Source organism: Myodes glareolus, chromosome 19, assembly GCF_982192425.1.
Source record: "Myodes glareolus chromosome 19, mMyoGla1.1, whole genome shotgun sequence".
Lineage (NCBI taxonomy): Eukaryota > Metazoa > Chordata > Mammalia > Rodentia > Cricetidae > Myodes > Myodes glareolus.
Genome location: NC_142044.1, coordinates 20,455,002 through 20,527,090, shown reverse-complemented (window position 1 = coordinate 20,527,090; position 72,089 = coordinate 20,455,002). Strand labels below are relative to the sequence as shown.

The window sequence follows — 72,089 nt, the reverse complement described above, 5'->3', positions numbered from 1 at the left end:
GCCCAGTATCCCACAACTGGCAAATCCCAAAGAGAAATCACACACAGAACTCCATAAGATTATAAACTGATTGGCCCATTAGGTCAGGCTACTTATTAGCTCTTATAACTTATGCTACCCCATTATCCTTATCTACATTAGCCACATGGCTCAATACCTTTTCCAGTGGGGCAGCTTACATCTTTCCTCTCCGATGGTATGGGCAGAACTGCAGAGGGAGCTTCCTGCTTCCCAGAATACTCCCAGTCTCTTTGCTCCACCTCTACTTCCTGTCTGGCTTTCCTGCCTATACTGCCTGCCTGGGCAATCAGCATTTTATTAAAATATGATTGACAGAATACAGACAATTCTCCTGCACCAGAAATATAACAGAAAGTTTGAAGAAATGAGTAAATTTGTAAAAGATACCCTGGGAAACCAAGAAAAAAACAATCAAACAGGTGATGGAATCAGTTCAAGAATTGAAAACTGAAATGGAGGCAATGAAGAAAACACAAACTGAGGGCCGGCTGGATATGGAAAATCTAGGTAAACAAACAGAGACTTCAGGAACAAGCATAACCAACAGAATACAAGAGATAGAAGAACGAATCTCAGATTATGAAGACACCATAGAGAAAATAAACGCTCTGACCAAAGAAAACAGCAAATCCAACAAATTCTCATCACAAAACATTCAGGAAATCTGGGACATAATAAAAAAAAAACCCAAATCTAAGAATAATAGGGGTAGAAGAAGGAGAAGAATTAAAGATCAAACTTGGGTGCATGGGGGGTGGGGGGTGGAAGTAAGGAGAGATGGTGAGGGAGAGGGGGAGGATTGGGGATGGCTTTGGGGAATGGGAGGGGGGAGGGAGGAAGGATGGTTATGAGAGCAGGGAAGTTTATATCTCAACTAAGGGAGTCATTTTAGGGTTTGCAAGAGACTTGATTCTGGAGGGGTTCCCAGGTCCAAGGAGAGGTCCCCAGATTGTTCCCTGGGCAGCAGAGGAGAGGGGGCCTGAACTGGCCTTGGCCCATAACCATACTGATGAATACTTTGCATGTCACCACAGAACCTACCTTCATATGGCGAAGGATGGAGATAGAGATAGAGACACATATTGGAACACTGGACTTAACTCCCTAGGCCCAAATGAGAAGCAGAAGGAAAGAGAACGTGAGCAAGGATGGCACAACCAGAGGGAACTTTCATCCGTCGATGGATGGAGATAGAGATGGGGACCCACATTGGAGCACTGGACTGAGCCCTCAAGGTCCAAATGAAGAGCAGAAGGAAGGAGAACATGAAAAAGGAAGTCAGGACCGCGAAGGGTGCGTTCACCCTCTGATACAAGGGGACTGATCGAATAAGAGCTCACCAAGGCCAGCAGGACCGGGACTGAAAGAGCATGTGATCAAACTGGATTCTCTGAATGTGGTTGACATGGAGGCTGACTGAGAAGCCATTGACAATGACACTCGGTCTTATTTTGTCTGCATGTACTGGCTTTTTGGGATCCTGGTCTGTTTGGATGCTCACCTTCCTGGACCTGGAGGGAGGGGGTAGGAACTTAGATTTCCCACAGGGCAGGAAACCCTGACTGCTCTTGGGTATGGTGAGGGAGGAGGAGACCGAGTGTGTGTGGGGGAAGCAGGAGGGTATTGGGAGGAGGGGAGGAAGTGGAAATTCTTTAAATAAATAAATAAGGAAACAAAGAATTAAACAAAATAATGCATATCGCACACTTAATGCCCAGCTCTTGAGCAGGTTTTTTAGTAAGCATTCTATTATGAAGAAATGAAAATGAGGTCACCTTAAAGCAAAACTATGAAAACAACGCCAAAGGACCGAATCATCCTACAGCTGAACCAAGGTAACCCGCTCTGCATTCCTTTGTGAGAGGAGGTAGTTCAGAGGAAAGACTGTTAAGAAAATGATTCTGTAGCATTCCAGAGAGCTGGGGAAGCCTCTACTCTGCAACATTCACTTCCTTTTTAAACAACAGTCGATGGCCATACAGTCAGCAGATTAGCTTTTAATAAAGGACGCAAACAGTCGTGTCACAGGTGAAAGCACATTTATGTCAAATGGGACAAATAGGTTGCAATGAAAAGTCTCACTTGAGTTCATTAGAATATTTCTATTTCTTCTGGTATTTATAGCTTTCTATGCAAACTACAGAGGTCTAAAATGGATTTTTAGTACTGTTTGCCCACTGTAAGACTTTGACACACACTTTAATCACGCACTACAACTGTAAAACCAAGCAAAATGACCAATACAAAGCCTGAAAAAGAATTGAGAAAAGAAATTACATGAATATGGCCATGTTACATTGCTAAGAACTTGAGAAGAAAAAGAGAGCAGGAAAAGACAATAGAATCACTTTTATCAATGAAATAACTTAAAGTATCATAATCTTGCCTAAGTGAATTGACTGTTTGCTGGCTAGTTTTATGTCAACTTGACACAAGCTAGAGTTATCTGAAAGAAAACCTCAATTGAGAAAATGTCTCCAAAAGATTGAGGTGTAGGCCATTTTCTTAAGTAGTGACTTATGGGGAAAAAAAATCGAGCCCATGTGGATGGTGCCATCCCTGGGCAGATGGTCTTAAATTATAAGAAAGTAGGCTGAGCAAGCCATGAGGAGCAAGCCAGTAAGAAGGATCCCTCTATGGTCTCTGCACCATCCTAACTTCAGCAAGAGACCTCAACATTTTGGAGATACCAATACCACAAGATGACCAAGAAGCACAGCAGTTTCCATGGAGTATAGCTGACCTTAGCCGAGGAAATAGACTGTATGTGCTGCAGACAACAGAGAAACGGCCCAAGTCTGTTAGAGGAGCCTAGAAGATTGTGAGTGAATCTCAGACTTTGGACAATGAGTATTTATACAGTTGGAGTTTAATTTCTCTTTGATTTGACTATGACTGTGCCCAGGTTCTTCCCTCTTGAAGAAAGAATTTATTTAACTTATTTTTGATTTTTATGGGTGCACACAGTTGAGTGACTTTGAAATTTTAATATGGTTTTGGAACTTTACAAAGACTTTAGATTTTAAAAGAGACTGAATTTTTTAATGTTTGAATATTTAAAGGCTTTAAGACCTATAAAATTTGGAATGTTTATATTGTAATGTTGATATTCATGTGTGCTTTTGAGAACGAACAAGAAAGGGAAGGTTAATTTGTGCATCAAATTAACAAGAGGTCAATTGTCCTGACTAGTTTTAAGTCAACTTGACATAGGCTAGAGTCACCTGACAGGAGGGAATATCAATTGCAAAAATACCTTCATAAGATTCAACTGTAGGTCATTTTATTAATTAGTGATTTATGGGGGAGAACCCAGCCCATTGTGAATGGAGTCATCCCTGGGCTGGTGGTATTGGATTCTATAAGAAAGCTGCCTGAACAAGAAATGGGAAGCAAGCCAGTAAGCAGCACACCTCCATGGCCTCTGCATGAGCTCCTGCTTCCAGGTTCTGTCTTGCTTGATTTCCTGTCCTGATGTCCTTTATTAATGGAGAAGGATGTGGAAGTTTAAGCCAAAGAAACCCTTACCTCCCCAAGTTGCTTTTTCATCATAGCAAGAGAAACACTAATAAAGAAAGCTTGTGTGGTGATCAATGTATCTGAAGCTTTAGTGCTTGTTGGCTACAAGCAACATGGTCAATTAGTAAGCAATCGATGGTATGTGGATTATAGAGTCTGTAAGAATGCGTGTATAAAGGCATACTTCTCTCTCTGCATGTCTCTATTTCTCTGTCTTTTTTGTTACTATTTACACCAGGTTCACCTCAAACTCAACTTTGGTCCTCCTATCTTCACCTTCTGGGTGCTGGGATTGCAGGTGAGTGCTGCTGCACTCTATGTAATGCTGAAGACGGGATCCAGGAGAGTGTACCCACTCTCCTGCAACACTCTATCAATGACATGCAAACACTCTATCAATGGAGATACAACACCTTCAACCCCAACCCCCAACACCTCTCTGACCACTTACACAACAGACATTTCACAGGGTCTGTGCCATCCAAAGTACCAGGATAGAGAATGGTTTTTCCTGTGAACAAGCTCAGAGGACACAGGATGAGTTCAGGTCTTCTTTATGCAACATTACTGCTCAGGGAAGATGCTGCAACATACAGCATGTTGAGATTAACTTTTCAGAAAACATCCAACCCTGAAATGATAATAATCTAATATTTTCAAGGTGATTTCCTAGGTTGATTGTGACAACTAACATCACTGAAAAAGACAAGGAGGTATTGAAAACTCAATGTATTTTTAATTTTAGTCATTTATAGCTATACTTATTTAAACCCCAAACTCATTTAGCCTGATGGGAATGAATGGGGTGGTATGCCTGCATGCATGTGTGTGCATATGTGTTGGGGGGTGGTGGTGTGGGAGAGTTATCTGTATTCTGTCAATCATATTTTAATAAAACGCTGATTGGCCAGGCAGGCAGTATAGGCGGGAAAGCCAGACAGGAAGTAGGGGTGGAGTAAAGAGACTGGGAGTATTCTGGGAAGCAGGAAGCTCCCTCTCCACTCCTGCACAGACCACCTAAGAAGCAGCATGTAACTTGCCCAGCTGAGAAAGGTACGGAGCCATGTGGCTAATGTAGATAAGGATAATGGGGTAACATAAGTTATAAGAGTTAACAAGAAGCCTGACCTAATGGGCCAATCAGCTTTATAACTTAAAAAAAATAAATCTACTCAAAATAAGTCAGCTATGATTTTTTAATTTGCTTAATTTCAGATCTTTCTTCAGTTTTCTACATATATGCTTCTATGTATATAAGGGCATATTTTCGTTTATATTTTGTTTAATATTTGCTGATGATTTAATCTTATTACTAATATATGGGCAAAATGTATTAAGATATGTACCTTTTGCAGATGTATATATTTCCTTCATCATGTAAATTGCCTTAACTGTGCTCAAGCAAAGTCATGCTGTGTAAACTACAAGTTAATCCTCAAAGATTTCAATTATAAGATTTTTTATATGAAAATGTACTGTTTGTGTATGATTTTAGACATTTTACCCTCTTCAGCATCACTTTTTTTAATTGCAATGTTAAATGAAACATTATTTTTATTTGTTGCCCTTTCAGTTATCTTATATATCAGAAAAAAAAATCACTCAAAGACAGGCAAAATGTTTCCAAACCAATAGAAATTTCTTTCAGTCACATGACCACAGAAATACTCTGGCAACAGTGTCACCTGTGCTGTTGGGGCATGCTAAATAAAGTCATTACAGACGGGACTAAGAAAAAATTAACATGTAAATCCTTTGGAGCTAAAGGATTTGGCTTTGTGATTGTTATGCTCCATCCCTTATGACATTGGGATATAACTGAAATCCTCAAAGTATTTGGTAATGACTGGTTAAGGGTGAATAACGAGAGAAATTTTCAAACCATTTCTCTGTACCCCAGAACAACTTCAGTAGGCACAACTATATACTTGAAGGTAGGGAAGTTATATATTAATGAAGTAGACCAACTTTTCTGAGAAGTGGTTATGTTTTTCAAAGGGGAGACTAACAATTTCATGGAAGGAGCAGCAATTGCATAAACCTCATCTGAGAAGAATATTCTCACCCTGGAGTTCAAGCATAAACCCTTCCAAGATGATCTGCTGCTTGAAAGCCTGGCTCTGAAGATTTCAACCAAAGACGATGCTAAAGAGTAAAATTAACATGAATTGCAAAGCCAAGTCAGTTTGAATATCTTTGGATTTCTGATTGCTAGATTCCCCGTATTAAGCAGATTAATGTTACACACATTATCCTAAATCTTTGAACTACATTGTCCCGATTAGTATATGAAGCTCTTCAGACCTACCTCATCAGTTTAAGAATAAATATAAAGTTATAAATTATATATTGAAATACCTAAAATGTGGTAGTCATAAAACAAATGGTGACCATTTGGAGTGACAAACAAGGTACCTTCTCCTCCTTTTCTCATGTTTTCAGAAGCAGAACTGTGGAACAGGAAAACTACTTTTCCCATATGCTTTTCTTATGTTAAAAACCTTGGCTTAGAACAAAGGGATTTCCGTCCCTTTGCACTCACCACCTGTAAGTCCCGCGGTGCCCACCCCGGCTGAGATGGAGGAATTTAAGCCCCGAAAAAAGGAGAGGGGAGGGTATGGGTTCCAGGCAGAAAGCTGGGATGGCATTGCAGGAGAGAGGGATTAGCTGGGGAAGCTGCCCCTTTGGAGTAGTCAGGGAGATAAGGGTGGCGGGAGTATTGTGTGTTCCCTAAACGGCCTTGTGTGGCGGTCAGGAACAATACACTTACCCCTCCACAGGATCAGAAACGAGGTGCCCCTGCCTGCAGTCTTTTGGAACAATTGCCTGCCTGCAGCAACCTAAGGCTGCAGGCAAAGTGATTCCTGGATAGCAAGGGGCATTAATCCAGTAGCAAAAGACCCAGCGGAGGGAAGAGCCATTGGAGAGCATCTGAAGGAAGAGATGGGCAGGCGCCAAGGCAAGAATTCCTCCAACAATCTGAAAAACAACATGAAAACACCAGATCCCAGCGATCTTATGACAGAAGGACTTGAACACCCTATACCGGAAGAAGTGGAAAACAGTGTCATTATAAAAGCAATAGAGTCTCTTAAACAGGGTATGAATAACTCACTTAAAGAAATAGAAGAGAAATATAACAAAAAGATGGAAGAAATGAGTAAAGAAATGGAAGACAAATATAACAAGAAGTTTGAAGAAATAAGTAAACTCGTAAATGATACCCTGGGAAACCAAGAAAAAACAATCAAACAGGTAATGGAATCAGTTCAAGAATTGAAAACTGAAATTGAGGCAGTGAAGAAAACACAAACCGAGGACCGGCTGGATATGGAAAATCTAGGTAAACAAACAGAGACTTCAGGAACAAGCATAACCAATAGAATACAAGAGATAGAAGAACAAATCTCAGATTATGAAGACACCATAGAGAAAATAAATGCCCTGACCAAAGAAAACAGCAAATCCAACAAATTCTCATCACAAAACATTCAGGAAATATGGGACATAATAAAAAAACCAAATCTAAGAATAATAGGAGTAGAAGAAGGAGAAGAATTGCAGACCAAAGGTCCAGAAAATATATTCAACAAAATTATAGAAGAAAACTTTCCCATCCTAAAGAGTGATATTCCTATGAAGGTGCAAGAAACATACAGAACACCGAATAGACTGGATCGGAAAAAGACATCCCCTCGCCATATAATAATCAAAACACAAAACATTCAGATTAAAGAAAGGATATTAAGAGCTGCAAAGGAAAAAGGTCAAGTAACCTATAAAGGTAAACCTATCAGACTTACACCAGACTTCTCTATAGAAACCATGAAAGCCAGAAGGTCCTGGATAGAGGTACTGCAGAAACTAAGGGACCATGGATGCAAGCCCAGATTAATATACCCAGCCAAGCTTTCATTCACTATCAACGGAGAAAACAAAATATTCCAGGATAAGAACAAATTTAAACAATACCTAACTACTAATCCAGCCTTACAGAGAATATTAGAAGGAAAATTACATCCCAAGGAATCCAACATTGCCAACACTGCCTACAATAACTCAGACATCTAGCGACCCTTCACTAGCACAACCCAAAGAAGGAAAACACATACACTCTACTACCCCCCCCAAAAAAAATGACTCGAGTCAACAACCACTGGTCATTAATATCTCTTAATATCAATGGACTCAATTCACCTATAAAGAGGCACAGACTTAGAGATTGGATACGAAAACAGGATCCAACATTCTGCTGTTTACAAGAAACACACCTCAACCACAAAGACAGACACCTACTCAGAGTAAAGGGTTGGGAAAAGGTTTTCCAAGCAAATGGACCTAAGAAACAAGCGGGTGTGGCCATTCTAATATCTAACAAAATCGACTTCAAACTAAAATCAATCAGAAGAGATGGAGATGGACATTTAATACTCATAACAGGAACAACTCATCAGGAAGAAGTCTCAATCCTGAATATCTATGCCCCTAATATAAAGGCACCCACTTATGTAAAAGAAACTCTTCTAGAACTCAAGGGAGTCATCAAACCACACACGCTAATAGTAGGAGACTTCAACACTCCTCTCTCACCAATGGACAGGTCAATCAGACAGAAACCAAACAGAGAATTAAGAGATTTATTGGAGGTATTGAATCAAATGGACTTAACAGACATCTATAGAACACTCCACCCAAATAGGAAAGAATATACCTTCTTCTCTGCAGTTCATGGAACCTTCTCGAAGATTGACCACATACTCGGTAACAAAGCAAACTTCCACAGATACAAAAAAATATTAGTAACCACCTGTGTCTTGTCAGATCACCATGGATTAAAATTAGAATTCAACAACAATGCTAACCCCAGGAAGTCATCAAACTCATGGAAGTTGAACAGTCAACTACTAAATCACCCCTGGGTCAAGGACGAAATTAAGAAAGAAATTAAAGACTTCCTTGAATTTAATGAAAACAAAGACACAACATACTCAAACCTATGGGACACTATGAAAGCAGTGCTAAGAGGAAAGTTCATAGCAATAGGCGCCCAAATAAAGAAAACGGAGAAAGCACACATTGGAGACCTAACAGCACACTTGAAAGCTCTAGAAAAAAAAGAAGCTGATTCACCCAGGAGGAGTAGAAGACTGGAAATAATCAAACTGAGGGCTGAAATCAACAAAATAGAAACAGAGAAAACAATCCAAAGAATCAATGAATCAAAAAACTGGTTCTTGGAGAAAATCAACAAGATTGACAAACCCCTATCCAAACTAATCAAACGGCAGAGAGAGAACGTGCAAATTAATAGGATCAGAAATGAAAAGGGGGACATAACCACAGACACAGAGGAAATTCAGAGAATCATTAGATCTTACTACGAAAGTTTATATGCCACAAAGTTGGAAAATGTAAAAGAAATGGACATTTTTTTAGATAAGTACCATATACCAAAGTTGAACCAAGAACAGGTGAACAATCTAAATAGACCTGTTAGTCGCGAAGAATTAGAAGCTGCTATCAAAAATCTCCCTACCAAAAAAAGCCCAGGACCAGATGGTTTCAATGCAGAATTCTACCAGAACTTCCAGGAAGAGCTAATACCTATACTCCTTAACGTATTCCACAATATAGAAACAGAAGAGTCATTGCCTAACTCCTTTTATGAAGCTACAGTTACCCTAATACCAAAACCACACAAAGACACAACCAAGAAAGAGAATTACAGGCCAATCTCACTCATGAACATTGACGCGAAAATTCTCAATAAAATACTGGCAAACCGTATCCAAGAGCACATTAGAAAAATTATCCATTATGATCAAGTCGGCTTCATTCCAGAGATGCAGGGCTGGTTCAACATTCGCAAATCTATCAATGTAATCCATCATATAAATAAACTGAAAGAAAAAAACCATATGATCATCTCACTAGATGCTGAAAAAGCATTTGACAAAATTCAACACCCATTTATGATAAAGGTGTTGGAGAGACTGGGGATACAAGGATCATACCTAAATATAATAAAAGCAATATACAGCAAGCCAACAGCTAACATCAAACTGAATGGAGAGAAACTCAAAGCCTTTCCACTAAAATCAGGAACGCGACAAGGCTGTCCACTCTCTCCATACCTCTTCAATATAGTGCTTGAAGTCCTAGCAATAGCAATAAGACAACATAAGGAGATCAAGGGGATTCGTATTGGAAAGGATGAAGTCAAACTTTCGTTATTTGCTGACGATATGATAGTTTACATAAGTGACCCCAAAAACTCTACCAAAGAACTCCTACAGCTGATAAACACCTTTAGTAACGTGGCAGGATACAAGATCAACTCCAAAAAATCAGTGGCCTTCCTATACACAAAGGATAAAGAAGCAGAGAGGGAAATCAGAGAAACATCACCTTTCATGATAGCCACAAATAGCATAAAATATCTTGGGGTTACTCTAACCAAGGAAGTGAAAGACCTATTTGACAAAAACTTTAAGTCTTTGAAGAAAGAAATTGAGGAGGATACCAGAAAATGGAAAGACCTCCCCTGCTCTTGGATTGGGAGAATCAACATAGTAAAAATGGCAATTCTACCAAAAGCAATCTATAGATTCAATGCAATCCCCATCAAAATCCCATCAAACTTCTTCACAGACCTTGAGAGAACAATAATCAAGTTTATATGGCAAAACAAAAAACCCAGGATAGCCAAAACAATCTTATACAATAAAGGAACTTCAGGAGGCATTACCATCCCTGACTTCAAACTCTATTATAGAGCTACAGTATTGAAAACAGCTTGGTATTGGCATAAGAACAGAGAAATCGACCTTTGGAATCGAATAGAAGACCCGGATATTAACCCACAAACCTATGAGCACCTAATTTTTGACAAGGGAGCTAAAGGTATACAATGGAAGAAGGAAAGCATCTTTAACAAATGGTGCTGGCATAACTGGATGTCATCCTGTAAAAAAATGAAAGTAGATCCATATCTATCACCATGCACAAAAATCAAGTCCAAATGGATTAAAGACATCAACATTAATCCGTCCACTTTGAACCTGATAGAAGAGAAAGTGGGAAGTAGTCTACAAGATATAGGCACAGGAGCCCTCTTCCTAAGTAGGACCCCAGCAGCACAGACAATAAGAGAAACAATGAATAAATGGGATCTACTGAAACTGAGAAGCTTCTGTAAAGCAAAGGACACTGTCAGTAAGACAAAAAGGCTGCCTTCTGACTGGGAGAAGATCTTCACCAGCCCCTCATCAGACAAAGGTCTGATCTCCAGAATATACAAAGAACTCAAGAAACTAGACACTAAAACTCTAATTAACCCAATTAAAAAATGGGGTACTGATCTGAACAGAGAATTCACAACAGATGAACTTCGAATGGCCAGAAGACACTTAAGGTCATGCTCAACCTCCTTAGCGATCAGGGAAATGCAAATCAAAACCACTTTGAGATACCATCTTACACCTGTCAGAATAGCTAAAGTTAAAAACACCAATGATAGCCTATGCTGGAGGGGATGTGGAATGAGGGGAACACTCATCCATTGTTGGTGGGAATGCAAACTTGTGCAGCCACTTTGGAAATCAGTGTGGCGGTTTCTCAGGAAACTGGGAGTCAACCTCCCTCAGGACCCAGCAATTCCTCTCTTGGGAATATACCCTAGAGATGCCCAAACATACTACAAAAGCGTTTGTTCAACTATGTTCATAGCAGCACTATTTGTAATAGCCAGAACCTGGAAACAGCCTAGGTGCCCCTCAATAGAAGAATGGTTAAAAAAGGTGTGGAACATATACACATTAGAGTTTTACTCAGCGGTAAAAAATAATGACATCTTGAATTTTGCATGCAAATGGATGGACATAGAAAACGCTTTACTGAGTGAGGTAAGCCAGACCCAAAAAGAGGAACACGGTATGTATTCACTCATAAGTGGATTCTAACCATAATTAAAGGTCTTTGAGCCTATTATTCGTGATCCTAGAGAAGCTAAATAAGAAGACGAACCTGATGAAGATTATTTACCTATCCGCCAGGAGGTAGGAAATAGTCAAGAGTCCCAGGTAATCTTGGGTGCATGGGGGAGGGGGGTGGGAGGGTTGTTGGAAGGGGAGAGGGTTAGAGAGAAGGGAGTAGGGGAGGAATGGAGAAAGCTCGGTTGACCGGGATGGGGGGAAGGGAGGAAGGATGAATGTGGGATCAGGGAAGAATATATTTCAACTAAGGGAGTCATATTAGAGTTTACAGGAAACTTGATTATATATGGGATCCCAGGTCCAAGGAGAGATCCCCAGATTGTTCTCTGGACAGAGGAGGGGGTGCCTGAACCGGCCTTGGCCCGTGACCATACTGATGAATATTTTGCTTATCACCATAGATCCCTCATCTGGCGTTGGATGACGAAACAGATGGAGGCCCGCGTTGGAGCACCGAACTGAGCCCCCCAAGATCCAAACGAGGAGCAAAAGGAGGAAGAAAATGACGAAGGACTGCGAGGGATACTATCACCCACTGATACAAGGGGTTGGATCTAATGAGAGTTTACCAAGGCCAGATGGACCGTGACTGAACGAGCATGTGATCCAACCAGATTCTCTGAATGTGGCTGGTTTTTCTGAATGTGGCTGGCCTGCAGTCTTTCCGAGAAGCCATTGACAATGACACTGGGACTTGTTTCCTCTGCATATACTGGATTTTTGGGATCCAGTCTGTTTGGATGCTCACCTTCCTGGACCTGGAGTGAGGGGGGAGGAACTTGGACTTCCCACAGGGCAGGAGACCCTGACTTCCCTTGGGGACAAAGAGGGAGGAGGAGAGGGAGGGGGGGGGAGTGGGAGGGTGTTGGGAGGAGGGGCGTAAATGGAAACTTTTTATAATTTAATAAAATTACAAAAAAAAAAGAGCTGTGGTATGCCACCAGCTGAAAAATAAAAAAAAAAAAAGAATAAAAAAAAAAAACCTTGGCTTCATTCATTTGTTGCATAATATTTTCTTTATAAAACCAAATTTATCATTTTCTAATGCCAAGTTTAGATTTTATGCTTCCTAGATAATGTGTGAGGTCTCTTCCAAGTCTCATTTTATGAGTCTATAAATTGAATGTGTCATTTTAGTTTTAACCATTGGCTCATGTGCCACTTAAGTCAATTATGACATTGAATTGTATCATATTGCAGCTACAAGGGACCCTGATGATTTTCTCTGAGGCCTACTAATATAAACTGATTTATGGAAGTCGTTTATTGACTAGAGGAAAATCCCAGATAAAATCCCATGCATTTATTTTCTTCCAGAATTCTAAATTCAAATGTTCTTATCTTAGGAAAACATTTCTGGACTCCAGTAATTGTTATAAGAATATTATTGAAAATGTGAACTTCCCTAGAAATGACATGAAACCATATTTGGTACCTGGTATTTCTAGTTTTAGTCTCAGTAGTCAGATCTCCATCTGAATAGACTATGATTTATCATCTTAGTCACTCAACATGCCTTATTCAACTGGAGAAGTGACCTGAGAAGTTAATTTTCTCCAAAGACAATTTAATCATGTACCATTTTCCTAGAAACCAGGACAACACTCAGGCCCATTGCGTTTTTGGAAAGTCTTCTGAGAAAGGTGATGGGTTGCTTACAACATCTTGTGTATAGTTGTAGATAGTGTTGAAAGTGCCCTGGATCCTGTGTCAGGTGATAGAGAAATATACATTGGAGTTTTGTCAACTGAAGGAAACCACAAACAGTCTTCCGGCCTCCAGGAGCACCCAGTGCATACATGGTACACACAGACATACATGCAGACCGACTCACCAACTGACATAAAATAAATAAATGTTTTAAAAGTTGTTTTAATATATAGACCAGCACCTTTATAGTGATACAATATTTAATTACATAATCCTTATGCTTATGTAGAAAATTATACATTAAATGTGACTATTTTTCTAATAGTAACTTCCTCTTTTATCATGTTGTCTTTAACAAAGAAAACAATTTAAATGATCCTTTTTCTACTCTTTGATCATATAGACAAAAACCTCCCTTTTCTAAGACTTCTTATTTTGCACAGGGAAGGTCACAGGCCTGAGGCAGGTAGTGGCAGAGAGCAGTGAGAGGCCCCATGTCTTCCTAAGATATTCCCTGCCTGTAGATCTGGTTCCTATGCATGACTTTGTTGTGCTAAATAACCAAAGGTTTTTCACATGTGAATGTTTAACATGTTCTCTGTCTGAATCAAGTGCAGTGGAAGAATAAAAGCAAAGGACTTGAATGAATTTTGACTTTTCTGGGAAAATTGTAAAGTGTTCTTGTCTTTGCCATTCAGCTGATGATATCATGCATCAGCCTTGGGATCTCACAGGCCGTCAGTTCCAACATGTCTTGTCCTGCTGGTATCTCTTCTGCCATAATCCTACCAACAGCTCTAGATACCAGGCCAGTGTCTTTAAGTTGTCACACCATCAGTATCAGTTCATGGAATAGGTTTCCATGGGATTTAGGGATGGAGGGCTTGAAGTCCTATCTTCAGAAGGAGTTTGTTTAAATCTGGTCATATACTGCAAGTATAATAAAAATGTAACACAGGCAGTTATTTTCAAGTGATTAGAACTGTTCAATATCCTCAATCCTAAACTACAGAAACGCCATAAAAACTTCTACTAATAATTAACCAGTAAACAAGATAAGCTACTTTTATTTAATATAGTTTAGTTTAGGTGTAACCAGGAGTGTAATCTTTAATGGAAAAGAGAGCAGTTATTTGGCTTAGCAGCTACAAAGAATGTTTTTCTGGCCACCCACAGCATTCGGGAGCCCTGAAACTGATGTTGGTGTTTAGATGAAGATTCGCAGTCCTTCCCACAGTTAGCAGACTCCCTTCCATCCTGTGTTCCCCCAGAGCCATGGAAATCTGGCTCACTAGACAATCAATCATCACTGCAGAGTTGGAACCGTCATTATAAAGAGTGGCGCTATGGACAGGAGGCGTTATGCATCGTCCCTCTGGGACAAATTGCAAAACAGAAGCCCTTTAAAGGGGAGACTTGGCTGATGAGATTGTGGGCATCTTGTGGATAGGTCCTGGAACCCTTACTATTTTCTCTCTAAATATTTTCAGTGTTTATTTCACTTGTGTGTGAGACTGCCAGATTCTCTTTTCTTCAGGGGGATACTAAGTGGGAAACAGATGGAGATTCCAAAGCTAGTAAGTACTTCCTTTCCCTTCCCTTGCTCCCCACCCATCTGAGAACTGCAGGATAACTTCAATGATGAGTCTACCCTATTCAGTCCTCCATTCCATTTGGTAATAGGTTAATTTCTTATGTCCAGCAATGACATATGAACTAGTTTTAAAGTAATCATCTTCAGAAATGATCAAAACATTCAATTTCCTTATAATCTACTGACTTTATTTTGCTATTTCCATGTTCCATATTATTGCTCTCATAATTTGTTTTAAGGTATAGTTTGTATATTGTACATTGTACTGACACCAAGACCACTGTCCAATCAATGCTGAAAAGTATATATGTTCATCTAACACATCCACCAATATACAGAACCTTTCTATTGGTCTTGACAGTTTCTTAGGCTGAATCAAGTGGGTGTGGATATTGACAGAAATGATTGTTTATACACACACACACACACACACACACACACACACACACGTATATAAGTTACTAGCACAGAACTTTGTCTAATCTTTTAGAATGATAGGCTTTCTCAAGTCCAGATCATGACTTGGGTCTCTAGAAGGTTTTTTTTTAAATATTCATTTTAGTGTGGGGAGACTCTGACGTTCTCAGGAATAGGGACTGCTCAATCTAGACAAGACAGGCTTTACCCAAAATAAGTTTCTATGGTGTGATAACATTTGCTGTCTATAATAACTTCATTTTGCCCATGTATATATGTGCACAGTTCTTATCTGTACTGGTATAAGTGTGCACAGGTGTGCACAGGTCGTAACTTAGAAAAATGGCACATGAGAGAAAGACAACATGCAATAGAGTTCACATAGATGGGTTTTTATTAGGGGAAAAGAGAAAGTAAAAAGAGGGAAGGAGAGAGGGGAGGTCAGCCTCTGGGACAGGAGCAGCAGAAGAGAAGATAGAGACAGAGAAAGAGAGAGAGAGAGAGAGAGAGAGAGAGAGAGAGAGGCCAGAGACAGAAAGAATCGGGAGGTGGCCAGAGCCCTTTTAAAAGAGTGTGTGGTTAATGTGTGCACAGCATGCGCTCTCCCCCGGCTCCAGCTGAGGACATATTTTGTCAAGGACCCCAAGGTCAGGCCAATACAGATGCCTGAATACTAATAGTACAAATGTCTGTGCACACACATGGAGGCCAGCGTGTGACTGGTGGCGTGGTAGTCCTTAGATATTGTCTATGTTGTTTTTGAGACTGGGGTCTCTAACTTGCTGGAAGCTTGTCATGTAGGTTAGACTGGATGGCCAGCAAGCCCCAAGGATCTGACTGTCTCCTCCTCAGAGCTTACAACCATGAGCCATCGCGCTCAGATTCTTTTGTGTGAGTGCTGTGGATGAAACTCACGTCCTTGTATGTGCAGGGAAAGGGCTTTCTGCCCTGAGTCATCTTCTCCATCACTAATGACATCCTGATGATTGGATTATTTTGTTGCCACTGAAGAATGAACATAAATATATGACACTTATCTTATAAAGGTACATGGGAAACTATGTTTGTTGGCTCGTCAATAATGAGTTATTCAAAATTTCCTTTTTGCACAGTTTTTCTTTTGTTGTACTCTAGAAGACTACATGTATTTCCTTCTAATAAGCACTCATGAAGAATCAGACAGGCCATGAGACTTTCACATAATGTGTAGCACGAATCAAGCCTCAGGTTTGGCTCATGTGCTGCGAAGTTAGTGGCATTATTTGTGCATTTTAATAACGTGTCTTACATTCTTCAATTATTGTTATTAAAATCATATGTAATGGATGCTTGTCAGTTTGTCTTTCACATGTATTTGCTTTCTCTATACCTGTGAGGTAAGTATATGTAGTGATATTTCATTTGTACTTTAATAAAGCTTGCCCGAAGATCAGAGGGTAACCACAGTCACCCTGGTCAGTCTTACAGACCAGGCAGTGGTAACACACACCTTTAGTCCCAATAGACACACTAGTTTGCTATAGAAACCTGGTGATACTCATATCTTCCTTTAATCCCCGTTCTAAAGAGGAATTTAAGATGGGAGGAGATAGCTCTCAGACAGTCCCATTCTGAGGATTCCTGGAGGCAGTATTGCCATTTCAGACTGAGGTAGAGGTAAGAGTCGGTGGCTGTCTGTTTTGTTTTTCTGACCTTTAGGTTAAACTTCAATATCTTTCTCTGGGATTTTATTAATCATGCCACAAGTATATTTTATGATGGAGATGGATGGAGACTAGACATATAAAAGATTCAATTCAGTTATGTCTATTGTCCATGTAGGTTTAGGTATATTTTAACTTTTCTGCACCTCAATTTCCTTATATGTCAAATGATGGCAATAGTGTTATTTACCTCATACAATTAAGCCAGATTGCGTGCATAGTGCATTAAGCACTGGATATCAGTGCTGGAATTAGACTCCAACCTCAGTTTTCTAATCTCAAGTGACATAGTATTTTTATTGAAGTTTTTACTTTGTCTAAAATAATATGGGGGGAAAGGCTATTTGAGAGTCTAGTGTTACCTGTGACGACTGATGGAGGCCACTGCCAAACACTCAGATTCTCTCCTACAATGTGTTAGGACCTTGTGGCCATGCACTTGAGTGGACAGACCTATCTTTCAGACTATAGGACTTGCTAGCACTTTCTTATTTCCTAAGGAATGGAGCATTATATACATGAGCACTTTGGTTATGCGGAGCCCTAGATTCCTATAGTCCTGATAAACAAAAACAAAAGGAAGAAGAAAAGAAAATGTAAGTTAGGATACATGAATCTAAGACCACAATTTGCAACAGTCATTTTCTTTACTTTCTTGCTTTTTTAGAACTCCAGGGCTCCTTCCTCCAGGGATTCAGATACATCAAGGTTGTGTCTCCATGTTCGTTAATGGTAATTATTAAAAGTCTGGTCTTTTCATCTTTTAAGCTGCGTTTTGTATTGGATGATACTATGCATAGTGCAAACATCTGGGTTCAATTTTGGGGAAAGAGGGTCTTTTTAAAATTATCACGCTGCATTCTGGGCACCAATAGAGTGAGATTTATCTGAAATCCTACATATCTATTCCTTCAATGTTGCCAACATGTTTGGATTTCGTTTCATAGGGCAAACTTGTGTTTTTAGGCTTATTATTCATGTTTTTTTGCTTTCCTCTTCATCTTGTTGCAGTACTTTTAATATTCAAAACTCTCCCTTTTTTCTTATTGCTCCTACCCTTGGAGTCCATCTGTTTACTAGACCCCAATGGTAGGGTCTGGTAAACACCCGGAGCAGTTACGATGCTCTTGTGGACATCAAGAAGAAGATGGAGGTAATGAGAGAGAACTCCTTCCTTCCCTGATTGACCTCTTCCCTGGCAGAAGCTCCTCTGCTTTTCAGATTAGTTGATAACCCTGTGAGGAAAGCTCAGAACATATGATTATCATTATTGTCCATTTTTTTAAATCAGGTAGACAAATGAATTTAATTGTCAGCATGTAATGAGGAGTTTGTTTGCTTGTTTTTAAAACTCTATCTTCAAGGATCTTTAAGAGCTGAGAGGATAGAAGATAGTTGGTACATGGCCAACATAAATTCTGGGTGATATTAGCCTTAGGTTAGGTTTTCATTTTGTAATTATAAACTGCCAATTTTTAGTCATCTGATTTCATATATTGCATAGTGAGGTTATGGAATACTGTTCCTTCATGTGATTTTTTTTCCCACTTCAGAAAAGCAATTTTTTCTTTTTGATTTGAGTATCTGTGTTCATTAATGGCTCATCTGGATCATGAAAGAATTTAACATCTCTGGTAACTTCTGAGAACAGCTTCACATGTTGTTATATATTGATGGAACATTAATAGATTTCAAATGGATTCTCTGGAAAGAACAGATTCCCAGTACTATTGTAAAAGTTATAGGCATTTGGTAGAGAAAAAATTGCAAAGGACGAGTATAATGAAGTAATATCAATAGCATGCCAGAAATACTAACCTATGGCACAGCATGTATCTCTGAAACTCTTCAATCTTTAAATGCACATTGAGTTCATCCTACATTGTCTTGATGTACTCAGAGGCAGGAAGGCATTGTTCTTTATGTATATATCATGATTTGACTGCCAGCACAATTTCCCTATATTTTATCTCCCTTCTCCTATCTATGTAATGTTCACATTTACTGATTTGTGAAACAGAGTGCTCTTCTCAATGAAGTAAGCACTTATTTTGTTTTCCAAAGCAATAGCCATTTGAGACTAGAAAGGGATGCTATTACTGGGGTTATTTAATCAAACACAGCATAGTCACTCTACTTAAACTCAGTCATTTGTAAGTCTGCTTCTAGAATATCTTCTAGATAAAACTCAGGTTTTGTCTTAATGTTGGAATAGCCACTTGCAAGCCCCTGACTTGGGGTGAGTTTTGAATATTCTGGAAATTTGCTCCATCTCATGAATTTCAGGAGCTATCATTGGAATAAAGTGTATGAATAGCTATATATATATATGTATATATGTATATATATATATATATATATATATATATATATATATATTCAAATGATGGCCAAGCATCTGGCCCATCCGTGGAATATGATGGTTGAAAAAAAAACTGTTTCAATTGAAGCTCATGGACAGATTCAGTCATGGAGAATTACAGACATACATACATTTTATCCTAGGGTATTCTTGAGTTCCATACCTGTGAGAAAGAGGCTAGAGTCGAATCAAGTAAAGGAGCAGCTGAGTCGTGATGCAGCTGCAGTTGTGACTTCATTTGATCCCATCAGATGCTCTGGAACTCCAGAGTCTCTTGTGGGTTGTCATGAATGGAGGATGAAGCCTGGTTCTTTGTAATCTTGCAGGGTGAGAAGTCTTCGAACATAAACATCCAGTAGAGTCTCTCTGTCAGTGAGTGTAGCTCACCACGCCCGTCTGTGCTCTATGCGTTACCATACAGTTCCTGAACCGGGCAAGGGCCTGGAGATTGAAACACACACAGACACACAGACAGAAACACGGTTATCCTTGAAACAAGAATGCCCCAAGAATGCCTCCCTTTATTGTGTCCAGGGGAAGCTTATATAGAGATCCTTAACTGATAGCCACGCCCCAGTCAAACCCAGCAGTAACCACTCCCCTGCCATCAGGAACTCCTAAGGAAGGGTCTTGTGCTCAGAGCAGCTGCAAGCATTTCAAGTTGTTTACCAGAAATTCAGGATCTCGGGGGGAGGGGGTGTTCCACAGCTCCCAACAAGTGAGGGTTATGTCTGTGTTATACCCACTAGCTGATACTCCTTAGTTTCTGGTCCTGGTGGCGATGAGTTCAAGACTAGACTAGGTTGATTGGTGAAGAACCGGTGAAGTGCTGCCTACTGCCAATCTGAAAAGGTAGCATAGGATTCGCATCCTATTCCTGGTGGATTTTTTTTTTATTCAAGTGCATTTTAAGTCAATTCTGTTCTAGATCTTCATTTTCTATTTTTGAATTTTCTGATTTGGCAATTAAAGTTGTTGCTGCCAGTGACTCCAGAGCTTTTTCCCCAGTATTATCACCCAAAGCGGGCCCAACACACCAAGTGCCCCTTTTCTGGCAGGATGACAGAGTCAGGATTCGTTTGTTTGTTGTTGTTGTTTGTTTTCTATCTCTTAAGAATCTTCATAGTAGATGATCACTGTTAATAGTGATTACTTTTGTGATTTTGTTTTTATTTATAAAAGTAAGACAATAAATGTTTACAAAATTATGAATTTTGAGAAAATATAAGACTCTTCAATGTAAGATAATGACATTCAACAATGGTTAGTGGTAGTATTCAGTATTGCATGTGATGGCTCTGCCGTTAAGAACATTGTTGCTCTTACAGTGGACTTTGGTACTCTTCCCAACATCTACATGGTTGTGGACAAATATCTGTAAGTCTAGTTTCAGGATTCCCTGTGCACTTTCCCAAACACCATGGGTACCGGGCAGGCACATGGTACCGTACATAGATGTAGGTAAAACATTAATATGTATAAAATAAAAAGAGAACATTCTAAATTACTCTGTCAAAACTCTGAATGAAGTGGAAATGCTTGGCTAGTTCCTGCTGTCAGGTTACGTATGCAATCTCCCTAAGGAAGGCAGCACAATGACCCTGGCTTTGAGGGGAATACACCTTGACGTTGTGTCTCGCAGATTCTGACAGGTGAGTTTCCACTGAGTGGATTAGATGAGGCAAAGCATTGCAATTATCATTATGCTGGGTTTTTTCTCCGCATCGCGACAAACATCTGAATAGTTAAGGACAAGAAAGAAATGAATGGGAATGAGTGGCATCTCAACAACAGGGATTTTCCTTCGGTAATCTTGCCATGAAGGATATTTTCAGGGAATATATTCGAAGTGGTAGATACAGGGCTTCATGCACGATTACTGTCTGTGTGCATAAGGAAGAGGAAGTTACTGTTTATGTGGGAGAGAAGCGTTGACTGCGACAACTTTAAACCAAGGAATTACATGTAATAATTTCTCCACTTTGTCTCTTTCTATTTCTCATTTATGCCCCTTGGCCTAATATAATCTTTGTGGCAGATACAAAACATCAGAACTTCAGTCAGCATGGAAACCATTCAGTTTAGTAAAAGGACTTTAAGAATTGATTGGAGAGATAAAAATATAAATGCATCCCTTTATCTGAAAACTGCAAGTGATCAGGACATGCCATTTGAAGTGGATGTGTACTGGGGACTTATTATGCCTGTTGCCTTCCCTGTAGTTGTCAAGATCAGTTTCTAGTCATTGTTTCTTCTCACATGCCATTTATTTTGAACCACGGCTTCACTGACTCCCACATATCCTTGCCTACTACACTTTCCTGGAATGGGCAGTCCAGTGCATCTGGTTTGGGGGTGGGAGAGCAAGTGTGTTTATCGAACGCCCACTTTCTTGTCTATTGGATAGTCAATGATGATTGTGTTAGTTCTCTCAACTTTTTCTGAAAACTGTTGAGACTTACTGGGGGTGTCTCCCAGGAGATGGAAGTGGAAGACACCATGATGGACTATTTGTCCAGTTAGTGGAGATGATTTAGGGGAGATGAAGGAACAAAGCACATGAGGTCTTCCGTAAGCAACTGTGATGACTACGCAGTGAAGATCAAGCTACACATCAAATGTTTTGGAAACATTTTCTGATTTAATTTACATAAAAATGAGTGGTAGATATTTTAACCCCAGTGGGATCTGAGTCTAAGAAGGTGACCGAGACAGCTGCCACAGACCTGGAAATAGAACGCAGGTGTTTCCAGATCCCAAGGACATGCATGTTCTTGGCATTAATCTATATCCCAAGGGAAGTAGCCTATAAACAGCTCTCTTCACCCATCATTAAGATTGGACTTCTAACCCAAAGTAGCGATAGTTGTTATTTAATTGGCTCTTAACCAGTGTCCAGGGATTCCTTTCTGTAATACATCCAGAAATAAACGAAAATCATTTTTTTCAGTCTTTCCTGGAATTTTTAATGCTGTTTCTAGTCTTTGTTTCTTCTGACATGCCATATGTTTTTCTTTATCATTACACATTTATTCTCAGGCAATGAACCAATCACCTTGCTTCTACTTATCCTAAATAGAGTTTTAGGATATTTGAAATCTGTACTTCCAGGTTTGACCACCATTCAAATACCAATTACTCTATCTGGCAATAATACCAACCATGTGTTCATGAGGCATGGATTGCTTCTTTAGAGTATTAGCAAGCAATAATATCAATAACATGAATTTTTTTCTCTTGTGGTTTAGGCTTATTCACTGCTAATCATGGTCTGAAGATGAAACACTCCCCAGAAAACATCTATGAATATATTAACAACCCCTTCCTGCAAAGATAAATCTGTCCAATCTAGTGACACACACACACACACACACACACACACACACACTGAGGCAGCTATCTATAAAGTTATCTGTGAAGGGCAGATGATTCATCAAAGGTCCAAGGAAATGCAAACAGCTGTTAGAGACAAGAGTCCTCTCCTTTGGGCACTGATACTTGGCAGGAAAAGGACCAAAAACAAAGGCAAATACCTTTCATTATATTTTTATTGTTTTTATTTTATTTATTTTACATCCTGATCAGAGCTTCCCTCTGTCCTCTCCTCTCCCTCCCTCCCTGCACCTCTGTCTGCACACCTCCCCAATCCATTCCTTCTCTGTTTCTGTTCAGAAAAGGGCAGGCCTTCTATGGGCACTAACGAAGTGTGACATATCAAGGTTTAGTAAGGCTAAGTCTCTCCCTTTGTGTTCAGACTGGGGAAGGCAATCCACTATGAGTAATAGGCTTCTAAGAGCCAGTCAAAGCATTAGGCACAGTTCCTGCTCCCATTGTTAGGAGTCTAACAAACGAACCAAGCTAAGCAACTGTCATATATATGTAAAGGGCCTAGGTAGGTCCCATGCAGGCTTTCTGGTTGTCGGCCCAGAGTCTGTGAGCTCCTATGAGTCAGGTGAGTTGTTTCTGTGAGTTTTCTTATGATGTGCAGGAACCCTCTGGCTCCTCCAATCCTTCCTCTCTCTCCAGCAGGATTCCATGAGCTCTGGCTGATGTTTGACTGTGGATCTCTGCGTTTGTTTCCATCAGTTACCAGATAAAGGCTCTCTGATGGCAATTGGGGTAGTCACCAATCTGACCACAGGAGAGCCAGTTCAGGCTATGTGTCCACTGTTGCTTTCAGTCTCAACTGGGGTCTCCCTTATAGATTCAAAGGAGTTTCCTCAAGACACAAGACATTGAAAAACCAAGTAATCCAATTTATTTATTTATTTATATTTTTTTAAGTAAATTTTATTAAATTATAAAAGTTTCCATTTCCGCCCCTCTTCCCAACACCCTCCCACTCCCCCCACTCCCTCTCCTCCTCCCTCTTCGTCCCTTAGGGCAGTCAGGGTTTCCTGCCCTGTGGGAAGTTCCAGTTCCCTCCCCCTCCCTCCAGGTCCAGGAAGGTGAGTGTCCAAACAGACTGGATCCCCAAAATCCAGTATATGCAGAGGAAACAGGTCCCAGTATCATAGTCAATGGCTTTTCAGAAAGACTTCGGGCCAGCCACAGTCAGAGAATCCGGCCAAATTCCGAGAATCTGGTTAGATCACCTCCTCGTTCAGTCCCAGTCCAACTGGCCTTGGTAAACTCTCATTAGATCCGTTCCCTTGTATCAGTGGGTGATAGCATCCCTCGCAGTACTGATTTCCTTTTTCATGTTCTTCCTCCTTCTGCTCCTAATTTAAAAGTGGGATATAGACCGAAACAGAGAATTCTCAATGGAAGACTCCTCAAATGACAGAGAAACACTTAAAGAAAGGTTTAACATCTTTAAATCATAATGACTCTGATTACATCTTACACCTGCCAGAATGGTTAAGATCAAAATCACAACCGAGAGCTTGTGCTGGAGAGAATGTGGAGAAAGGGGACACCTCCATTGCTTGTGGGAATCCAAACTTGTACAGTCACTTTGGAAATAAATATGGTAGTTTCTCAGGAAACTGGGAATCAATCTACCCCAAGACCCAGGGATGCCACTATTGGATATGTACCCAAATAATTCATGTGTGTTCATAGCAGCATTATTTGAAATAGCCAGAAACTGGAAACAATCTAGTTGTCCCTCTACCAAAGAATAGATAAACAAAATGTGGTATGTTACACAATGAAGTAACATATTATTAAAAACAGCTATTAAAAACAATGACATCAGGAAATTTGAAGGCAAATGGGTAGAACTAGAAATAAATCATCCTGAGTGAGGTAACTCAGACCCAGAAAAACCAAAGAAACATGTTCAAAGAAACATGTGGTTTTTCAGCCTAGAGATTCTGCTACCATTTCTAAGCACCTTGTGGAGATGCTTGCTTTGTGAACATGGCTGCTTCCAGAAATTGCGTTACTCACATTTGGTCCAGAGTTCTGTTCACTGTTGCAAAGATGTTTTCCTCATTTTTATCCCTCAGAGGCCACAGGTGTCTTTGAGGCAGCCCGTTAATAGTCTCCCCTAGAGTTAATCTTAGTCAATAGCGTCTCCAAACTTGAGCTCTTGAGGGTGCATTCTCAAACTTAATAATCCTTGCTGGATCATTTCCCAGGAAGGACTTCCAAACTCACCCAGATGTTGTATAAGAATAATAATATACATTAATAGGATAGATAAAACCAGAGTTGGCTCTTTGCCAACCTAATGAAATTGACTGTGAGCAGTCTTGAACTAAACAAAAAGAGAGAATAAAAATAAATATATTAGAAATAGTCCAGGTTGATATAATTCAGAAACAGCAGCAGATGCTACCTTAAATGTAATGCTATATAAATATTATAGTATCAATATTAAATTCTGTATTTATATTGTATAATAAATATATAATATTAAAATATAACTAAAATTTTATAGTATTAAAAAGATAATGAAATATTAATTACATAAGTGTCATAGTAGGTTAATTACTTGGTTCATGAAATCATTATATTCTTAGAAAAATTGAATATTACCAAAATTGTTTTGTGAAGGGATAGAAAAAACTAGGTTATATAATTACTTGTTAATAAAATTTATACCTAGCCAAAATGTTTTTATATCCCAAGTCACCCATGTTGTGGTCAATAATGAACTCACTAATGCACTAGGTTAGATTTGGGGAATTCTTCGGAGTGTCATTGGCTATTCCACCTGGAATGAAAAGAAACTGCCTCTCAGAGAAAACCAATGAACAGCATCCTAACTCAAAGTTACTGAGAGTTACCTACTATTACACACAACTGTGCAACTATTAGCATTTCAATGCAATAATAAATTGGAACATTTTAAGTACTGGTTGTATCATCTCTTTTTGAACCATTTTTAATGGACTATTTTTCATGTAATTCCATATAACCGAGACCTCACCTGGAAAACATTCAAAATTGTGACGTTAGAGAGAAGAAAAAAGTAAACTTTAAATGAATATTTTTTTCGTTATGGAATTCACAGTCTAGTAAAGAAACAGTGGCTGGCAATTATACTTTATAAACTTGCAACTGTTAAAGTGGTAGGTGACATTTTCTAGTAAGATTTGAATACACATCTCTTCATCAAAGACAGGGGGTACTGATACCCAAGTGTAGCTTTGGGAAACAATGAACCTATTAGGGTCACTTACTGGAGCATGGATGACTAAGAAACCGCATCACCTATGTTTTGTGATTGTTCAGACATTCTGTGCCAATGGAACATTTATATGATGTTTTACCAAGAATTTCCTCTTTCCTGGAGATTCTTGAAGGTTCACATAACTTTAGGGAAGTGTCATGAGTCTTGTAACTCTTGGAGTTCACAAGCTTCATGAACTTCCTGAGTCTTAGGGCTCCTCTCCAACTTCTAGAAGGGAATGTTTCCACTTGGAGGAAAAAGCTACAGAATATTTCACCCTTATCTATGGTTCTTGCATCCTTCCCTCCTTTTCTGAATTATGCCCCAAGTCTTGGAGCCATCCCTTTGAATAAATCTGAATATTTTCTTTCATTTTTATGACTGAACATTGTTCCACTATGTCACAGACACAATCTTGGATTCTCAGTTGCTTGACTGGTAACCAACAATCATTGAAAAAAATAAGTAAAAAAAATTAAGTGTCTAGAAAACAATTAACAAGCACATAATATATGTTTAACAAAATAGCAGTAGTTACTTCCTTGTTGCTGCTGGTTACTATGTAACTTTGCCTTGGATTCCAGGACCAAGCATGGATTCTCTCTTGTGTATTTGACCTTAAAATCAATCAGAACACACTTGATTGTACCTGTGGTAGTCATGGCAGTTTATGAAGGGCTGCAATTGTAACTCAGTGGTTGAGTTTGGACCCAGTATGCATGGAGACTCTGAGTTTGATCCTTAGAACTGCAAATGAAAGAAAAGAAAACAAAACAAAATGAACAAATTAGCTTCATTAGGATCATGAAATTATTTTGCAGATTAATAAGGGTCAGAGATCTTCTCTTTTTAATTTTTATTTTATGTTCATTGGTGTTCTGCCATAGGTGTTGGGTCCCCTGGAACTGGAGTTACAGACGGTTGTGAACTGCCAATTGGGTACTGGGAATTGAACCTGGATCCTCTAGAAGAATATCCAGTACTCTTAATTCCTAAGTCTTCTATCCAGCCCAAGGGTCAGAGATCTTATAAATTATTTTTCCTTATTCTGCTATGTAATAAAGACAGGACTCACTGTAAGTACCAGTTTGGCCATAAAGTTCATGTTATTTAATATTATATTTTATCTTTATAATAATTTAATTATCAAACTCTTTTGAATATAATATGCTTCTATTTTCTTCTCTATAATTGGACAAAGTAGTCTCATATTTAATTTTATATTTTAGAAAGCATTTCATTGTCTTTGTTTTATCATTAATAATAACAACTATTTTAATGTTATTGTGGATAAATTGCAAGTTTATTCTTCCTGCAGACTGACTGGCATAACAAAGCACCACAGACTGGAAAATATTTTGACAACAGCTATTTACTGATTTATAGTTTTGTGTGTTAATAATTTGAGAACACAGTTTCAGAAAAGTTGGTTTCCATTAAATCTGGTGGGAAGAACCTGTTCCCAGATACTTAGGCTGGTATATTGACAATCCTTGAAGTTCATTGGCTTTTATGATTTTCTCTCTAATAATTTCAATCAAAATCATGCAGTATTTTTCTTTTTCTATGTACAAATGTTCTCCTTTTATACAGATACACATCACATTGGATCATGACCCAAGTTAAATATCTCATTATAACTAAATGGATTTTCAATAAGCCCATTTCTAAATAAGGTCACATTCTAGGTTATTGGGAATTAGAATTTAAACAGTGAGTAATACCGATATTAAAAATTTAACCTATAATATACATACTAAAAATTAAACTGAAAATAGAGGGTTATTGATTTTCTAATACCAAGTGGTCAACACTGAAATAGTATAAATACAGATAACAGTAAACGGACTGAGCAGGCTGTGTATATAACATAACAAGTAAAGAAAAGGAGGCCATGATTTTGATAAGGAACAAAAAGAGTACATGGCAAGAGTTGGGTGAAAGAAAGAAAAAAAAGAGGAATGAATTAATATTTTAACTTGAAAAATTAAAAAAAGACTGAAAAAATTCCTTGCAACTACACTAGAAGCAACTTCTAAGAAACACCTATAGTCAAATGGTGCTTCCTCCAACCAACATTGCAAACCACCGCTCATCAGTCGATAAGAATCCACACCTCAAGATTTACGTGAAAAGGATGTTAGAAAGAAAGATGCTGTTTAGATCCACTCCTAACATGTGGTAAATATTACAAACCTCAAAGGAACAAGTTTCCTTTTGAATTTTGGGATGTATGACCACACCTTTTTTTGTGGATCTTTCGATATAGTCACATATCTTTAGATTCTTTTCTCAGCATCTAGATTCTGAGACTCCTTGAATCATGAATTAATTATTTAAGAGTGACATTGGAACTCCAGTTATTGAAAAGAGGAAGAAAAGTAACAGATAGGGAAAACAAGGTTCTAAAAGCCTGCCCCAGATGAGTGGTTCCAAATACAGATCTCAGAATGTAGGTTTACTAAAGAGGTAGGTAGATTTCTGTCTGGAATTAGATTCCAGAATGAAAGTCCAACTTCAGGTCATTCACGTATGGTGTCCCTGGTTCTTCCCTACCCCTCTAACAGCTAACGCTACTATAGATGTGTGTCTCCAGTTTAGTGAGAATCAAACAGCAAGCCTCTGTTTCAAATTGGGACATGAAGGAAGATATTCTTTTAATGACAGTGTAACCAACAGAGGGTAGTTAGGAAAGACCTCTCAGACTAAACAAAAATCTGAAGCCTTAGTTGGCAGAAAAATAGCCCACATGTTTTTGTGTCTTGGGAAAATTCCTGATTTGTGGTTGAGAATAGATATGGAACGCAAACTCCCTTCAGTCAGAAGGTCACAACTCATATGGAATAATTCCACCCAAGATTTTACACAAAAACTTTAATCATTAGGTCACTTTATATCACCATTGTGTTTGATCTATATTGGATTGAGAAGCTCAGCAAATTTTTAAATAATCTTTTCCTTTGCTTTTTTATTACATGATTCCTTTGCATAGAATCACTTTTAAATTTTATGCACTCCTCCTGTGAGGCAGTTAACAAACATGTCCCATGGTGATACACTAATGAGAGCTCTGTAGTAGCAAAGTTTATTTCTTTCAATATATTGGTATAGTCTTTACCAGATATGATATAATTTGACAAGCTCCTTCACAGTGGTTCCATGATATGAACATGAATGGGAAAAATTTTCACTGTATATGGATGGTTTCAAGTTAAGGATACTACATGAAATTTCCAGAAAGATCTGGAGGACACATAGAGAGGCCGTGGACCCTTCTCTGTTTTCTCCTACCCTATCCTGGATTTAGAAAACATTAAACTCTTGAAATGCTGATGTGGCTAACATAAATACTTTAGTTTGAGTTGAAAGTACTCGGCTTTGCCTTTTTAAATGATAATTTCATTTAAAATGTAAACATGACTTGTACAAAAATAAAATGAAATTTTTGCAGAAATTTTTATAATTTATTGATTAATAAAAGAAGGCATGAGATGTCATAAGCTATTCAAAGGAAAATACAAAGTCTACTTATTCAAAATGAAGGGTGCTAACAGGGTTAAAACTTTTTAACGATTCCTGTGTATTCAAAATTGTTCTTTTCAGGTGGAAAGAGTGATAATTAAACCTTGTCACCATATGATTATGCTTGATAAACAGGAACAATTGACATGACCATCATTTTTCTACCACTTAGAAAGCATAATGGGCACAGATAACCAGGAAAGATGTATGTGCAGGACACATGACAATTGATTTGCCTATTTAAAATATTTCAGATTATTTTTCAATGGCCTCATGTTGATGTGAGCAGCACTGAGCAATATAGCTGAAGCAGAGATGCTGAGTCAGAGAAAAACACAAGAAAGGAAACACTTGGGAATCAACAGATGTCCCGGGGAGGGCTTTGGGCTTTGGCAAGAGGTTGGAATCAGGGTTCAAGCCAAATTTACTCAACAGACATATGGTTTGCATTTTATGGTCCTTAAAATACTAAAGAATTGGGATGAAAACCCCCAATTTTCTCTATCTAAGTCCACCACGGCTTTTACATCAATGTATTAGGCTGATGATTAAATATTCTATAAGAGCCTTTCTTTTCAGTGAAGATAAATGATTGGTATATGATGCCGAGTGCTTTTTCTACGCAAACAATAATGCAAACTGAAAGATCGATGGATTGTATGAATCCATATGAGTGTGCAAAAGTTGAAGTTCAATTGTGCCCCACAAAAAGATACCTTCAAACCATAATTCTTAGTACTTTTTAATATAGTCTGATTTGGAAGTAGGTTGCTCACCAGTGTAATCAAGTTCAAATGAGGTCAGAAAGGGTTGAGAGAAACCATATTCAAATGATTAAGTTAGTTGCCTTTTTGGGTAAAAAGAGAGTGACCTGTAAATAAAGAGATAGAGATTCACACATGAAGAATAATGTCATGGGAAGATGCAGAGAAATTTAGATGATGTCACTATGCACTGAAACTCCAGGTTAATGTCAGTGTCTTCGCTGGCCCGATGCAAGGAATGATTTCCTACAGTGGTGCCAACGCCTTGATGTCAAACTTCTGCTTTCTTGAACCCCGAGGTTCATCTTCAAGTACTCACAAGTCTTTGAATGAACAAAAGCCTCTGCCTTCAAAGTGGGTGCATCTATTTCATAACTCTTTTGTTCAAGACTCAGTAGTTTTATCTAATACACTTCCTATGACTAATTGCTCCATATGTCAATTAATCCTCTGCGGTTTTCACAGAGATACAACAAGGAAACCAGTCAGCTATTTCTATATAGATTAGCCTATGGTGGTGCACTTTCATGCACAATGTCTTCTTTGAGTGCAGAAATAAGGAGGTCTAGTCGATCATGTAAAATGTCTGTGGCCTTCTGGAATGGCTGCTCATCAAAGGACAGATGTTTGTGGTGTATTGGTTGATGTATCCGAGTATTTACAGCATTCATCAGACTCCCTACCTTTCCTAGGCCTTTGTGTCTCAAACTGACTTTCACTTTCTTCACTTATAATTTATGTCATTTATGTAATTAATTAGTTGGCATGTTTAGTCTTGGCAAATCATGATAAAGACATGCTTATCCTGTATCTTAAAAAAAATCCTATAGCTTGGAAACCCTCATGGGATTGAATCAATTTCTTGGGTAAATTACATGAAGTAGGGATTCCAAGAACACGTGCTCCTGGAGAAGTTTTATTTCTTCCAGATCACCTGGAACTCAAACAAAGTGAAACTTGCAATTTTATCCATGTTTCAACAAAACCTGATTGCTGTGTTTAGCCATAAACCAGAACAATGAAGTATACAGAACTCTTATGACCTACTTATTCACTGTGCAAACCATCTGTTTGATATTACATGATTGAATTTTGAGAAGACAGTAAAATCTGAGCAAAATTGAAGAAATTAATTCACCTTAAATTAATTTTGCCAAATTGCTTCAGAATAATATTCAGCTATGAGTAAACTGTATTTCTTGTCCATTATGGGCATGCATTTTTCATTATTCACCATCCTTTGTCTAGGATGTGTCTACACTGGTGTTGCCTAAAGTAGCCCCAAGCTTGGTGCATTTATATATTGTTAGCAGCTTCTTTGTTTTTGGAAAAGATTATATTAAGAAAGTTGGCTTGTTTCATCTTAAGTAAGATGACCGTGATTGGAGCCAACATATGGAAAGCAAAGCTATTCTGTTTTGATTTAATGAAGGCACTCATTATTCTCCAGGGATTTTTCTCTGCTCATGTTGGAAACAAGATGTTCCCTTCTATCATAAGTAATTATCGTATCTAGCACAATCTCAATCTCTATCTCAAGATGCTGTACAGACCACCTGGAAGTCTAGAGCAGAATCCTGTGTCTTTCTTGCTTTATGCATACAAGAAGATTAAGCTGTATTTCTGGAGATCTGAATAAATCAGAGCATAGAGAAATTCACCTTGATCATGGAGTCTTAGGTCCTTGATGAGCTAATGGTATGGAACTGCGCTTTGCCATTCATTTTTTTTTTTTGGTTTAGATGGAGAATTGATTAGACACTGTGAGCCTTAACTGGACATAACAAGATAAAACAAAGTAGGTACTTCTCCCACAATGCTAATAGCATAGTGGAAGTTGAACTAGATAGCTTGGAATTGACTACACAGTATTAGAAGGTTCCAACATACTTATTTATTCTCTTTGTTTGCCAGTCCCACCTATTTCTCTCTCCTCCCTAGCTGTTGACTCTTCAACTCTTTGTTAGACCATTCAGGTGTTTTAGGCAGGCAAAGTAACACAGTTTTACAGAGTTAAACAAATGCAATATGGAAGAACATGATACAGCTTTGCATCATTAAATAAATAGTACACAGAATAATGAATATAACACATTTTTAACTAATATTCCACAGCAAAGAGGTAGCTTGGAATTAACTACAGAGTATCAGAATGTACCAACATAAGTAACTATACTTTTGTAATGCAGAGAGTGTGAGTGTACTGAGCAATGGGAAGATCCTATGTGAAAATGTAGAGGTGAGAACATTTTCCATACTTCTGAAGACCTGAAGGTGATTCATTACTTGGGCTATAGAGGGGCAGACAATATTTAAGTACATGTAAGAAAGAAAGTGCTAGATATTTTTTCCTATAAGAAGAAAAGGGAACACTATCAAAATGCTTCAGGCCAAGGCATTCATTGCATTTCATTCTCTGCTGAACAAATTGCAGAATTAATCATTTGAATAACTTCACATTAGAACATAACCATTCAAAAAATACACACTCTTGTCCTTGGGTTTATGAAGACTCAACTTGCCTTTTTGCTCTTGGCACATATCCACTCGGCCCTGACGGTGTTGTGAGGTGGTTATTTATGTGCATGCTACTGAAACGCTTTTGGGTAGATAAAGGACTTATAGAAAACAGATGGACTTTGATAGAGTACTTAAAGACATACACTTGGAAACATGCACCACGAGATGAATTTAAATGAAGAAAGCCAGAAACCCAAACCAATCAATACACAATGAAGAGTCTGCCAAGGTGTCACAAGAATGGTGGGAAGGCAAAGTCCCGGGAGCAACTGCCAAAGAGGCAGTAATCAGGGTGTCAAATCACTTACTAAGTCAGGAACAATGATGGAGTTTACCACTACAAATTATCAACACAGGAATCACCAATTCCTTAATGAGCAATTGTGGCGGATCAAAGGGACAACTATTTGATTACACTGGTTTTAGAGACAAGCTAAAGACAGACTTAATCAATTTTTTTCTTGTTTTTAGAAAACCCACTCACAAAGAGAGTGATATTAAACAGCATGAACAAAATGTTAAGTCCCAAAGAATTAAGAGAGTCTCAAGAGACTCTCTATTTCCATCGTTAAAAATCAAATACCTAGGCTGGTGAGATGGTTCAGTGACTAAAACAGTTTTCCATGCCTACCTGAAGATCTCTATTTAATCTCTGGAACCTTCAATAGAGGGAAAGAACTAACTATCAAAAATCATCCTTTTGTGACCTCTATGCACATATGCACCATGGTGGGCTCATCTGAACTTATGCACAGACACTATACCCCCCCCACATTTAAAATATAATAAAGATTGAAGGGGAACTTTTGAGGAGGTAAGACACTACGACTGAAAGGAAGAATGACTGAGTGGGTTTTACATACAAGGGGCCATTGTTTTGGTGGTGAACTTTGGCACCATGACAGTCTAACACTGGAGGGAGTAATTTCTTCCCATGGCTGTCGTCTTTGGAAGCAGTTCATCTCATCGATCATTTGCCATAATTGATATTCATGGTATTGTTTCCCACTCTTACCTGTTCCCTTCACAGTTACCCTCAGATAAGATGGAGAGTCTGAGAAGCCAATAGTTAGATGACAAAGATTTTTTTTTTTTACAGCTATACTAGTTTGCCCTAAGGTTCCGTGTAGATCCAGCCTGTTTGTAGATCCAAATAGCCTTATGAAGAAACTCAGGTTCTAAATGAAGAAGAGCCAAGAGTTTTACAGCACATAAAATTATAAGCCCAGGGCCAAGATATAGATTATTAATTTTTAATTAAAAATGTCCTTTGTGTCTTTAGTATTTATGGACCCCCAGAACTCTACTGGTAAAACAACACTATGAACAGTTTTGTCTACTTTCCTAGAGAGTCAGAATATAGATTGGAGAAATATTAGAGGCTCATAAAAATGTTATGAAATAAATATTTCTTTCGTACCTAAGCTATGTGAGTTAAACACTATTTGAATTCCTGTATCTTGTAGCAATTTGGGAAGAATAATTAGTCAACAATCTCACAGAATCTATCAATAATTTTGGGTCTTGATAATTATAAACAAATAGGTAAATAAATCACAAACTATTAGATTTTTGTATTTATGTATATATGTGGGTACATATGAATGATTGTTTAAGTGAGTAAGTGTATGCACATGTGTGGGTGCAGGTCTATGTATGTGTATATGTGTATAGAGGCTAGGACAACCTTATCTGTTATTCTTTGGGAATGTTGTCCAACTTATTTTGAGTCTAACATAAAATTACTGTGTTGCGTTTATGTTTAATGTATCAAATCTGTCAGCCATTTCTATATCCATGCCTTTTGCGGTGTTGCTTTGTAATTTCTTTTACAGAGCAAGCTAAGATTATACCACTGCTCTTTATTCTTATTTTGGTATGTTTTCCGCTATGTCCTACAACATATCAGCAGATTGGGCACATACGGAAAGAGAGAGCATCATTACACTTTTCTTTTTGTTGTTCCTGCTCACATTTGTGACTATGCTAATGTCAGCAAATTGAGTGGAATGTGATGCTGGACCCACTCTCAGAGATCATTTAGTTGAATGTGTTAAACATTCCCAAGTTGGAAGTTAGAGATGATTAACTGGATTGCTTAAATTGTTTTCTTTTTTTTTTAAAGAAAAAAAAGACATTTATTCAGTGTCATGATCAGGCTATTACAACAACAATCAACAGCAATCAGCAGCATGGGTGAAAAGAGGTCTACGGTAAAAACCCTGTGTTGGAATGCTTTACACTTTCCACAGAGCAGAAACTAAAATAACCTGTTAGACAATTAGTCACAAATACAGCCCTGGAGTTGTTTTGCCCATACACATGAGTATTGTCTAAAACATGTCTTCTTTGTAGCAGCTAGGCTGTGCCACCACTGTGCTCGGCTGAGTTCACAGATCTGTGGTAACCTGTAGCTTCCCTGTCACTTCTCTGGCTCTCCTCTCCTGCTAAGCTTTGATTCCTGGCTGTAATTAGAACCTACTGCCACTGCCATTGCTGCTGCTGCTGCTGCTGGAACCACCATAGCCACCTTGATTTCATGGTTTAGCAAAGTACTGGCCTCCACCACCATAAGGGTCAGAGCTTCTGCCTCCAAAGTTTTCTCCTTTCATCGGTCCAAAATTTGAAGACTGATTGTGGTAATTGCCAAAATTATGGTAGCTTCCACCACCTCCAAAATTGCTTCCACTACCACCACCAAAGCCGCCTCCGCCTCCTCCGTTGTTATAGCTGCCACTCCAGCCATAGCCACTGCCCTGGTTTCCATAACCCTGTCCACCACTTCCATAGCCTCTGCTTCCTCCAGAGTAACCAGGGCCGCCTCCTCCATTACCACCATCATTACTGGATCCATTATAGCCATTCGCACCGCCACCATATCCACTACCACTACGGCTGCCACTGAAGCCACCACAACCACTGAAGTTTCCCCCTTGACCAAAATTGTCATTGCTGCCGAAACCGCCTCCACGACGACTGAAGTTTCCAGAACCACTTTGACCTCTTTGGCTGGATGAAGCACTAGTCATCTCCTGCGTGGGTAGGGCTTTTCTTACTTCACAGTTGTGCCCATTCACAGTATGGTATTTCTGAATAACAGTCTTGTCCACAGAGTCATGGTCATCAAAGGTGACAAAGCAAAACCTGTCTTTTCTCCTCTGCCTCTGTCAGTCAGGATTTCAATCACTTCAATTTCCCATACTGCTCAAAGTAATCTCTCAGATGATGTTCTTCTGTGTCTTCTTTAATAAATTGTTTTCTAATCCAATGTATGATTGACCTGTATCATAGGTATATACAAGCTCGATTTATGATTTCCAGAGATTTGATAGCCTATAGGAGATGTAGAAGAACCATATTTTGTAGTATGTGACTATTGGTATACTTACCATACTTCAGTGAGTAGCCACATAACCATGCACATGTGGGCAGCACAAACTGAGCTTACTGGTTTATTTTTAAACTCATGAAGTTGAAAAATAACCTTTCGGCAGTATGTGAGTGAGTGGGAAGGGGAAAGTGTGGATAAATATGATTATATTTCATGGTATGAGTTAATTGACTATTTAGGACTAGAGAAAGAAAATGTAGCTATTTTCAGATAAAAAAATAATTCATTACTTTAGGAAATGTTCCCTAAAGTCTTTCATCTATTCAGGTAGAAATAAGAAAGCTGAGAAACCACAATGGGGAAGAGAGACAGCAATGTGCACTCAGAAATGCAGATTTGGGAGAAAAGTAACTTGGTATTGTTCTTATTGCTGCTCTGGGTCCATCCTGAAGGCTGCGTGGAACTCAGATGCTTTTCACAGAGAGTCTAGATAGCAACATTTCTCAGTAACAGAGAGTTCACTTTAAGCAAAAAACATGAACAACTCAACAAACTAAAGTCCACTTGAATCATTTAGTTTCAGGGACATGTTTAATAAGCAGAGGTAAATTAATAACTTTGCCATGCTTGTGCTGAGATCTTCTCTCTTTGGTGCAGACACAGAGCATTTTTCTAAGTGTGACTTGACTGCATGCAACACAAATTTTATAAAGGTAAGGCTTCATATTTTTGCTATAATAGCATATATAATAATGGTATTGCTAGGTCCTGTGGTAGATTGATTCCTAGTTTTCTGAGAAACTCTACTCCTACTTCCAAAGTGGTGATACAATTTCACACTTCCACCAGCAACGGAGGAGGGTTCGCTTTGCTCCACACCCTCTCCAGCATAAGCTTTCATTTGTGTTTTTGGTTTTACCCAGATGTACGATGGAATCTCAGGGTCGTTTGATTTGCATTTCCCTGATAGCTAAAGATGTTGAACATTACCTTAAGTGTTTCTTGCCCATTTAAGATTCTTCTGTTGAGAATTCTCTGTTTACATCTGTTTCCCATTTTTAAATTGAATCATTTGGCTTGTTGAATCATTTGGTCTCTTGAGTTCTTTATATATTTTGGAAATCAGGCCTCTCTCTGCTGTGGGGTTGGTGAGTATCTTTTCCCATTCTGCAGGCTGCTGTTTGGTCCTATTGGTGGTGTCCTTTGTCTTACAGAAATGTTTCGATTTCACGAGATTCTATTTATTAATTGTTGATCTTAGTGCCTGTGCTATTGGTATTCTGTCTAGGACAGAACAATTGATCTTCCATACAAATGAATTTGATATTACATCTCACCTCTTCTATCAGGTTCAGTTTATCTGAATTTATGTTGAGGTCTTTGATCCACTTGGACTTGAAATTTGTGTAGGGTGATAGATTTGTGTCTACTTGGATTATTTTACATGGCGACACCCAGTTAGACCAACATTATTCATTGAAGATACTTTCTTTTTTCCATTGTACAATTTTATCTTCTTTGTCAAAAGTCAGGTGTTCATAAGTGTGTGACATTTTGTCTAGGTCTTTGATTCAATTTGGTTTATCTACCTGTCTGTTTTTATGATAATATCATCCAGTTTTTGTTAATATAGCTCTGTATTCGGGTTTGAAATCAGAGATGGTGTCACTTCTGGAAGTTCTTTTATTGTACAGGATTTTTAAAAGCTCTCCTGGGTTTTTTTTTCCATATGAATTTGAGTATTGTTCTTTCAAAATCTGTAAGAACTGAATTGGAATTTTAATGGGGATTGTGTTGAATCTGTAGATTTTTTCGGTAAGATGGCCATTTTTACAATGCTAATCCTACCAATCCATGAGCAAGGGAAATCTTTCCATTTTCTGATATCTTCTTCATTTTCTTTCTGCAAAGACTTGGAGTTCTTATCATATAAGTCTTTCACTTGCTTGGATAGAGTTACACTAAGATATTTTATACTGTGAGGCTATTGTAAAAAGTGTTGTCTAATTTTTTTCAGTCCATTTATTGTTTGTATATAGGAGGGCTGCTGACATTTGTGAGTTACTTTTATACCCAGCCACTTCACTAACGGTGTTTATCAGCTGTAGGAATTCCCTGTTAGAGTTTTTGGGGTTCTTATGTTTACTATCATATCACCTGCGAATAATGATACCTTGAGTTCTTCCTTTCCAATTTGTATCCCCTTGATTTCCTTTAGTCATCCTATTGTTTTAGCTAGAACTTCAAGTGCTGTATTGAACAGGTATGGAGAGAATGGACAAGCTTGTCTTCTTCTTGATTTTAGTTAATTGTTTTGTATTTCTTTCCATTTAATTTGATGTTGGCAATTGTCTTGCTGTTCATTGCATTTATTATGTTTATGTATGTCCCTTGTATCCCTGATCTCTCCAAGACTTTACTAGATGTCACGTGGGCATTTTTTCCTGTCTGTTTGTTTAAATGGTAGTTTGTAGGTCTTTTTTTGTTCTAGATCTTCCAGGTGTTAAGTTGCTAGTATGAAATCTCTCCAAATTCTTCACAACAGCACTGCTATGAACTTTCCTCTTAGTGCTGCTTTCATTGTGTCTCATGAGTTACACGTCTTTCTATATTTCTTCATTGACCCAAAGGTAACTCAGATGAGCCCTATTCAGTTTCCATGAGTTCATAGGCTTTCTGTTGTTGAAATCTATCTTTAATCCACGGTGGCCTGTTAAGAAACAGGGGGTTATTTCAATTTTTTTTGTCTGCTGAGACTTGCTTAGGGGCTGAACATAGGCTCAATTTTGGACAAGGTTACACACAGTGATGAGAAGAAGGTATATTCTTTTGCGTTCGGGTGAAACGTTCTTTCTTTATATTGTATGTTTAGTGCTTTGATTATTATGTGATAAGGGGACTTATTTTTGGCCTAGTCTATTTGGTGTTCTGTAAGCTTCAAATACTTTCATAGGCATGTCCTTCTTTAGGTTGGGAAAGTTTTTCCTATGATTTTATTGAATATATTCTCTGTGCTTTTGAGTTGGACTTCTCCTTCTACCCATATTACTCTTAGATTTGGTCTTTTCACAACATCCCATATTTTCTGGATATTTTGTGTTAAGCATTTGTTGGACTTAATATTTTATTTATACGATGGATCTATTTTCTCTATTGTATCTTCAACACCTGAGATTCTTTTTTCCACAGCTTGTCTTCTGTTGTTTATGTTTGCACTATTGGTTCCTGATCATTTACCTAAATTTTCCTTTTGCAAAAATCCCTCAGTTTGTTCTTTCTTGATTGATTCTATGTTCATTTTCAAATCTTGAATTGTTTCCTTCACCTATTAAATTGCTTCTCTTGGTTTTCTTTAAGGAAGTTGTTGACTTTTCCAATTTTTAAAAATCTTTTCCTCCACCCCTTTAAGGAAATTTTTCATTTCCTCTTAAAGAATCTCCATCATCTTTGTAAAGTTATTTTTAGGGGAATTTTACTCTGCTTTATCTATGTTGTGGTGTTCAGGTCTTGTTGTAGATCCACTAGTTTCTGGTGGTGCTATATTGCTCTACATGTTGTTGAGTGTTTTCCTACCATGTTATCTAACTATCACTTCTAATTAACATAGGTGAAGCCTGTGCTTAAGGAATCCCTCTTCTTCCAATTGGTTTAGTTGGGGGCTGTGGTTCCTTTGAATACTCCTTTGCTTGCAGGCAAAGCAGAACTTCTGGTGATCACTTCTCCAGATACAGCAGGTTCAAGGCTTCGATGGTTGCTCCTCATGGAGCACGAGGGATCATCACAGCTATGGTGGTCTCTCTTACTGGAGGCAGTGCCGCAGTTTTGGGAATCACTCCTCAGGTGTAGGTGGGGCTGAGGTTCTGGGGGTCACTGCATCAGTGGAATATCTTGTGTCGAGAATGATAGTGGATGCTGGCTGGTGCACAGGTGCTCTTTCCCTGAGGAACTTCTTATGATAGCTTCAGGAAGACACTGCTGGAAGCCACGGCTGTCATCCCCGAGCAGTTGTGTGCTGTTCCCTTTGGTGGCTCACCTCTGACACTCCTGAGTTCCTAACTCAGGCCTCTGACACTCTCCTAGGTGGGTCACTTGGGCGTCTATCGCTCTCCCAGGTGGGTTTTGCTTGGGTCTCTGATGCTCTTTTGGTTGGGTTACTTAGACTTCTCAATCTCTATAATATCTATAAACTTATTTTTAACATCATTTTCTTCTGCTTCAGCTCTGTTGGATTGTTCAGGTCTTGCTGTTCTATAACAGCTGGGTCCTGGTGATGCCATTTGCCTTTCCTGTTATTGATTGTGTTTTTACACTGGTATTTATTTAGGCATCTAGATTTGGGATGACTGTAGGTCTAGATGTTGATTTCCACGTTTGTTTTTGTTAGATGTGTGTTTTGTTCCTTGGTTTCTCTTTTATCTCTGTTCTTCTGATCTGAATGGTCAAGGGTTCTGGTGACTAGTGTGTCTTCAGGTGGAGTACAGTGTCGTGTCCTCTTGGAGGTTTGGGGGGCTAAAGATCCCTAGATCAGGCCTGGCCCCTGGTAAAACTGAAATCTTCTTTCAAAGCTGTAGACCAGGATATGGAGCTCAGGGGAGTGGGTGCAGTTCGTGATATCTAAATTGGTTTGACCTCTTGGGTCCCTAGGACCAGCGTGGCTTCCAGTACAGCTTCCAGGGCTATCGTCCTCTAGATCCAGCCTGTGCTCTTGTAAAACCAAAATTGTCTTCTGAAGTTGTAGGCCTGGATCTGCAGTGCAAAGGAAGAAGGAGGTACATGCTGGGGTTCCTAGAATCTGCCTGGCCTCTGGTAAAGCTGAAGACTGCTTCCAAAATACTGGGATGGGATGTGGAGTCCGGGGATGGAGGGGTGTTGTCATCCTTATGGTCCCTAGGTCCACTTTGGCCTCCGATAGACCTGCTGATGCTGTGAGCTCTAGTATGGAGTCTATGGTAGTCAGTGCCTTGAGAGTATATTTTTGTTTGTATTCTGATAATTCCTATCACATAAAAACATACATGCTTATCATTTATACAGATATCATTTGGAAAAAAGGGTAAACAGTTTTCACCAAAATTATTTTCCAATGATAGATGCTACCTTTTCCCTTAGATTTCTATGTGAATAATAATTCTGTAATGAACATTAGAGACAAATACAAATGTGTGTTTCTTTTGATTTAGAATCAGAAGAGAGACTATGAATTTTTGGAATGTTCTTGAGGATTCTCCAGAGTACTGTTCCTACCTGAGATGGTGATTTGTATTTCATTCTTGTGACCAGTGTGTAAGGACTCACCTCTCTGAACCTATTCTCCCACATTGGTATGTCTACTAGATTTTTTATAAGAGCTGTCCCAAGATGTTAGGAGATGTGTTATCATTGTTGCTGGCCTTGGTTGTAATTTTCATTTCACAGACGATATGAGATATTGAGTTCTTTTAAAGGTACCTAGCTATAAAAAGAACACGAGTTTATATATTTATGATATATGTATGAATGATATATATCCAATATATAAAAATATATTTAAATAATTTATTTAAGAAAACAAACTATTTTTTCTTCATTATACATACCCAATCCAAATTCCCACTCCCTCCCCTTCTCCCATTCCCTCTACTTATTCCCCCAACCCCATCCACATTGTTCCCTACTATATCTAGGCTGAGCAAGTTATCCATCCAGAGAGAACAGTTTCCAAAATAGTCAGTACAAGCAGTAGGAATAAATCTTGGTGCCACTACCAGTGGTCCCTTAGTCTGCCCCAGTCATGCCACTGTCAGCCACATTCAGAGGGACTAGTTTGATCCTATGCTTGTTCCTTCCCAGTCCGGCTGGTGTTGGTGAGCTCCCATTAGCTCAGGTAGACTGTTTCAGTGGGTGAACCCATCATGGTCCTGACCACTATGCTCTAATTCTCGTTTCTCCCACTCTTCAAGTGGACTTTTTGGTTTTTAAAATTGTTTTTATTATCCATGTATAAGAACAATAACTCTTGCTTCATATAAGATTATAAACAACACTGAAAGACAGTATTTTATGGGAAAATGGCACAACACTGAAAGGACAATACTGTTTGACTTATATGTGCGTCCAAAACCATTTGACTCATAGAACCAAAAGGTAGAATAAAAGTTCCAGGCTACTGGGGTAGGAAGATGGAAAGTTGCTGTTGAAAGGGTGGCATCACAATAGTGAGACAGGCAAGCTGTCAGTATATAAAGCACATAGAAATACAAATCTGATTAAAAGTATTATACAACCATGACCTTTTAGGCCTTGAATATGTGAATCTTTATTTGCATATTAGCATCTCTTCTCCATTTTTATTTGTATTTATTAATTATACAAAGTAATGGGATTTGTTATGACATTTTATTCACAGGAATAGCATATCTTGGTCATCTCCAATCCCCTGTTATTATATCCTGTTGCCCCAAACCCACTGTTTCCTTTTCTCTACCCTCAAATTCTCCTATTTTCATGTGTTATAGCTATTGTTTGCTTATCTCTCTAAAATATTATTGTATCATGTACACATGTATATAAATATGAACAAAACCTGCTGAGTCCATTTCCTTTTGCTCACATGAATGATTTTAGGGTTGACCACTTGGCACTGCATAACTCCTTAGTGTTAGTCTCTTGAGAGGACATGGTCTTTCATTCTTAGCAGTCAGTGATTACACAAAGCTCTTCAGTCAGGGTTGGGGACTTTTCAGCATCCATGTTGGTATGGTCACTGATGTTGTCATTGTTCAGATATTGTTTAGACTTCCATATTTTTGAGATATGGTTTTGATTTCCTGTTCTAGTGCATAAGGACTGTAATAGGTGTTAGCACCATTTTAAAACTGCTTCTCAAGAGCTAAGTGGAATAAAACATATTGCATGTTAACGGTGTTTATAAACTAGTGTTAATTCAATGCTGTTGCCAAATCAGGGACTTTAAAATTTCAATTCCCTGTCATTATGAATTAAAACCTACTGCTGTCAATGTTGTGTATACAATCAAGTGGTTTACTACATTTTAATAAGCAGGCTGGGAATGTACACTTTGTTGAGAAAAGAATGAGCATTCAAATTTCTGAATTTTTGGTCCGGAAAATAATATATATATCTTTAAATCATTTAAGCCATCATTTTTGATTTTTGTTTTCTATACCATATTATCTATGATTCTACAGCTGCCTTGTGTAAGAATAGCTATGGCCGTTGATGAAATTCTACAGCATGTAGGTGACAGAGGAAGATTTCAAATTTTGAGGGTTGTCCTTTACATCATTTTAAGTTTGCTGTCATCCCCTCATGACATCATGGAAAATTTTACAGCAGCCATCCCCAATCACCACTGCAATGTAAAACTTCTTGACAATCACAGATCTGAAATTAATATAACCATGAACTTAACTACTGAAGCTCTGCTGAAGGTCTCCATCCCAATGGGCCCTGATCAGAAACCTGAAAAATGCCGACGCTTCCGGCACACCCAGTGGCATTTCTTAGATTCTAATGTATCAGTTCTTAACAACACTGAGCTGGAGACTGAGCCATGCCTGGATGGATGGACATATGACCAGAGTGTTTTTACTTCCACCATAGTTACTGAGGTAAGATGTTTACATCTAGTGTTACCCATGGAGTCCTGGTACCAAGTATTGAGATGGAACACAGTTTTCACAAAATACTGAGACCTTGGAAAGAGATGAGAAATTTTGTGTGTGTGTGTGTGTGTGTGTGTATGAGCCTGTGCATGTGCACATATGTGCCCACATACAGTTTTCCAAGAGAAATATAGCTTCAAAGTTAAGACTGGTAGTCTTTTGCCTTCGACACATACTTTATACCTCCTATATTAATATTTCATATGAATTTTCCCCATATATTTGAAAAGAGAGTAACACCATCATTCTACAGAGCTGATTACATTCAGCTACATAGCTGAATGTGCTGATTACATTCAGATATTATGGTTGGCAGTGTATCTTCAGAACTCATCTTATTTGGATGAAAAAAATCTAAGATCTATTATTACTGTTAATCAACTTTATGATTCAGTTTATTAATATTTAAGGCAGTACATTATATATTATGATTTTAGGAAAATTTCTGGTTAATATCATCATCTGAATATAATCATTTTAAATTCCGATTTTTCACATAAGTGATAACTATTTAGAGTTAGAGTGGTTTCAAGGATGACAATGAAAGCATTTATAATACATTTTAAAACAGAAGTTCTCAGAAATGAATTTTCTGCAAGGGGTGAGTTCTGGAAGTTACTACCCATACCTATGCTGGAATTTGGGCCTGTTTGATGTTTTGCATATCTTGAGTAGCTTACCACAGCTGCTATAACTTCATGAATTGGATAGCTATGATATGTTCAGAATATAGAATTTTCCCTGAGTTTTGGGGGCAGGTGGTATTAATAAAGATATAAAGGTGTAAAATGTTATATTTAGGACTGACCAGTCAGTCCCCTTTTCTAGGCTGTTGAGTAATTCTGTGTCATCCACTGATTGATACCTATTGCTAGAAGAAGCTTCTTTGAGGGTGATTGAGAGAAGATATAGGTCTATAGGTATACACATAAATTTACATGTGTTTTGGCTAACTTTTATTGTGATAAAACACTATAGCCAAGGCAACTTATAAAAGAAAGTGTTTATTTTGGTTTATGGTTTCATAGAGTTAGAGTTCATAATGGAGGAGAGAAGGGTCATCTGAAAGCTCACATCTTGATCCACAACCACGAGGCAGAGAAAAGGCTTTGGGAATTTCATGAATCTTTCGAAACCTCAATTTCTACTCCCAGTGACACCTGTCCTCCCACAGGGCCATACCTCCTCATCCTCCCTAAACAACGCCACAAATTTGGAACCAAGTACTCAAACATATGAGTCTTTGGACTCACTCAAGCTACCACAAGAAGGCAATTTGATATAATAACCATTGAGCAAAGTAACAACAACAGGTTCCACCCTAGGGCTTACGTTATTCTTAACCTTGGACTCTTGACCAGTATTACCATACTAACATAAAATTTCCCTCTGTGAAGCATGCCTCAAATCCTGCGGATAAGTGATTAGTTGTGTCATGATTGTTACATAACATCACTCTTGCATGAGTGGATACATCTCTTGTTAGAAATTGTTTCATGTATCCAAAACATGTTCCCATACTAAGACAAATTTCTTACATTTTATAAAGAATAAGTAAATCCTCTTCACTGAAGGTGGAAAATGTGGGACACAGATTATAAAGTTAAAAACTTCCATTTATTAAAATCATGCAACCATTAAAGAATATTATTAAGCTATTAAGAAAAATAAAATCATGAAATCCACAGGCAAATTGAAGGAGCTGGAAACAATCATTCTGAGAGAGAACTAGAAAAAAATGTTACAAGTTTTAGTTCATCTTTAAATGTTAGCTTTGAATCTTCACCTATGTATGTTTTGTTTCATATACTTATATAGGCCAGGAAATTATTAGGGGGGCATGGGAGGAGAAGTGAAGGGAGATAGAATGCACTGGTATAAATATTACAAAAGGAGTAAGGGAATTGTGGTTTGTGAGGGTAAAGTAGAGGAGAGGATGGAACAAAAGAAGGAAGAAAATAAAACACTAAAAATATTTTGAAAATGTTCCATGGATACCCAACTACTATAGAAATAGCTTAATATATGATACCTCGGTGTGGTGTATGGTATATAGGTTCCATTTAAGGCTGAGTATTATGCAGTCCCTTATTTTCTCTGTGTTGACCAGTTTTGGATCTCTTCATTGATCATCATCTACTACCAATAAATAGAGACTGCCCTGAAAATAAGTGATTGATGCAATAATCTCTGGATATAATGTAATCATTAGGAGCCAGTTAAATGCTATGTACATTTAACAAAGTAATAGTAGCCGGCATTCATCTAGGGACAATGACTTGTCTAACCATAAGTTATCAAGGAAGTGATCATTGCCAATGTAAAAATATATCATAGCCTGTTTCTCATTATCCAGCAAGTATGTTATCAGGTTGTAACTGAGGTTTCTTTCCGAATACTATATATAATTATTCATGCTATGGTATCTTTTATTCAATCTTTTACAGTGGGATTTAGTCTGTGATTTTCGATCATTCAAATACTACGCACAAGCTATCGCTATAGCAGGGCATTTGGTGTCTGGTTTAGTAGGTGGCATTTTTTCTGACAGGTAAGTTTCTTTTCTTGACAAAGAACCATCTATGAAATTGATTTTAAAGAGTATACATTTTTTGTTAAAAGTTATGAACATTGAAAGAATCTAGGTAGACTGAATGCATTATAATGATAGGTATGTTTTAGAGAAATAAAAATCATTGGAAGATTGAAATAATTATTTCAGGCTCCCAAAAGGTGTGATTATTGAACTGACCCATAAAGAATTAACAGGTGATAGAGGAAAAAAGGTAAGGGGCAAACAAAAGCATCACAAAATGTCACGTAACAAACGTGATTAATGCAAAAATAGCATAGATTTAGCAATGAGAGACAAAGTTAAGAATCTAAATTTGTAAGAATTGAATCTTCATTTTCTTCTTACATTTGGTATATGGGAGGGCCAGAGAATAGTGACAACTGAAAGGTTATGTGTATTTGAGGGGTGTGGGATGGGAGGGTGTGTGGAGGGAGTGGGAGGAGTGGAGGAAGTGGGGATTTGGGTTGGTATTATTTAAAATAATAAAATAAAATAATAAGAAAGGAAAAAAGAAAAATATATAGTGCACTTAAAATACTCATTTATAAAAATTCATTTGCTTGAAGTTCATAAGAAAGTTTATGACAGGAGGCTAAGAACATTTGAGTATGGTGACTGCTCAGGGAAATTTCTAGAAGGAAAATATCGAGTCATGAATAGATAATACTTCACCACCAGATCAGTAATGAGGCATGGGTTAAAAATGATCTAATATTATTAACTTACGTTAGCTATTAATGTTTATGAGGAAGGATATAACTCAATTAGTATGTGTGGATATGCTTTGCAAGAAAGAAGAAAAGGGAGCAAAAATGGTGAGGATAGAGAGATGGCTTAGCACGTAAGAGTTCCTGCTGTTATTTCAGAGGACCACAATTCAGCTCAGATGTCTCATTCTGGTCTCCGTGGGTACCTGCACGCATGTCTCTCTCTCTCTCTCTCTCTCTCTCTCTCTCACATACACACACACACACACACACACACACACAAACACACACAGACATGCACACACATACACACACATACATGTGAGGTACATGTATGCACATATATGTCATGTCACTCATATGAGGTCAGAGGACACCTTTGTGAAGTTTTCTCCTTCCAATTTTAAAACATTATTTCTTTTGTTTTCTGATATAATACAATTATATCTCCCACTTCCTCCCTTCAAACACTCACAGCCTTCCTTGCTTTATTTCAAATTCATGACCTCTTTTTTCATTAGTTGTTGCTACACATATATGCATATACATATATGTTCCTAAATACGTAAGCTTTTTGTGGGTTCCAACGATTGAATACAGATTGTTAGACATATACAGCAAGTATTTTTAACCTACTGAGTCTTCGCCTTGCTAATCTATCATTATTTCTTTCTTCTTTCCTTTGTCTGCAAGAATTCCATTCAAACTAAGTACTGAACAACAATACTAATAAGTAGACATATACTGTCCTATCGAGAATTATGTCAACCTGAAACAAGTTAAAGTAATTCTGGAAGACGGAGCCTCAAATGAGAAAATGTTTCCACAATATTGGCTTGTAGGAAAGCTTACAATGCATTATCTTGGATGATGAGAGATGTAGAGGGCCCAGCCCACTGTGGGCAGTGTCATTCCTAGAATGGCAGTCCTGGGTTCTGTAAAAAAAAAATCAGGCTGAAAAAACATGAGAAAAAAAAGCCATAAGTACCACCCCTCCCTGGCCTCTGCATCAGCTCCTGCCTTCAGGTTCCTGTACTGATTTATCTCAGCGATGGTCTGTGGTATGGAATTGAAAAATGAAATAAACCCTTTCCTCCCCAAGTTTAAAAAAAAAGATATTAGAATATACTCAATGTGATGGCTCACTCAGAAACAGAGAAATGTGCTTTACATAAAGGTAGTGACCAAACATTGACATTTATGTAAACATAGATGACTGTTTTGTGGTGTTGGTAAAGGATCTCAGAAAACAAAGGTCTTAGAGTAATGAGGATTCTCTGGGGATATGCTAATAATATGTAACTAATCAGTTGTTACCTTTTTCACTACTTTAATTACTGTTACCATAGGTTTGGAAGGAAACCATTGCTGGCATATTCTTGCTTAGCCTATGGGATTTTGGGCATCTGCTGTGCCTTTGCCCCCAGTTTCTTCCTTTACTGTGCTTTGAGATTCCTGTTGTCTGCCTCCATAAGTAATATTGTAAACAACTGTACTATCCTTGGTAAGTTTGCCTTGATCTATACATATACATTACATTTCGCTCTTGAAGTCATCTTTCTTAAATGGTGTTGGATAGTGTGCTGGTTAGTTTTGCCAACTGGACACAAGCTACAGTCATATGTGAAGAGGGAACCTCAGGTGAAATAATTCTATCAGAATGGACTGCAGGCAAGTGTGAGGGACATTTTATTAATTAGTGATCAATTAATAGGCTAGGAGGGCCTTACCTATTTTGAGTGATCCTACCACCATGGAGTAGGTAGTCCTGTGTTATTCAGGGAAACAGACTGAGCAAACCATGGAGAGCAAGCCAGGAAGCAGTCTTGCTCCATGGCCTCTGCTTCAGTTCCTGCCTCCAAATTCCCTTCATGTCCCTACTTCCCTCCATGATGGTCTACAGTCTCTAAGATGAAAGAAACCCTTTCCTCCTCAAGATGATAAACACACCAGTAAAATGCACCCTAATACAGAACTCTTTTTTTTTCTTTTAGTTTTAGAAGAAACCACCCCACAATGGCATGGCACAATCATAGTACTCGGTGGACTGTTCTTCAGCATTGGCCAGTCCTGCCTTGGTGGACTTGCTTACTTGCTTTCAGACTGGCATATGCTGCAACTTGCTTATGCCTTGCCCCACTTCATATTTTTCATTGTTTTCTGGTACGTGCACTTTGACATGCATACTAAACAATGAAATTCCAATGATCGTAATGTATGATGGTGTTTTTATGTCTACTGAGGAGTATTTGGCCATTTATGCATTTACTCTATGCCATTTTAAAGTGCTATATGTAAAGAAGTAAATTTATAAGTCTTAGGAAAAAATCAATATTAGGATAATTCCTTCAGTTAGTTTATAAAACTAAGTGGATGGTGGCTCAAAATTCCATTTATGTATCACTTTGTTTTGCACTTGATTGTTGAGATTGAACCATAGGAAAATCAACCCACAAGGCAGTCAAGGACAGAAAGGTTTGAAAATAGATACTTTAAAATCCATCTTTTGTAAATTTTTTTTTGGGGGGGGGTTCCAAAGGAAAAATCTCCAGTGCGGGAGGAGACGTGGATTTTTTGTAAAATTTTTTGGGGGGGGTTTTTTCAAAGGAAAAGTAAATCCATCTTTAGGAAATTAAAACAGTCTCTTTTTTCTAAACTCAACTACTCAGTTAAACTTCTCAGCTTAGTCTTCTCTGGGATAAAACATAAGTTGTTATTTTAAATAAACAGTTTAAGAATGTAGTAGTATTTTTAATTTGGAATAGGTACATTTTGTATTTAAAAATTGTGAATCTCAATTTAGAGTCCCATGCTGAAGTGGCAGAACTTTTTTGAATTAGAGTGCTATGAAACATTTAGAATTTGAATAATGGAATCCTTACTCCTCTGTAAGAATAAAAGTTTTCTTGTTTTCCTAGCTGCAAAGAAATATTAAGAGGCACAGCACCAGGGTATGACAGTGGGATTCATGCAAAAATTGAAGGTTGGTTAAATCCTGGAATGTTCTCTATTGGTAGCAGGGAGCAAAGCTATAAAGTTATTCTTTTCCTGAATAAAAGAGGAATGACTTTTGATCTTAATATGACCTGCCTTTCTATTCATCTTTTAAACAGCTGGGCACCAGAATCAGTCAGGTGGCTAATGACCACAGGGAAAACAGAACAAGCAATAAAGGACCTACAGAAAATTGCCTTCATCAATGGGAAGAAAGACATTGCACATAACCTAACTACTGAGGTACTAGAAACCTGTTATAATTATCTTTAAATTTCTCACTGCCACCAAATAACAAAAACCACAGTGAAATTATAAATAAACATACCCAAGAGCTAGAAGAATTTGGGAAAGATTCATATTAAAAAGATTATTATTGCTATCTTTTAATTTTTTAATTAAAATATATCATTTTCCCATTCAGTTTCTTCCCTCTAACTACTCTGATGATAATCCCATCTGCTGTGGGAACTCCTTCAACCAATAGCCTTCAAGATACTGGCCCGCATTGTGCATGGCCACATGTACTATATATACAGATGTAAAAAAGTGAGCCTCATTCTGCACATCAGTAGTTGCTATATATTTGCAATCAATTGCAAATCAATACAATCTGCTCAGTCTGTTTACTGTTATTTACATGTATTTGATTTCAAGGATAACCATACAGAATTGTATGATCAACTAGAAAAACCATTCCCTGGAGACAATTATTTCTACCTCTTTCAGATTTTCTTAGTTGCCTATAGCTCTTTGTCTTGGTAGGGCCCTATGAAAGACTTTCCAACATCTCTATTGATGTTGTTCTAGTCCTGGTCTTATTTAGGCAGCCATATTGTTCAGGTATCATGGGCAATGCCCCCCTTCTAATTTCATGAGACACAGAGCACAGCAGACTTCTTTATCCTCTGGTTCTTACTCTCTCTTCTCTCCTTCTTCCTTGATGATTCCAGAGCCAAAATTGCTAAGAGTTGTGCAGTAGATGCATCAAAAGGGACTGGGAACTTTATGATCTTTGTATCCTGATGAGTTGTGGTTTTCTGTAATGGTTTTGGTTTTTCGCAGTGAGAATTTTGTTGGATCAGGGATGAGAACTGTACTTAAATGTATAAGGGCAAATGTTTAGAATGCAGTTTGCGATTGATTCTGGTTTAGTTATGTGATGGTATAAGTCTCTCCTCTAAGATCGTTGACTTTCTAGCTCTAGCTATCTGGCTAAGTTTACAGTACCAGGCACTGGTAGGGCCTTTAATTAAATTAGAAATCTGCTGGTTACCACCAAGATCTGTGTGCCACGATCATACCGTTAGTGATATTTTGTGATGCTGACCATTGCTGTGATTCATACTCATCTGGGTAAGACTATTGGTTGTTTCTTTTCTTTGGCAACTTGCACGGCACCCTCCAGTACTATGACAACCAGACCTCAGGAAGGAGGTTAGATCCAGTTCACATCCACTACGTCCTGGGTACAAAGCTCATGATGTCTGTATCAATAGGAAATTACCTTCAATGTTTAGGAGACAAGAAAGGCAACATCTATAGTCAATATTGTATTGGAAGTCTTTTAAACCGCACTAACATGAAAGAGTATTTCATGTGCTTGGTACTAGAATTTTTGTTAGATTATCTATTTATCTTTTGTGTGTGCACTGTCATCCCAAATCTTACTATTTGGCGCTAGTAACGACAGAGAAGACAGAAAATGTCTGTCAATTTAATATTGACAGTAGAATATTTTCTAATTTGATCAATTTTACATAAAAAGTTAATGGTTTCATTTTTCTTTTCTGCTAAATTAGTTTATATAGTCTTCATTTTTATTGTCCATTCATCTGTTGAAAGATTTTTTTGGTTGCTTCCATTTTCTAGTTATTATAAATTTATCAGTAGTGAACATGGATGTGTAAGTATCCTTTTAAAACAATTTTTTTTCAATTTAAGCCATAGAAACAATTAGTTAAAAAATATATAGTATGAAATTCCCAAAATTAATAAAAATGTATTTTAAAAAACTAGCTAAAATCTTTTAAAATACTGAGTCCTATGTTTAATAGTTAATGTATAATTTTACTGAAAAATTAATTTCACATAAAATTAATAACAGTATAAGTTACATACAAATCTGAAATGATGCAATAAAAATTAGCTGAAATTTTTCTAGTAATTAACTAGATACAAGACTTGATTCACTATGAAACAGCTATTAATTAATCATTTATAATTAGTGCAGTTGGAGATTCTTAGAGAGTTTTTTATAACTGTCATATAGTTTGAGTACCACCTCACTAGTTACAACTCTTCCTGACCAGACTGCACCAATAAGAAATCTATGAATTATTAGCAAGTCATTTCTATAATTTTTATTAGGGAATAGTTCCTGAGCATATAATATATGCTTGTTCATCTAAACATTTTGAAATTTGTTTCTCTTTATTTTTTATTTATTGGTTTTAAAATTCTAATTGTACTTACTACTTATTTTGTGTACACGTGTTGGGGCACACACTTGCCAGGAAAAACGCATAGAGGTCAGAGGGCAACTTGTGAGAATCAGTTTGGGACAGATTTTGGACTCGAACTATGGATGCTGAAATTGAATTTAAGTCATCAGTATTGGTGGCATGAATTTTACCTTATGCATTTTGCCAGTTCCGCTTTCCCGTTAGATGGTTTGAGTGTAATCTATGCCACTCTGGTTTGTAAGGTGATTACTGGTGATTTATTTCAACATACAGGGGTGGAATAGAATTCATGAAGATTTGTTTCAAACTTTTGTTTGATCTAAATATTTTGACTTGACCTTTTTTTTTTTTTTTTGAAGGCTATGCAATCTAAACTTAAGGAAGATCGGAATTCAACCAGCAAACATTTCAGAATAAAGGACATCATTATTAATCCCACGATGCGTAAAATACTGATTTGTAATTCCAGTGTAATGTAAGTAGTTTACCCTTTCCTCTTCTAACACACAGTCAACTGATTCATCATCATGCTAAACCCTGGGAGAACATAGGGGATAAACAAACATCTCTCCTTTTATTCAAGACACTAGAATGCAAAATACAACTACATGTAAGGAAGAATAAAAGCAACTTAGATGGGTTATATTATTTTGAAATGCTTCATGGGATGATTGCAATTTACAGGGGCTAGAGAAAGATAAACATGAAATTAAAAAGGCTATTTAGACCTGAACTAAGTTTTACTAAATAATAAGGAAGACAAATATATCTTTTGTTAAACTGATCAGTTTTATTCATATCTCGATGCAGTAAACCTAAAGGCATAACATTGGAAACAAATCCACACACATTTTGTTTCAAGTTTTGCTCAAGGCTTTGCTTCTTAAACATACACTTACCACATGTCAAACTCTTCCACTGGAACAAGAGCTGCAAGACGTGGACTTTGAGCCCAGGCTTTTCTATACAGTAAACGATCACTAAAAACAGCTTCGTACTTCTCACTAGAGTTATTTTATAAATAAATGGACAGGCATCTGAAGAACTCTCCAGAGACCCGATTCTTCAGTGTTTGTATGTAGCAAACACTTTTAAAAAATCTGGGTGAGCAGCATATGAGATAGAGTAAAAACTGAAATGTGATGTAAGAAAATCCAAAGACATGTTAAATATACTATCACTTCATATTTTTAAAGGAAATTACCATCTCCCAAACAGTAGGAAAATGAAGAGACAATTTTAATTCTTAGCCTCTTAAAAAAGCACATATAAAAGTCTGCTGCACAGACTTTTATTTTTTATTGATTTTATTGAGCTTCATATTTTTCTCTGCTCCCCTCCCTTTCTATCCTCTCTCATTGAACCCTCTCCCATGAACTCCATGCTCTCAATTTGTTCAGGAGATCGTGTCTTTTTCTACTTCCCACGTAGATGAGATCCACATATGTCTGTCTTAGGGTTCTCATTGTTGTCTAAGTTTTCTGGGATTGTGGTATCTGACTGGTTTTCTTAGGTTTATGATTAAAGACCACTTATGAGTGAGTACATATGATCATTGTCTTTCTGGGTCTGGGTACCTCACTCAAAATGATGTTTTCTAGACCCATCCATTTGCCTGCAAATTTAAAGATGTCATTATTTTTTCAGCTGTGTAGTATTCCATTACGTAAATGTACCACATTTTTCTTATTAATTTTTTGGTCGAGGGGCATTTAGGTTGTTTCCAGTTTCTAGGTATGACAAATAATGCTGTTATGCACAAAGTTGAGCATATATCCTTGTGACACAATTGAGCATACTTTGGATATATGTCCAAAAGTGGCATTACTGGGTCAAACCCAGCCCTACACAAAATACTCTTTCTTTAAGTTTTTCAATTTTGTGGAGCACAGGTTTTGGAAATATAACCTAATGATTTTCTGAACTTCCTTCGTGTCTGTTGCTATGTCCTCCTTTTCATTTAATGCTTGTCTATTTTGTTGATTTTCTCAAAGAACCAACTCTTTGTCTCAGTGATTTTTTTGTATTTTTTCTTAGTTTTTATTTTGCTGATTTCATCTCTCAATTAGATATTCACTGCAGTCCAGTTCTCCTGAGTGAGTTTGCTTCTTTTTGTTCTAAAGTTTTTAAGTATTCTGTTAATTCACTAGTGTGGGATTTTTCCAGTTTCTTTATGTAAGTATTTAATGCTGTGAACTTTCTTCTTAGCACTGCTTTCATTGTGTCCCATAAATTTGGGTATGTTTTGTGGTCATTTTCATTGAATTTTAGGAAGTCCTTAATTTTTCCCTTTATTTCTTCCTTGACCCATTGATGCTTCAGGTGAGCATTGTTTAATTTCCATGTGTTTGTGGGCTTTCTGGGATTAGTGTTGCTTTTGAATTCTAATTTTAAGCCAGGATGATCTGATAAGATACATGGGGTTATTACTTTTTTTGTATCTGTTGAGGTTTGTTTTGTTACCTAGTATGTGATCAAATTTTGAGAATGTTTCATGGTGTGCTGAGAAGAAGGTATATTCTTTTATGTTTAGATGGAATGCTCTATAGATGTCTTATAAGTTGTTTGAGGCATAACATCTGTTAGTTCCCTTATTTTTCTATTAATGTTTTGTCTGACAGACCTGTTCAATGGTGCGAGTGGAGTGTTGAAGTCTTCCACTATTAGTGTGTGCAGTTTAATGTGTGATTTAAGCTTTAGAAGTGTTTCTTTTACATATGAAGGTGTCCTTGTATTTGGGGCATAGATATTTAACATTGAGATTTCCTGTGCCTATTATGAAATGACCTTCGTTTTCTCTTTTGATTGATTTTTGTTAGAAGTCTATTTTGTTAGATATTAGAACAGCTATACCAGCTTGTTTCTTAGTTCCATGTGATTGGAGATTTTTCCCAACACTTTACTCTGAGGTGTTTGTGTCTGTCTTTGAGGTTGAGGTGTGTTTCTTGTAGTGCTGTACAGATTTTTAAATTATCTTTATTCCTTCGGTTCATAGTTAACACTCAGGGTTCTAGTTCTTTTTCACTTATTTACATAAAATAAGACACCAGTGAGGGGTTTGTAATACGTGTTAGCCTTTCAAAGGACCAGCATTCATTTCCCAGTACCCATATGGCAACTAACTATTGTTGCTAACTCCAGTATTAGAGAATCCAACATACCCTCTCCTGACCTCTGCACACACAGAAAATACATATAGAAAAAACACCCATAGACATAAAATAACACTAAGTCAATAAAAGTTGGTGTGATATACAATGAAATAATATAAATCTGTGTCTCTTAACTTATATATAAAATGAATTTAGAAAGCTGATCTTTGAAGCAGCTTATCATCATAAAATTATGTTATTTAAAATATAAATTTAAAGTGATCTATTAAGAACATCAGTAATACATAAATCCATTGTCCATATATGTTAGCTTGTCCTACTAATTATGATACACACACATACATATATATATAGACACACGCGCGCACACACACACACACACACACACACACACACACACACACATATATATATATATATATATACATAGTTTTTTCTTTTCTTCAGGACGGGGTTTCTCTGTAGCTTTGGATTCTATCTTATAGACTAGGTTGGCCTCAAACTCACAGAGATCCGCCTACCTCTGCTTCCTAAGCACTGGGATTAAAGGCATGCGCCACCACTGCCTGGCTAATGATGATATATTTTATATGTAATTAATTATTATATGTAGTAATTATAATGTGTATATATAGTATAATAATTTCAAATTAAAAATTTATCACAATTTTCAAATTTCAGAAGGCTTATTTCATGAATGAGTCACAAATAATAAAAACACAGAGCCAGATATTGGGGTTCAAACTGAAGACCAGGAAAGCAAAGCAGCCAAACCACTGGCTCTCACCTCAACCTCAGCTTGAAAATAGTGATTCTGCCTCCAGAGTGAGATTGAGACTGAGAGCTATCTCCTCCCATTTTATAAGACTCTCTAGTTCTGGAACTAAGGGTGTGCACCACTACCACCTGGTTTTTATGGCAAACTAACGTGACTACTGGGATAGAGTCTATAAAGGCAGTGGGCTATGTTCAAAATGTTTTTAAATAAAAATTTACTTATATAAACTCTGCTCAGTTTACTGATAATTTTTATCATTATCTTATCTTCATGTTTTTTTTCCTAAGTAACTTCTGTGACATTATAAAACTCCATTTCATCCCATACTTGGGATATTAAGTTTTAGTTGTATCTTTGAAGGAAATAATAATCCCAAATGAGCCTCCCCCAGACACACCATAATAAAATATTTTCATGCCTCAATTGGTTGAATGACTCTGTGTGCTTTCTTTAAGGTTTGCAGCACTTTTCAGTGGTTATGGTATCTTGTTGGATATTCAAGTTTTGGGAAAGAACATATTCATGAACCTGATTCTCCTAGGAGTGACAGACATACCCAGCAAATTAATTACATATTTTATAATAAGAAACGTAAGACGTCGTCCTTCAGTTGCTTTTACGCTCCTTACAATTGGCAGTTGTATTGCCATCACCATATTTATACCTGAAGGTGAGACTTCCTCAGTTTTTAGAATCTCATTTTTAATATATATCCATGTACACATGGCTTTCCCAGTAGTGAATGTATCTCATACTCTGCTGCCTAGAAGAGCATTAGAATATATTAACTTAACTGTTTCTTTTATATAGTTATATTTGTGTGTGTGCACATAGGCACATGTGTATGTACATTCTATGTGTGAATGTATGGACATACCAGTGTGAGTGCCCTTGGAGGAGAGACACATTGTATAACCTAGAAATGGAGTTATAGAAATGGAGTTTCTCATAAGCTGTGCGATGTGGATGCTGGGAAAGAATTCTGATCCTCTGCCGGAGCAGTAGGTTCTCCTAACTGATGAGCTATCTTTCCAGCTCCCTCCTTATTTATTCTAAAAGAGCTTTCATATTTTAACATTTATTTATTTACTTATTTATATGGAAACAGTGGAAAGGACACAATCATTACAAGTAATATTTCCACCACACAATCAAAGCTAAAATGTATAGCTTTCTTCAATGAGATTGATTTCTAGTCAAATTTCAGGATAAGAAAAATGACTACAGAAAATTATATTGGTTTGCATGGTGAGTTCTTGGACCGGGTTAAGAATATCAAGAGGGGGCTTGAGCCCATTAATTTCTATACAGAAAATGACATGCCCTATAGTGCACATGTGGAGGTCAAAGAACAACTAATGGTAGTTAATTCTTTCCTTCTACTGCATAAGCTTCTAGGACCAAACAGGTCCTAAGGCTTGATAGCACCTTTACCTTCTTCATCATCTAACCAGCACTACAGTCAACTTTTACGTCTGTACATTTTAGAGACTGTGAATTTCTTAATAAGAAGAATTCTGACTTTATAGCATCCTTTAAACTAGGGAGTTCTACAAAAGTTATTACTATGAAATAATTATGCATTATCAGTTATGAAAACGGTCAATACTGTAAGGCCTATAATAACAGTATGTGCTGGGCATGAAGATATCACGTGGAAAGGACAGTAACTAGAAACAAGTAGTTTGAAGAATCTCTCTAGTGCCATTGAATGTTGAACCCCTAAACCCAAATGGGTATGATTTGGTAACAAATGCACAAAAAGGATGTGTTAGGAGGCAGAAGGAGGACATGTGGTTTGGAAAACTGGTGTCATTGTGTTAATAATCTGTAAACAACGAGGGGGAAGGAGATGATTACAAAGCATTTCATTGTCTTCATCTAGTAAATATTTTATTGAAGGTCTTCACCAATAGGAAAGGCAGGCTTCTAATTGGGCACTATTTCATGAATGCATTTCAGAGTATTTATTTAAATCACACAATGATGAAACCATGAACTGTGATCAGTTTGTATTGGAGACAGGTAGAATGAGGCGAATGGAGGTTTCCTTAGAAAGAAAACAGGGTGTTTGATGTCCTTCAGCTCCTTCTGTGCTGTGTGGTTGTGACCAGTCCCTGACAGGGAGTAACTAAGAGGTTTATTTTCACTGATTGCTTTTATGGGAGATAGCCACTATTATGATGGTGAAGGCAAGATGGCCAGTGGCTCCATGAAGTCATGAATGTGTGGCCAGAGATTATCCCTGAGTCTTCCTTTCCAGGGAGGTAGGCTTTATTATTTTGTCATGAGTCTGAGACTGGGGTCCTTGAAATGACCTGACCTTTTCTGTTACACATATTCACTCAAGAGTTCATTCACCCAGAATAACCTATTACCACAATCGTTTCTAAGAATTCTATTTTTTTATTTCTGTTGATGTCTTTGCCCATTTTTCATCCATGTTATCTGAAATTTTGTTACGTAGTGTTCGGAATTCTTTAATATTCTGGAACTTAATACTGGCAGGTACGTGTTTGTTGTCATTGTATAGAGTCCATTTTCAGTCTGTTGGAGTTCATATACCTTGCTCTGTAGTTTTGAGGAAGATATATATCATTATTGAATGTGATGTTGGTAGTAAATTTTCATATATGTCCTTAATTATATTGAGACAAACTCATTTTGTGAATGATAATTAAACTTTTTTAAAAAGTACAGATTTTTTGTTAATATGTTTGTTTTTCTATATTCAGGTTTGTTTTTATTTTCATTACTTTTTCATGTTTTCTGGGTGTATTTGGGTGGGTGGGTGGGGTACAGAGGATCTAGGAGGAGTTAAGGGAGAAGAAACCATAATCAGAATGCATTTTCAATAGAAAAAACAGTGCTTGATTCCAGATAATGTCTTAGTGTTTAATATTTTAGAAAACCTGTGTAGCTTTTTAAATCAGAGATCAATAACTATTAATAAAATAATCATTTTCTCCCTTACCATTGTCTGCAGATATGTATGTCCTGCGCCTTGTTCTCTTCCTGCTGGGAAAAGGCTCTTTTGCATCTTTCACTTGTCTGGCTATAGCCTATACCCAGGAACTCACACCAACAGTTCTCAGGTAAGGAAAGAAACTGACAAGGTTCCCCCCTGAATACTGCTGGAAGCTTCTAGAAAATTTAAATGAGTTAATAGGTGTCATTTTACGAGGCATTTCCAGCATTTAATCTACTTTAAGGAATATGCTATGATATGTTGATAAGAATATGTATTCCATTTCTGTGGGCTGGAATAGTCTATAGATGGATATCTGTTAGGTCTGTTTGATTTGTGCTGTAGTTTGACTCTGAAGTGCATGCTACGGTTTAGTTTGGATGACCTGTTCCTTAGTTAGAGTTACTATTGCTGTGATGATACACCATGATCATGGTAATTTGGGGAAGAAGATGTTTATTTAGCTCATGCTTTCACATCACTGTTCATCATCAAGGGAAGTCAGGATAGGAAGTCAAACAGTGAAGGAACCTGGACTCCGCAGCTGACGAAGAGACCATGGAGGGGTGTAGCTTACTGACTTGCTCCACATGACTTGCTCAGCCTGATTTCTTAGAGCATTCAGGGCAACCTGCCCAGGGATGGCACCATCCAGAATGGCTAGGCCCTCCCCCATCAATCTCTAATCAAGAAAATACCCTACAGGTTGGTCTATAGCCCAATCTTATGGAAGCATTTTCTCAATTGAGGTTTCCTCCTCTCAGATGACTTTACCTTGTGTCAAATTAAAACAAAACTATTTAGCACAATCTGTCTGATGGCAAATGGAATATACGTATTGTGATGTGATTGTGTGTGTGATGTTTTTGTCTAGATGTGTAGGAGCAGGGGGCTGAAGAGGGGAAGTGGGAGGAGAGAGTAATAACAATGAGGCATAGTTATATATGCTTGAAAACATCTTAAATAAACTCAATACCTCATAAGTCAGCTTAAAACATACAATAAGTAAAAAGTGTCCTCCAGCAATCTTCAGAGTTGAATGGCTAGCATGTAAAATAATTTAGCAGGTGAGAAAACTGCCATGCTTTCCCAAGTCCATCTACATCATCATACTTGGAAATCTCTGATATTATTCAAGTTTCAGCACACAGATTGCTATTGTCATCTTTCTCTATCTCTTCAGGCTTAAAATAATAACCTAGCTTAGCCTATTCCTTTATATCTCTGGTGGCTCAAGGAACACTTGTGTACAAAGTTTGAAAAGGCGCCAACTTGAAGATGAAAACCAAAGTAAAATGCTGCATAATAAGGAATGGGTGGCATACTGCACCATGGCCAGCCCTGTGACACATTCTTAAACAGGCATGTGTATTTCAGAAGATAAGAGCATCATGTTCCAGACTGCCTTTCCATTGCAAAACTGAGCCTGTCGGGTCGTTTGCCAAGCAGGGTACTCACCCCAGAATTCCTTACTGATACACCTTCCATAGCCTGAAAGGACTTTCTAAGGGTACTTACTATCTTCAGTACAGAATCTTGAACATTTTGATTATCTAAACCGTTTAATATGTAATGGGACAATATTGACAACAAGATAAAACAAACTTGTTTTGGAAAAGTTACGGAAAATCTTGCTTATTTTTTTTTTTTTTAGTAAATTTTATTAAATTATAAAAGTTTCCATTTCCACCCCCCCTCCCAACACCCTCCCACTCCCCCTACTCCCCCTCCTCCTCCCTCTTCGTCCCCCAGGGCAGTCAGGGTTTCCTGCCCTGTGGGAAGTTCCAGTTCCTTCCCCCTCCCTCCAGGTCCAGGAAGGTGAGTGTCCAAACAGACTGGATCCCCAAAATCCATTATATGTAGAGGAAACAGGTCCCAGTGTCATAGTCAATGGCTTTTCAGAAAGACTTCGGGTCAGCCACAGTCAGAGAATCCGGCCAAATTCCGAGAGTCTGGTTAGATCACGTCCTCTTTCAGTCCCAGTCCAACTGGCCTTGGTAAACTCTCATCAGATCCGTTCCCTTGTATCAGTGGGTGATGGCATCCCTCGCAGTACTGATTTCGTTTTTCATGTTCTTCCTCCTTCTGCTCCTCATTTGGACCTCGGGGGGCTCAGTCCCGTGCTGCAATGTGGGTTTCCGACTGTATCGCCGTCCTTCGTCAGATGCAGGATCTATGGTGATAAGCAAAATATACATCAGTATGGACATGGGCCACGGCCGATTCAGGCATCCACTCCTCTGTCCAGAGAGCAATCTGGGGGATCTCTCCTTGGACCTGGGATCCCATATATACTCAAGTCTCCTGTAAACCCTAAAATGGGTCCCTTAGTTGAAATATAATCTTCCCTGATCCCTTGTTCATCCTTCCTCCCTCCCCCCTCATCCCAGGCCACCAAGCTTTCCCCTTTCTTCCCCTACTCCCTTCTCTCTAACCTTCTCCCCTTCCATCGACCCTCCCTCCCCCCCATGCACCCGAGGTTACCTGGGACTCTTGTCTATTTCCTACCTCCTGGTGGATAGCTAAATAATCTTCATCAGGTTCATCTTCTTATTTAGCTTCTCTAGGATCACGAATAATAGGCTCAAAGACCTTTAATTATGGTTAGAATCCACTTATGAGTGAATACATACCGTGTTCCTCTTTTTGGGTCTGGCTTACCTCACTCAGTAAAGCGTTTTCTATTTCCATCCATTTGCATGCAAAATTCAAGATGTCATTGTTTTTTACCGCTGAGTAAAACTCTAATGTGTATATGTTCCACACCTTTTTTAACCATTCTTCTATTGAGGGGCACCTAGGCTGTTTCCAGGTTCTGGCTATTACAAATAGTGCTGCTATGAACATAGTAGAACAAATGCTTTTGTAGTATGATCGGGACTCTAATTAACCCAATTAAAAAATGGGGTACTGAACTTAACAGAGAATTCACAACAGATGAACTTCGAATGGCCAGAAGACACTTAAGGTCATGCTCAACCTCCTTAGCGATCAGGGAAATGCAAATCAAAACCACTTTGAGATACCATCTTACACCTGTCAGAATAGCTAAAGTCAAAAACACCAATGATATCCTATGCTGGAGAGGATGTGGGGTGAGGGGAACACTCATCCATTGTTGGTGGGAATGCAAACTCGTGCAGCCACTGTGGAAATCAGTGTGGCGGTTTCTCAGGAAACTGGGAGTCAACCTCCCTCAGGACCCAGCAATTCCACTCTTGGGAATATACCCTAAAGATTCCCGATCATACTACAAAAGCATTTGTTCTACTATGTTCATAGCAGCACTATTTGTAATAGCCAGAACCTGGAAACAGCCTAGGTGCCCCTCAATAGAAAATCTTGCTTATTGATTTAGTATTTATATTTCTTTGTGGTGGACCCTTCTTCTCCTCCTCTTCCCTTTTAATTGAAAATGGATTCTTTTCTCACATAGTATATCCTGATTAGGATTTGTCCTGACTCTACTCCTTCCACTCACCTCCCCCCACCTCCCTTCCCATCTGGATCTACTCCTTTTCTGTCTCTCCATAGTAAAGAACAGACTTCTACGAGATAATAATAAAATGTAACAGAATAAAAGAGAATGAGGTTAAAGACAAAACAAACAAACCCTGACTGCTCTTAGGACTGGAGAGGGATGGGGAGGGGGAGGGAAAGGGAAATGGGAGGAGGGGAGGAGGGGGAAATTTTTAATAAATAAATAAATAAATAAACAAAACAAACAACCCACCCAGAACTATCAAATCGAAGTTAAACAGGGCAAGCACACAGACAGAAAAGAGCCCAAGAGAGAGCAAAGGAATCGGGGACCCATTCTTTCACACACTCATGAATCCCATAAAAACAAGTGGAAGCCATACTTATATACAGAGACCCTGGAGAAAACCTGTGCGGGCCCTGTGTAGGCCGCTTCAGTCTCTATCAGTTCATATGAGCTTTGCTCATGGTGATTCAGAAGCCCTTGTTTTTCTGGTGTCTTCTACTTCCCCAGACTCTTAAATTCTTTCAGCCTCCTCTTTAGCAGGGTGCCCTGAGCTCTGAGGGGGAGGGATTTGGCAAAGACAGCCCATCTGTCTTTGGGGGTGAGTATTCCAAGGTTTCTCTTTCTTTCTCTCTGTGTAATGTCTGGCTGTGGGTCTCCGTACTTGCTTCTGTCTACTGCAGGAAGAAATTTCTCTGATAACTGAAGAAGATGATGATCTATGAGCATAGCAGAATATCATTAGGAGTCATTTTATCGATTTGTTTGTTTTTTTTTTAAAGAGCAGTATTTGGTTTTACCCTACGTCTTTGGGCTATCTAGTCTCTGCTTCTTGGTGTAGGGTATGGGTTCCATCTCCTGGAGGGGGGTCTTACATAAAAGCAGACATTGTTTGGTTACTACCACAAGCTTTGTGCCACTATTGCCTTAGGCATATCTTGTAGGTCTGACATGATTGTAGTTCCAAAGTTTTGTGGCTAGGTTGGTGTTTATGTTTATCTTTTAATACTGTGTAGACTACTTTCTTGCACCAAAGACACTAGGAAGAAAGGGTGAAGATTCTGTGTAGGAACTAGCTCAACTTCTCCATGTCTAATGAGTTGTCTGGATTTTGTCTTCAGCAATAGAACTTTGCTAGCAATTTATAAAGAGCATCCTAGTGTCTTGACAACAGTCTGGGTTATTTGAGGATTCTCATGTGAATCCTTCGGCAACTCAATGTTGGGTGTAACCCAATTTTCCACTAGTGCTGGACTATTTTAACTACTCAGTGAAAATTTCCTATGCTCTTATTCATTATTACATGGTCTTCATTATCAACTGCCACTTCTTCATTTTGAACTATCTAAATAAAAAATAAGTCTTCTTAATAAGTCTATTTTAGATAATTTTCAGGGATTTCATTCTCTTAGAATAGAAGACATCATGTCTTTGTTTGTTTGCAGAGGACTTAATGAAGCTCTTAGTGGTGGGATACAGGGCACCTAACAGCAAGACATGATTGATAAATAACCTTGAATTTACCTGATAAAAGCTAACTTTTTAGAAAGATATTTTATTGAGTTATGAATAGAGAACCATCGTATTTTGTATATAGGTGGTTGTCGAAGCCTTCCCATCATATTAGCCATCCCAATAATATAAGCACTGGTTTTTATCCATTATTACCCATAGACTATTCCTACTCTTTTATTAGAATGTTATTATCATTTGTGGAAAATGATATAAAACACAGTTAACTAAAAATGAACTTTTTTGGCAAATTTTGTCATCAGTATGCAATTCTAATGTGAAGCCTCTCTGCTCTGTACTGTGCCTGCAAAAATTTGCCACTAGCAATTCAAATTTAATTCCCTGAAGTGATCCTCTCCCCAGTACTCACCCCTCAACTGTGGAGTTACACGCATATGATCCCAAGTGAACCAAGTGGCTCCTTTAATTTTTTAATAGTTAGTTTTGACATTCATAATTAAATGCCCATAAAATATGCCCACTTGATCAAATAGATTTTTCTGTAGAAATCAAATGAGAAAATTCATGTAAAATGGCAATTTTATGTAATTGTTTGAAGAAAGGGTATGTGATCTTGAACTATTAATTAGATTAAATTATCAAGATACTTTCTCTACTCTTTAGATTTCATTTTCCTGCAACATTTCTTCCTCTAAATTTCTATAGGAAAGTACCATCAACCAAGTTTTGAATCGCTAATTTTTAAACTATTTATGCTAAATTTTTCAATTAATGTCCATATACCAGGTCAAGACTTACCTGAAAAGAAAAAAGTAAAGTCAACTTTTTAATTTTAAAGTGTAGATAGATTTCTGTTTTGTTAGTGTAAATAACGAAGTAACTAAATATTGCATACTACAGACTAAAATATTATTCTTATTAATTTTTAAATTTAAATTTAATTCATCTTATTTTATCAAGTAACCCTAATATTGTACTTGATGAACATAGATATAATATCTGTCTGCCCATTTTAAGATGAGAAAACTGGAAATCATAATAGGCTGTGTATTCTATTGCCAACAAAGACTATTGACCATGGGTGATTTCAGATATCTGCACTGAAAATGATGCTATTAAGACAAATCTTGTATATTCAGGTTTTGCATTTCTGGTCTATTTTTGAAGGTCCACTCTAATTGGTGTTTATAATATTGCTGCCCGCATAGCAGCAATATTGTCTGCACTAGCACTTGTTACTAGGAAGTATTTTGTACACCTTCCTTTGATTCTCTGTGGGATCCTACCCGTAGTGGCAACAATCAACATCTATTTTCTGCCGGAGACTTTAAATTTTCCACTGATGGACACTATCAAGGATTTGGAGAAAAGGTGAGCTCTTATACTGCTGTGATTTCGTGTGAAGTTAGGGTGTGTAATTTTGAAATGGTTTAGTATTACATGGTAAACTTATATATGCTAATTTGATAAGGTTAGGACTAGAATATTTTGGCTAATTTTGTTAATATTATGTTATTATACATTAATACTTATTATAGACACACAACTGTGATTGCTTTTACAAAATAATTTTGATATACAAATAATAAATCCCCTAGCATCTTGATATAAGTTTGCCAATGAAAAAATTGTATATTTGTATAGCATTTCATATAATCTGTGACTTGGAATGCATAATTTCTATATTGTATACTATAAAATTGGGTATGTCTTTCATATCCCTCTGTTACCCATCTAGTCAGATATTTGTATATATTATGTAATATCAGAAATATATATATGAAAATGCATAATCAGAGAGTGTTAGTAAAAGAATTAGATATGGAACCCAAATCATTCGAAGTCAAATATTGCTTTATTCGTGCTTTTCCTAGTGGTCTGAAATGTTAGATATTAAGCATTACCATTATATATTAAGCATGAAACATTATAGTTGAATAATCAAATTTAAAACTTTCCAAATATCTCTGACATGGCAGTAACTGATAATAGACATGCTATTTATACTGTAATTTAAATGATTGCTTTTATAACTTCTAGGCCCTTAAAGCTTTTAGCACAGTATTTTAATGATGATGGTCATAAATATAAGGGTAGGCATGTAATTGTTACCAGAGAATTTTTGGGAAATAATCTGTCTTTTCCTAAGACATTAGTTATTGTCTTGGTAAACAGTGAAGGATATGATCAACTTTCCTTTGGACTGTTTCCCATTTCATCAGTGTGGAAAATTACACAACGTTTTAGAAGAATTTCATTTGTAGTTTCCCATGTAATCAGCATGGACACTTGCTATGGTCTACAATGTTTTTGCAATTATTATATAGGTGAAAAAAATCTGAGCATGAACTTGAGCAAAATATTGAAAGATTTCATACCCAGAGTGGACTGGACCTTCCTACAACCAATAAATACCCCCCCGAAGACGTGTGCACAGCTCATTCTAATCTGGGCAGTCCCTCAGCTGAGACTCCCTTCTCAGGAGACCACTGGCTGCATCAACTTAAAACCTAAAGCTAACTATGACAATATGCACATATGTATCTACTTGGTATTGGTAAACATGTTTCTTGGAGCATGCCACAGATCCACTATGCTCTTTTGATTTTTATGGTTTTCAGAGCAAGATGACATGAGCGTTTCACATTTCCTATGCCTTCTTTCATAAAGCAAGTATTATTTAGGAAAAGTAATATACTTCTGATATATTCGGAAGTCTGAATGAATATTTAAGGGAGATGGAGATGTGTAATAACTTGTGAAATACAGAGAAATTTACTTATCTATTTTTGAATATTTCTGTCTCACTTGAGTTTCCATCCATCTAATGCTTTTCAATTTCTTTGATTTCCGGAACAGGTTCGTGAAAAAAAGCGTCAGTAAAAAAGAAGAGCAAGACTTCCTGGAAACGACAGAGTGTTAAAGAAGCCCAAATCCACAGGGCTTTCATAAATATAAAACCTCCTCATTCTGTTCTGTACTCTAGAGACTCGATCCACTGATGGATATCCATAAATACACTTGTTAAATAAACCTATTGCAAAAGCAAATGTCCATAATATAGACGCAATACCTAAAGCTTTATTAAATACTGGAGTACAGGTCCTGTTTGTGAAAAAATTAAAACAAATCTGTACAAAAAATACTTTGTCTTAGTATTAAATGAAACGAGTTCTTTTGAAAATTGAAAATTGAGAACAAACTGTCCAAGAAACCAACCAATTATCTTTCTGGGTTTGATCTGAAATATGTATATTTGGATTTGAAAAGTTTAATTATAAGAATAGGGAAGTTAGAGACTTTGTTGAACAACTTGATAATCATTTAGAAGAAAAAAGCAATACTATGCTTTTTAATTGTTTGGTGATTCTTTTAAAAAATCTCACATATTGACAGTTACATATATACATGAGTTTGGGATTACCATGTTTGTAGACACCATATGAACATATATTAGCAATAACTAGAACTGAGCAACATCATAACTAGGGATTATATACTCAATCCTTCTTTCCAGGTTTTTGGTAGTGAGAAGTGAGTTAAGTGCGTCGGGGAAGGGGCAATATCAGTGAATTGTCAGATGTCAAAATCACATGGAAAAATATTTGCATTCTCTATTTAAATTTTCTAATAAAATCTGGATTGGAAGAAACAAATTACACAAGATCTTAAAAGGCTCAGAAATTTTACACTCTGGAAGCCCCTAGGTCAGTCTATTGCTTCATGTGTTATATTTTAAAGTCTGCATGAAGCATAGGCACGCCTCATAATCTCCTTACATGACTTCCACACGGGATGAAGCACAAATGATAAACATGGATGTGGGAAGCAAAAGTGAATTAGAGTGAATAAATTTTCCAAATTCAGGATACTTGAAAACATTCAAGACAGATTTTCTCCTTCAACACTTTATAAGTCAATTCCTATTTTTTGAAAGTTCTCCATAGTAAGAATAGTGCTAGCTTCTCCCTGAAATTGATGTAGGTTTGGAGAGGGAGCATACTAATCTTTTGTTAGTATGGTTATAGTTGCTCAAATCGAAGAGAAACTGTTTACTAAATTGATCCTCTCAATAATGGTATTTTGAGATGAATATATATATATATATAATATATATATGTATATTATATATATATAATCATGTGGTGTGTCACTGTTTATCCACCATTCCATGGGTGGGTGGGCATTTGCATTGTTTCCAGTGTTTTCTATTCTAAATATAGAAAAATGGCTGATTATAACATCCATCAGTTTCTCATACCTCCACATCTTTTTACAGTGGGAAGGTATTGAAGTTTTAGAAGCCAGTAGATAGAATTCTGGAAACAAACACAGAAAACCTGGAATTTTATAGAGTAGACCTGAGGAATAGCAAGAGCTGCAGCACCCAATATACCGGAAAGCAACTGGACATAAACTGTGCCTGAGCTGAAAGAAACAGTGAAAGGCTCTGAAAAAAGCCTTAGCAGCCTCCCGACACTAAGCAGAACCTCAATCTCACCAGATATGGCGTTGGAGTCTCTAGCATACTGTCACAAGCCATGGTCTTTCTTCACTCTTGCATTTGGTTCCAGTAGTGGAATTGTATGACCTTTTGAAATGATTCATCTGAGTTTTCAGCTTGACACTTAAAAGTCTCTCTATTGACCTGAATCCAGGACCTCCCAGCAAAGGTCATGAACTAATCCTATGATTCTATAAGTGAAAGACTGGAGACATATGCCAATGGTTAGGCCAAGAGAAGCAGGCCAGAGATGGAGGAAGGGAAGTGGTTTATTCCCCTTCATTGCCACTAATTAGGAAAGCTAATTACAAAACTTTTGGCACTGGAAACAAGTGGGTGCAAATAGTTACTTACTGATGCAAAATTACAAAAAAAAAACCCAAAACACAAATTAGGAGGATGGGCCACATGAGCTTTGTGTGTCTGCTACCACTTGGTGTAGACTGCAGAAACGTCATACTGGGTCCACACATGCTATCATTCTGGGGACTTCAGACCATCTGGCAGGCTGGTAGAAAGCTTGTTACCCATTCAGCTCAATCCTAAAGAGTAGGGCAGTGAATAACAATTGGACCCTTCCCCCCATTCCTTGTAGTTTTTGGACAGATCAAATTGCTTTAAATAATTACATATGCTTTCATTCTCATTTCTCTGTTCTTTTATTTCACTCTCATTTCTTTTTAATTTTTAATTACTTTACCTTCTTTTTCCCCCTATATTTTCCTATATTTCCTATATTTTTTAAAGTTTGATTCTCATTGCAGCATCAGCGGAGCCTGGGTCTTGTAGTTCTTGTGCCTCAGTCTACTAAGTTTTTGGATTGCAGTCAGGAGCACTAACACTCAGTTTTTTTAAATATTTAATTATATCTTCTCCTTTCTGCTCACCCCTTTCCAATTATCTTTCTTTTTCATCTGTAACAGTTTATTCTCTTATTTCTCTATTCTCATCTTTCTTCCTCTTATTATAATTCTTATTTCCATTGTCCTCTGTTGATTGGTCCTTTTCTTCTTTACTGCATTTTTCATGTGATCATTTTCATCTTCTCTTCTTTCAAATTTATTCTTGGGTTTAATTTCCTTATCTTCTTTTCTATCATTATTACCTGTACTAATTTCTAAAAATAGTATTTACAGCAATTCCTTGAGAATTTCAGGTAATGAATTTGGATCACAGTCAACGCTAGTTCAACTCCTTTTCAAATCCACCCTTTCCATCCTCTACCTCCCTGCCCACACACGGGTTTTTCCTTCCTTTCCCCCCCTTTTTCCATTGAGTTGCATTTGCACCTCCCAACTACCCTTGGACTTTGGGCTTGTCTCAGAGTGTGTTGGAACTGCAGGCGTCACACTGTTAAAAAGTTTCCTCCTCAGCTAGTGGTAAGATTTTCTGCCCACTTCTGCACCTCCTTGCTAGAATTTTGTGAAACTTGTTTGCCCAGATATTTTGCATGTTGTCACAGTCACTGTGAGTGAATATGTACAACCTCCTTGTTGTGTCAGGAAAACACTGTTTCCTTGAACTTATTTACCCCCTCTGACTCTTACAATGTTCCTTCCTGTCTGCTGAGATTCTGAGCCTTGAAGGGAAAGAGTGTCCTATGAACCTTCCATTTCGAGTCTAGCACTTTACAGTCTCCGAATCTCTGCATGTTGAGAGTTTCTGTGTTAATTGCCATTTACTTTTCTGATAAGGGTTAATATGCACTGATCTACAGTTATAGCATTAGGGGTTATTTCAATAGTACTGCTATTCTATTTATGCTGTATCTATTATGCTAAATAGATACAGTAGTGCTATGCTCTTTGACCAATCTGACCCACTGACGAAAGCATCAATTAACGATAATGTTGAGAATTCTGAGACAGAATTGTGGTTTAGCATCACATAATATTACTTATTACCTTATAGGCTACATGATCACAGGTGTCAGTTTCTTATTGAATCTCAATGTATTTTTCTTAATTTATGTACTTTTAAAATTACAAATATTTAAGTTAGGAACTTGGAACTTTGTATATTTAAGCAGTACAATCTGCTCTTATAATTTTGAATAGAATTCAGCATAATTAAATAGTGAATATATTTACATATAACTATCAATTCAAATACTACAATAGAAAACAATAAAAACCAATGTAATTTCTAACATCTATTTTCTTCTATTTGTATAAAGTTAAGATCTTTGTTTTCTTTAAAACAGTTGAGTTTTTTTTACATGATTGGAGAAAGGGTTACAGTATATTTTTTTTACCTGTGTATTGCCAGTTTACATAATACTAATTATTGAAGGGGTTACCTTTTCACTACTATTCCTTATTGTTACTTTTATCATAAGTCAGTTGAATTTGCATAGATATTTGTGTGTGCGTGTGTGTATTTAATTGAGGATCTTTATTCCATTCTCTATACTTTTTAATGGCCTTTAGTCTTAATTATTCTTCATATTAAAGGTTCTGAAAGACCACAATTGCCAATGCAAACTATTAGAGCCAGCAAAACTATCTAGTCATCAGAAAAATAGCTTGTGTACTGAATAATGTAAATTAAGCTTGTACTGACCTAGAAGTTTCATCTTTCATGATGGTGGAAGTTGCTGTGGAAATAATGTTTACAGGTAATTCATAAAATAAATGAATTTAAAAGGAAATAAATGCTAGTACACTCACATCTACATTAGTGAAAGTTCTGTACAATGTATTTTTTTTTTTTTGGTGAAAGCATCCAAATTAGCTTTCATTTCTAAAAATACAACCTTTGTCAGCAAGATATCACTAATAATATTTAGATAAGAAAAAAGTGAAATGTTGTATCTTGAGACTCTCAAGCTACACTGTAAGAATCTGGAAATTTTAGGTGAAAAAAGTAGAAACTATTTTAAAAGAAAATGTGGCTGACAATGAGGGCAGACTGAGAAGCCAATGATAATGACACCGGATTTTGATTCTACTTCATGTACTGGCTTTTTGGGTGCCTAGTGTGTTTGGATGCACACCTTCCTAGACCTGGGGGGAGGGCTTGGACTTTCCACAGGGCAGGGCACCCTAATTTCTCTTAGGACTGGAGAGCGAGGGGGAGGGGAAGTGGGAGTAGGGAGAGGGAAATGGGAGGATGGGAGGAGGTGGAAATTTTTAATAAATAAATACATATATAAATAAATATTCAATGAATTTTCTATAATTGTAGTTGATAGACTCATAATTTGTAACCTACTGTTGGCTGGAAAAATTATCCTGTAAAGTTTTCCACTTCACTCACATTGCCATATTTCCAGAATATCTAACCACACAGATTACAGAGTATGGTCAAAAATTTGTATTCCTTCCTTTCCTTCCACCTCTAGGG

The 72,089-nt window shown here is 37.5% G+C and overlaps 1 protein-coding gene and 1 pseudogene across 4 annotated transcripts; one reads left to right on the top strand and one right to left on the bottom strand.

The window, feature by feature from the left end:
* Positions 1 to 35,072: 35,072 nt before the first annotated feature.
* LOC125414980 (uncharacterized) lies at positions 35,073 to 36,920 on the bottom strand (annotated as a pseudogene).
* On the top strand, positions 36,577 to 67,383 carry LOC125415108 (solute carrier family 22 member 22-like). Of its 4 annotated transcripts, none has more exons than XM_085678967.2 (13): positions 36,577 to 36,732; positions 40,664 to 40,788; positions 41,200 to 41,340; positions 43,439 to 43,629; positions 46,131 to 46,234; positions 48,315 to 48,469; positions 48,960 to 49,128; positions 50,079 to 50,202; positions 52,784 to 52,899; positions 56,771 to 56,985; positions 59,302 to 59,410; positions 65,408 to 65,611; positions 67,100 to 67,383. In XM_085678967.2, the coding sequence occupies exons 4-13, from the start codon at positions 43,462 to 43,464 to the stop codon at positions 67,161 to 67,163; spliced, it is 1,428 nt and encodes a 475-aa protein (XP_085535093.2). In that variant the 5' UTR covers positions 36,577 to 36,732; positions 40,664 to 40,788; positions 41,200 to 41,340; positions 43,439 to 43,461; the 3' UTR covers positions 67,164 to 67,383. The 4 variants fall into 4 exon arrangements, with proteins under 4 accessions (XP_085535093.2, XP_085535092.2, XP_048313214.3 ...); XM_085678966.2 differs by having other exon boundaries at positions 43,401 to 43,629; XM_048457257.3 differs by having other exon boundaries at positions 43,207 to 43,629.
* The last annotated feature ends 4,706 nt before the right edge of the window (positions 67,384 to 72,089 follow it).

Coding starts and splice junctions, on each gene's coding strand:
- LOC125415108 (XM_048457257.3), top strand. CDS start 43,228: ATGGCCGTTGATGAAATTCTACAGCATGTAGGTGACAGAGGAAGATTT. Junction 48,470..48,959: donor AAACAACTGTACTATCCTTG/GTAAGTTTGCCT, acceptor TTTTTCTTTTAG/TTTTAGAAGAAACCACCCCA. Junction 49,129..50,078: donor ATATTTTTCATTGTTTTCTG/GTACGTGCACTT, acceptor TCTTTTAAACAG/CTGGGCACCAGAATCAGTCA.